A 72,089-nucleotide genomic window follows, 5' to 3' on the forward strand; every position below is an offset into this window, starting at 1 on the left:
GAAATATAAAAACGTAAAATATCTTCTTTTTTTGGATTTTTGATTTATAACACACTTTTTCAAATACAAAATATGAAATAATAACAAAAGACTCGACAAACTTAACTAGACTATGATAGACTCTAGCATCAACTAAATAACTGAATACTACTATATAGGACTAGAAAGTAAAATATAAACAATAGACTCAAAAACATAAAAAGGCTCCTCAGGCAGCTCCTGAATGTAGTGGTCCTATGACGACCCGGCTGGTCGTCTTAAGAATTAACGCCCTGATCCCCAATTAACTGTTTTCCCCAAGTTCAATTATGCTATTTTGATTTGTCGGGATGTTCGATTTTGAGTTTCGAAGAGTTTTGGGACACTTAGTCCCTAAATGAGAGCTTAAGTGTTGCAAAAGTTGACCGTAGTCGGAAAAGTGTGAAGACGGCCTCGGAATGGAAATTCGATGGTTCCGCTAGCTTCGTTGGGTGATTTCGGGGTTAGGAGCATAGTCGGAATGTGTTTTGGAGGTCCGTAGTTAATTTAGGCTTGAAATGCCGAAAGTCGAATTTTCGAAATTTCCGGTCTGATAGTGAGATTTGGATCCGAGGGTCGGAATGAAATTCCGGAAGTTGGAGTGTCTCCATAGTATTGAAGGTTACATGTGTGCAAAATTTTAGGTCATTCGGACGAGGTTTGATAGACTTTTTGATCGAAAGCGTATTTTGAGGAAAATTAGAGTTCTTAGGCTTAAATCTTTGATTAATTCGAGGTTTCGATGTTGTTTTAGGTGTTTTAAGGATTGGTGCAAGTTTGAATAAGGTATTAGGTGATGTTGGTGCTTTTGGTTGAGGTTTGGGGGCCTCGGGGTGATTTCGGATAGTTGAAGGAAAGTTTGAGAAATTGTTACAGCTGCTGTATTTTTTTGCTGCTTCTGCTATTTTTGCATCTACGATTTGGAGACCGCAGAAGCGGCTAAGAGGCCGAAGAAGCAAAATTGAGGGAGGTTAGCAGGTTCCGCAGATGCGAGGAATATTTCCGTATAAGCGGAATCGCACCTGCGAGTTGGAGACCGCAGGTGCGGAAATTGGCCATTTAATTAAAAGTCGCAGATGCGACTATGTCTCCGCAGAAGCGGGACCGTATCAGGGTCGCAAAAGCGGAAATCGCTGGGCAGAACATATAAATAGTTGCCTTCGCGAATTTGAGGGATTTTTTCACCATTTTCATCCGGGTTTGAAGCTTTTGAGAGAGATTTTTTAGGAAAACAAAGGGGAATTGCTTGGAGATTTTTCCCATTTGGAGTCGAGTACTCGTGGCAAGAGCGTAATTTCGGGTTGACTTTGAGCCGGTTCGAGGTAAGTGGCTTGTCTAACCTTGTGTGGGGGACCTTCCCCTTAGGATTGGTATATTTGGTAATTGAAATGCCTTGTACGTGAGGTGACGAGTGCGTACTTCTACTAATTGTTGGAAATCCAATTTTCTTTAAGTAATTACTAGTAGGTTTCCTTTCATGTTTCTATTTCTTGCACTATTAAGCCTGTTGTTAGCTTATAAAAGCATGTCTAAGTGACTTAATCTTATTTGATTCAACCTGCCTTACTTGAATTTTGTGCAGCATGCTAGACTAGAATCACTTATTGCCTTAATATGAAATTCTGTCATTACTGTATATCTTCATGCTGCTGCTGTGTATTTATTTTGGAACTACGGATGTGGGATTCCGGTAGCTCCCCCTTGTCTGTTTACTTTGGGACTACGGGTTAGATTCCTGGTAGATCCCCCCTACACATTTACTTTGGGACTACGGGTTAGATTCCCGGTAGATCCCCTTGTACAGTTATATGGAACTATGGGAATACACCTGGTAAATTCCCCCAGTACTGGATATTTACATTTCGAACTACGGAACGGGATTCCGGTAGATCCCCGTGCACTATGAGTTAGACTACGGGACGGGATCCTGAGAGATCCATTGGATATGTACATATGGGACTACAAGACGGTATCCTAGGAGATCCCCGATGGTTATTATTGGTGCTGAGCTGTACTTCCTTTCCATGTTTACCTTGTTTCTATATAGTTATTGTTGTCCGGTACATCCTGTGTTATTTTACTGCCATACTTATTTATATTGTTCTGTTCTATACTGTTGATCTTGATATTTATTTAGAATCAGTAGGGCCCTGATCTTCCTCGTCACTAGCCAACCGAGGTTAGGCTTGGCACTTACTAAGTACCATTGTGGTGTACTCATGCCCCTTCTGCGCATGTTTTTTTATGTGCAGATCCAGGTACCGCTGATCAGGCGTACTATCCTTGAGGGAGGCGACTGCTCTAGAGACTTCGAGGTACATCTTCCGCATCCGCAGACCGAGAATTCCCTTTCTATTCATGTTTTTAGTATTTAGCCCTTCTGTACTTTCCTGTTCTTATTAGACATTCCGGAGTTAGAGCTATTTAGTATTGATTTTAGCTTGTGATTCATGGGTTTCCGGGTTTTGGATTTAGATATTGGTTTTGAGATCTATATAAATATGGTGAATGCCTAGCGGCGCATTTAACATTGTTATTGCCTTATTTCTATTTTAAATTGTTTTACTTCTGCAAGTTTAGGCTTACCTAGTTGTATAGACTAGGTGCCATCACGATGGTTCACGGAGGGCGAACCGGGGTCGTGACAGGTCCTGGGATATTTGTCATGCTCAAACTCCGGTAAGTAGATTCACACTTGTATGAGAAAACTGAAACCAACATTATGTAAGACAACCACATTCCCTACTAGACATATGAAAGACATGGTTGTGACTATTTTTCTAAATTTAACCTATGTGGCTAAAAATGCAAGATTTGGCTAAGACCCCGCGAAGCCAAGAACCTAAACTCACTAGGAAGACCGGACCCTATGTGGGTTGCCTACGTATCACGCCCCGAAATACGAGAATCAGGTATGCGTAGTTCGGGCAGATTGGATACGGGCAAGAATTAGAAAAATAACTAATTTAGAGAAAATATATTGTTTGTCTTTTTTGAAAAATGATGAAACATGTAAACTCTTTTTGCATTTTGTTTTCCTTTTTTTTTTTTGGGCCCTACTTGTTTTATTTTCACACTTCACCCTCTTTTGTTTTTCCTTTTTTTCATTTTTCCTCAACTATTATTGGTCCGCCAAATAACCCTTTTACCCTTGAAAATTGCAACATGTAGCACATTAGGATGCATCAGGATGGTCTTTTATATTTGGGGTACACCTGTCCTAGACAGACCCAACCCCTGTGTTGAGTCCCCAAAATCAGATGCACGTGATGCAAATAAGCGTTCCTTCTAGGGATCCGGTATGAGGCTATGTTATCTAGGTTTAAAAAACCTGGGTTTATTTGTTCTAGACCTGGCTTACCCGAGCGGACAGCTCGAGCCGAGGGGAGGCAGCGTACCAGAAATACAGAAGCTTCATCAGCTTTGCAGCTTGCCCGAACCTCGTTCCAAAATTGGGATATGACTCCAACAGAAGAGAAGTCACACGACGTGCACACTTCCCAGATGATTTAGAAGACTCGGACAGAGGAGGATTTCGTATCAATTTATATACAGTTCAACAATATCAAAGCGGTAAAAAGCAACATTTAGCATATTAGGCCCAAGCATGTAAATAAAACCATATAATAAATAAAGCCAAATATAACAATTATTCTAAGCTCGAATTCTTGAACCCTGAACCAGAGATTCTGGGTTCTTATCCCCAGCAGAGTCGCCAGAGCAGTAACACCTCCTTTTTACCACCCCTGAAAGGGGTATAGGGGAGTTTTTTCCAATTTAAGAGACAATCGAAACGGGATTTATTTATTTATTCAGAGTCGCCACTTGGGATAATTTATGGTGTCCCAAGTCACCAGTTTAAAATCCCGAATCGAGGAAAATTTGATTCTAATTATGGTCTGCGAACACAGAAATCCGGGTAAGGAATTTTGTTAATCCGGGAGAAGGTGTTAGGCATTCCCGGGTTCCGTGGTTCTAGCATGATCGCTCAACTATTATTATTGGTCTATTTATCTGATTTTCAAACACTTTAAACCTATGTGCATTTTTTAATTTTTAGTCGTTTTTAATATTTTTAGGAAATTTCAAGGTTATTTAAAACACATCGTAATCCACGCTACATGAAATGCACCCGTGGTTCACGACACATTCTATTTAACCTTGTTGGAAATTAGAATTGGGTCACATGAAATGTACACCCGGATTTTAAAAATTAAGCATCACAACTACGTCACGGGAACCATACCCGTAGTCACGATGATTACTTACGAGCCGAAAAGTTTGCCTACCCACATGTGGTCAACCACATGTCCCTAGCAACCCGAGTAACTAAAAGAGAAATAACATAAGAGAAACATAATGTTCCTTACATCTCAGTATCAACCAAGCCTCAAACCCAACTTCATCTTACCCCAAAATTAACCTAGGCTTAAATCAATTTTCAAGACCAATGGCTAACCCAATTAATTAATAGGAAATACTTTTAACAACATTACTTCCTTCTTCAGCCAATTGATGCATCATCAAAGAGTTGTACCAAACCAAAAAGTAATAATGTTGAATAACTGAAACCAACAGATACCTTTCGACATAGATTAAACACAAATTCATTCAAATCGAGGCAAGAAAATGTCATGAAAACATGAGAAAGACGTAGTCATATAAGCAGTAAAATTGAAAGATTAGAGAGGACCTCAATAAATCAATACACTCTTGAATTTCAAGTTGAAAACAAGGATTGAACCTTGAGCCGCGAACCTCGTCGGCAACCTTGAACTCAAATCGGCACTGTCACGAACCAACAAACTCAAGCATATTCCGATTCAGAATCCTAACACGAATTTAACGGCAGAGCTCGAACAGAGGGGAGGGTAGCTGTAGTAAGAAACGTTCCAAACACATGGAAAAGAGTGAAGCGGCAGAGAGAATAGCTACACTCTCATTTTAGCTGGCTGCTGTTCTTTTTCGTTCTCTTTCAAAAGAGTAACAATGGAGATTCTTGTTTTATCTTTTTTGAGTTGTTGCTATATCTTCAGAGAATCATTTAAGAATCATTGAATATTGGAGGATTTTTGGTCCATATTTTCCTTTCAACAATGGCTGCCTTCCTTTATTTTCCATGTCTGTTCGTTTTTTGGTCGATGAAGAAGATGAAGAGGTGTTTAGCCAGGGTTTTTCATTGTCCAAAACGGCTGATCTCTGCTCTTCTGATTCTTAGCGTTAGATTTTTCTATTTTCCAGGAATAAGAAGAAGCTAAAGAGTTGGAGATCTGTGTGTTGTAAAGGTGCTGAAGGTTAGGGTGGGATAGGGTTTTTCGCTAGTTTTTTCAAATAGAGAAGAAGAAGGTCCCTAGGTTTTTTTGGTTTTTGTTCAAAACGGCTCAAGGGTTAAGCTGTTATCTCCATGGCTGCTCCCTTGTTCGTAGGTGAAAATGGTTGCTTGTCGTCGAGCATAAGAAGATCGACGGGGGGAGGGGGTCCTGAAAACGGCGGGTCTGATGTTGTATCAGTCTCTTAGGCATCTAGGTCTCATTTTGTTTTGTATTTTCGTTGATTCCCCCATAGGCATTTTAGGTTAGCTCTTTTTATAGGTTTAGGGTTTTAGGGTTATATTTAGGTTGGGGGTATGGGCCTAGGAATTATGAACTTAGGAATTATGGGCTAGGTCCAAAATTAGGCCTAAAAATGGGTTGCTCGAGCCTAAGTTTTATTCTTTCCCCACGATCGAGACTAAAATACGATCTCATTTATTAATTAATCCTACTTAAGTAAAATAACTATTAAAATAAGACCGACCTTTAAAACAAAACTATTTTTGGTATTTTTCAAGATTAAAAATGACTACAAAACATTAATGAAACTATTTTTTGTAATTTTCATTTTCTTGTAATAAAATAAAGTAAAAGAGTTAAAAAGTTGAAATAGCGATATTAAGCCTAAATTAAATATTTACATGCTAAAATATAAAGGGAGGATCAAAAATTACATGTCTACACAAAAAATAAAAAAGAACAGAAAATACTACAGTGAACAGAGTCGTGAGAAAAAAGAGGGGAAAGTACCTATTCACGCCGGAATGTCTTGACAAATTGAAACGAATCGACGAACGATGACGGGAGTCAACATTTGGCCGGAATCTGATGAGTCAGTCAAAATCTGACATTTCCGTAATGACTCAAAACTTTCGTCAATTGATTGCCCTCGTTGAAAGCAATCTATTAACGTAAGATTCGAGTTAAAACAAGTCGAAATTGGAGCAAAAATCAGAGAAAGTGAGGGAAATTAGTGCTTGTATTTTCCGTTTTAAGATCCGAACTGGGGTAAACTTGGTTGGATTCTAAGGAAAGATATTGATAGATTTGGGAAGAAGGAGGGGTAAGGATTGCATGGTTGGATTTTGGGGGTGGTTGGGTGGTCCACCGCCGGTGGAGGGTTTGGGAATTTGGGGGCGTCTAGGTTCGATTAGGGTTTGGTTAGAGATGACTGGGTGGGTTTGAATGGTTTAGGGGGAGGGTTTCGGACACTTATATAGCTGGGGAGTGAGGAGTTCCGGTCCATTGGATCTAATTGATCCAACGGTTAAGATAGAGGGGTTCCGAAACGGGGTCGTTTGGTTTGAAGGCAAGGCTGGACCGATCAATGGGATTGGGTTGGGGCATATTGGGGCGGATTGGGCCTGAGGGGGGATCCGTTTTGGGCCTTAACAATTTTGGCCCTAATAGCCTTTTCTGATTTTTTTTCTCTTTATGTCTTTTTTTTAATTGTTTTCTTTTCCTTTTCAATTAATTAAAAATAAAAATTAAATTCTTAAATTAAAATAATTTACAAAATTAAGCTAATTATCCACCATAATATTTACAAAATTTAATTACTCCTAAATTACAAGAGAAAATTACTAATTTAAAACTAAACGGCTAAAATGCAAAAATAAGCAAAATTTTTTGATTTTTATTTTTAATAAAATAAATAATTTACTAATTAATCCTGAAAATATGAAAATGAAACCCAAATGCAATGCATGGTATTTTTTGGCTTTTTCATGATTTTAACAAAATAAACATGCACAGAAATGCAAACAGCTAGCACAAATTCCTACAAAATCCTATAAAATTGTAAAAATGGCAAAAAATATTTTTTTCTTGAATTTTATAGGAGTAATTCTCATAGAGCAAAAATCACGTGCTCACAGATGTAAGTGAAAGTGAAGATGTTAAGACAACCTTCTCACAAGCGGATTCAAATGTGATTGATGAAGATGATGTGTTGAATATCTCATAAGCGTCATGGACGTTCTCTTGAATAGTTTGTTTTGAGTTTTGACTTTTAGTGAAGGAAATATAGTTTTGTCTTTTACTTTTTTTAATATTTATTGTAATATATTCGAACAGTATAAGTATTAAGTTTTCTGAATTTTTTCCAATACGAAGCTTTTAAATATTTATCTTTTTTTAAGTTAGAACTTAAAGAAAAACAAAAAATTATATTTTAAAAATGATGGGCCGGCCCGTGGGGGCCTGCAACCCACATAGAGCTGGGTGGACTGATCATTATAAGGCCCATCAAAATAGTGGGCTAGCCCAGCCCAGCCCGTCAGCTAAAGCCCACGTGAGCTAGGCTAAGCTAGCCCGGCCCCGCCCATATTGACAGCTCTAGCTTTTATAGTGTGGCTATTATATAAAAATATTGTTATAGAGAGGTCTGACTGTATAAGGTAAATTATGATAACATGGTCTCAAGGATGAAAGTAAATACAGTACAATAATGAGTTTAGGATAATCTAATGTGACTGCTTTAAATGATTTCCGGTTTACTTCAAGGACTTAAAGAGAAAAGAAAAAACTCCAGAACATGTTTTCTATTGCTCGTGATGTAAATATTACTTGCACTTTGCTGCTCTTTTTTGTAAATACTGTCTTTTAAATTAAAAGACAAAGTATTCAAAAAATCTAATATCAACAGGAAATTCAAGGAAAAAATTATAATGCCTTTCATAAAGGGAGAAGGTCTAGATTTATCCCTCTACTATTATATATTATTTATATTTGTCCCATGTCTTACTTTTCGTCCACTTTAACCCCTACCGTTAACAAACTTTTCAGTTTTGCCCCTAACCCTAACGGCCATCCACTATGGCAGCTGATCCCTGCAATTTTTGGTCATGTCAACTGCCAAGTCAGATGGTCCTACCAAATTAAAACTCCCTAGAACCATAAACTTGACTACCCACTCATTTTTCTTAAATCTTTTAAGTTGTCTTCCGTCGTTCTATGCCCACCGGAAGCGGCAAATACAAAACATATGTTTTGGTCAAAATGGAAGATCCATATGCAAACATCCAAGTAATTGAAAAGAAAAATGTGAATTTTTTTTTAACAACTCGAGATTTTGGATATTTGGATTGACAAAAATTCAGATGAAGATTAAGAAAATTGAAACACGCTTGATGAGGACGCTGTGAAAGACTTATTGTACGAGTCTCTTGAAGAACTTGCTGCCTATATTTGGAAGATAAAGATTCAGAGCTTTACAATATAATCCTGATAAAACCACCATCTTTTGATTTCTATTGGAATCAAAAACTTGGTGGAGCCACCTAAGGAACAAAAGTGATGCTGGAATAATATAATTCTTTCACCAAGTCTAAATCCCAAAAATCTCAATAATATACCGCCATCAATACATTGAAATATGACAAGTCCTCCATATTCGACAAGGGAGCATATAAAAATGTGAAGTTTAGATGAAGAAGATTTAAGAGAAGTGCGTAGGTAGAATGGGTCAAGTTTCTGGGTTTAGGGGGTTTTAATTTGGTGGGGTCATCTGATTTGGCAGGACATGGACAAAAATTAGAGGGGTCAACTGCTACAGTGTAGGGCCGTAAGGATTTGGGGCAAATCTGTAATGTTTTTTTAACGGTAGGGGATAAAGTGGATGAAAAGTATAACGGGGGACAAATGTAAACAATATGCAGTAGTAGGGGGACAAATCTAGACCTTCTCCCTTCCATAAAATAGATCACCAGCCGAGTCATTAATAGCCTATTTGGCCAAGCTTCTTTTTGGCCAAAAGTGCTTTTCTTGGCCAAAAGAACTTTCAGCCAAAAATTGAGGAGCTTGTCCAAGCTTTTGGAAGGAAAAAAGTGCTTTTGAGGAGAAGCAGAAAAAAATAGTTTCTCTCCAAAAGCAACTTTTTGAGAAGCACTTTTGAGAAAAATACACTTAGAAACAGTTTTTTAAAGCTTGGTCAAACACTAATTGTTGCTTAGAAGTGCTTTTCAAACTAATTAGTCAAACACAAACTTCTTCTCACCAAAAGTACTTTTGAGAAAAGCACTTTTGAAAAAAAGTACTTCTCAAAATAAGCTGATTTTTGCAGCTTGGCCAAACGGGCTATACAACAGGTTGGCCCAATTTAATTAGCTTTTGTGGGTGTAATATTTAAGGCACAATTTAGTCCATTCCTTCATTTAGTTGTGAAATTTTCACCGGTTGTTCCTTTTTGTATTAGTTGTTTAATAAGGAGAAATTTTCATAAAGCACTATCTTTTAGTGGTAATTAGTTATCTATAGATACCATTTGCTATATTACGGATTGTAAATACCTTTCTGTTGTTATAAGATGTATTTGATGTATTTAAGCTACTGTATTCATGAATACAGTAGCATTTCTAGGCGTGAAACAGGGGATTACAACTAAACAAATTTTTGTATTCGAGTGTATTTAACTGTATTCATGGCGTAAAACATGGGATTACAGTTGGACATATTATTGTATTCAACTATATTCACGGTGTGAAATAGGGGATTACACTATTTTTAAACGGAAAGTGAATCAATTAACATAATCGACTCCTGATATAACTCAACAAACTCAATTACAACATACAAATTTTGTATTTTCAGTTATAAAAAAGATTCTCAACCGAAAAATACCCCCAAAACATAGCAATCTTCAGAAAAATTATATAATACATCTGAATACATAAATTATAGTGAGCACCCAATTTTTGATAATATTTAATTTTTTTATCACTTCTTCTATGTAAATATTTTAGGGGTTTTAAGCTACAATTTTTAGCTTTGTTACACATTTTATTATAGGGTAAAAATACAAAATTTAAAAGGTGAATTATTACTATTAATATTATTTTATTTTTATTTTTATTTTTAAAATAATAAAAAAAATCCGAAAAAAAATTAATTTTTTAAATTTTCGGGAGTGATATAAAAAATAAGAAAAAGGGAAGTATTGAATAAAAAAATAAAAGTAAAAGTAGGTGGAATTCTCTTTTAAAAAGTAAAAGAAAGTAGAAAATTAAAAAAATAAAAGTAAAGTTTTGTGGAAATTTTAAAAAAATAAAAAGTAAAAGAAAGTTGGAATTAAAAAACAAATATAAAGGTATCTGAAAATTAAAAAAAATTAAAGTAAAAGAAAGTAGCATTTTTAAAAGAAAAGCAAAAGAAAGTGGATTGTTTTTTAAGAAAAGTTAAATAAAGTGGAATTCTCTTTTAAAAAGTAAAAAAAGTGAGATTTTAAATAAGATAAAAGTAATTAAAGTTGGAATTTAAAAAAATAAAAGTAAAGAAAGGTGGGATTTCTTTTTATAAAAAAAATAAAAACAATTTGTAAGTGGGATTTCTTTTAATTAAAAAATAATAAAATAATAAAATATTTTTAAAAAAAAAATCTGAAAAATCTCGAAAATTTTGCTATAAATAGGAGGAAAAAAAAGAAGGGAGCGGAAAGAGCGATATACACTCGATATACACTTTGATACACTCGATATACAGGGGCAGAATTCATTTTGGAGAGAGTAAAAAAGATAGAACCAAATTTTCTGAAATATTGAGAGCGGAAGAACACCAGAGAGAGTTCAAATCTAGAAAGAGAAAACAAAGAGAGATTTCCGGACTATTTTTTTTTTCTCCATTTTTACTGGTTTTCTCCGTGTTGCTGGAATTTCTGAATTGAGGTGTTGAAGCTACTGTGTTGGGCTTTCTGCTGTTGTATTTTGTTGTTTGCTGTTGCTGATTGCTTACCCCATTTTTCTATTCTACATACCAAGTACATGTCCTGAAACTCGATGTATGAAAATATCCAATTGAAAATGAATGAAGTGGAGGCCTATTGTTGATTTACTGCTTTCATTATACTGTAATAATTGTACTGATGGACTGTTAATTATAAGTTTGTGCATTTGAACCGTTAAGTGTGTGTTAGATATTTAGAAATGCATATGAGTTTAGTTGAGTATTCGTTGTAATAATTCCATGCTGGATTAAAAGAATAGTTCCTATTAGTTTAGTTAATTTCCGGTTTTCCTAGATCTGTATAAATGGTATTTTCAAGCTGTGATTAATTAGGTTGTAGACTTTCAAAGTAGTGTGATACTTCTTCTGATAATGGGAGCTTTATATTTAGTAGTGATGATGTGAGTTAATCTATAATTCTGAGTTTGAGTAGTTGTGTGTGGGTTCGAAATCAGAAAGATAAAAGTAGATATGAGATATGTAATTCGTAAGGTTAATTTAGGCAATCCATTTTCGTCCAGCATCCTTAATTCTCGAGTTTCAATTCTCATATGTGGTCACGTTAGTGTTTAATCAAAGTTCATGAGTCAGCATTTTAATAAAAATGAGTCATAGTAGGGAATTTGAAATTTGAACTAGTATGCACCATGTTTGAAATTGTGATCATAGGCAGTTTACGTGGGTCATGAAATCTGAAATCAGTTGCTTTCCAACTCATGTTTAATGTTGCATTGAATTTATTTTACTGGCTAGTTAATTTTAGTAGTAGATTCATCAGATTTGTGTTCTTAATTAAATTGAAATTCCATTTAGTGTAAAAGACAGGGCTTAACAGGCTAGTCCCTAAACGTTTGGGCCTCAGGATAATTGATGCATGGCCCAGGCCAGGTTTGGCCTCTTTCTCATTTAGGCCTGGGCCAAGGTCTGTTTTGGCCGATTTTATGGTGTATATCTGGTTTTAAATTCCCTCTGCAAGGCTCACATCGGATCTCAATGGTCGGATGTTGGTGCAAAAATATTACTTAGTTTGCATCAGTCCAGTAACAAATTAATTAAGGTCTTTCTTTTATTTTAGAGACAAATTAAGTAGAAAACTATAGATTGCTCTAGGTTTGCACTTTAAAATAATAAAACGGGATGAGCCTCGCTAAACAAAACACATAAATTGCGGGGCCCTCAATAATTGTATATATTAAAATACTTAGATTTCGGGATGGACTGTTTAGCGAATTTCACGGCCTTCCCCAAAATAATAACGCGTTAGTCTCTTTAGGCGAGTATTTTAATAACATTACCTCCCTAAACTCGGGTGCGCATTTATGTGACCCAAATCTAAATCCCAACGATGTTAAAGTATGTCCAAAAACCACAGGGGTATTTATGTGACGTGGTTCAAGACTTGTTTTAATGACGTTGCAATTTTCTTTAAAAATGAATAAAAACGGTTAAGGTTAAAATTTGCACATAGGTTCATAATTGTTAAAATCAGATAATTTAAGCCAAATATAACAGTTGAGCGACTGTGCTAGAACCACGGAACTCGGGAATGCCTAACACCTTCTCCCGGGTTAACATAATTCCTTACTCTGATTTCTGATCGCGGACTGTAATACAGAGTCAATCTTTTCCTCGATTCGGGACCAATGACTTGGGACACCATAAATTTCCCAAGTGGCGACTCTAAATCTTTAATAATAAATCTCGTTTCGATTGTCCTTTAATTGAAAAAACTCCCTTATGCCCTTGCGGCTGTAGGTAAAAAGGAGGTGTGACAGCTCTAGCGACTCTGCTGGGGATCGAACCCAGAATTTCTGGTTCAGGGTTTAAGAATTCGAGCTTAGAATAATTGTTATATTTGGCTTTATTTATTGTCTGGTTTTATTTACATGGTTGGGCCTAATGTGCTAAATGCTGCTTTTACCGCTTTGATATTTGGTTGGACTGTATATAAATTGTTACGAAACCCTCCTCTCTCTGAGTCTTCTAAATCATCTGGGAAGTGTGCACTTCGTGTGACTTCTTTTCTGTTAGAGTCATATCCCAATTTTAGAACGAGGTTCGGACAAGTTGCAAAGCTGGTGAAGCTTTTGTATTCCCAGTACGCTACCCCCCCCCCCGGCTCGAGTTGTCCGCTCGGGTAAGCCAAGTCTAGAACAAACAAACCCAGGTTTTTAAACCTAGTATAACAATACCTCATGCCGGATCCCTAGTAGGAACGCTTGTTTGCATCATGTGCATTTTGACTTTGGGGACTCAACACAGGGGTTGGGTCCATCTAGGACAGGTGTACCCAAACTAACAGACCATCTTGATGCATCCTATGTGCTACATGTTGCATTTTTTCGAGGGTAAAAGGGTCATTTGGCGGACTAATGATAGTTGAGGGCAAATGAAAAAAAAAAAGGTGAAGTGTGAAGATAAAGCGAGTGGGGCCTAATTATGTTTTCTGTTACATTTTGTTAAGAGAAAAGAAAAAAAAGAGCTTGGAAAATTCAAAAGATTTTTATACTTTTTCATCATTTTTCAAAAATTAAAAATCAAAAAAAGGGAAAAAGAAAATAAAAAAAAGAGTTTACATGTTTCATCATTTTCTCAAAAAAAAAAAAGAAAAAAAAAATATTTTCTCTAAATTAGTTGTTATTTTTACTTCTCGCCCGTATCCTATCAGCCCGAACTACGCGAACCTGATTCTCGTCTCTCGGGGCGGGATACGTAGGCAACCCACATAGGGTCCGGTCTTCCTAGTAAATCTTAGGTTCTTGGCTTTGCGGGGTCTTAGCCAAAATTTGCACTTCTAGCCACTTTTTGGCCAAAATAAGCCAATTTGCAAAAATAGCCTCAATCATGTCTTGCATGTGTCCAGTAGGGAGTGTTATTGTCTCACATAGTGTTGGTTTAAAGTTTTCTCATACAAGTGTGGATTTATTTACCGGATTTTGAGCATGACAGACACCCCGTGACCATCCAGTCAGGATCGCTCAATCAGGAGTTGCTTAAGGAGATTTGTTTTATTTTTATGTTTTGAGTCCGTTCTTCATTTTATATTTGTCTTTTACTTTCTAGTTTTGTACAATAATGTCAAGTCTTTTGTTATTGTATTTTCTTCTTTATATTTGAAAAATATGTGTTGTAACTCAAAAATCCAGAAAAAAAGAGATATTGCATTTTATATTTCCGTTATAAGTTTTCTTTAGATTACTAATTCTAGAAATGGGAAAAAGAAAAAAAATTGAGGTTGTTTTTCCTTTAGGCAATCAATATCTAGGACTTAAAATGAATTGCTTTTATGTTTCCTTTAAGTATATTAGGACCAAAATTCCAAAACAAAAAGAGAATTTTCTTTTAGTACTTCTTTAAAAGCTTTATTTAAGGTGTTAATTTAAAATCTAAAAAGATTTTCTTTTGAGAAGTTTCTTTGGGAAATTAGTGAAAAATAAAAAAAAATTATTAGGATATTGTACATAGAAGAGAAAGACAACATACTTTACCTTTGATTTATTTTCGGAGTTTCTCTTTTAGGCAATCAAAATTAAAATCAAAAATATTTTTTTTTTGCTTGTTTCGAAATCTTGCGTCAAGATATCAAATGAAAATTCAAAATATTTTTCTGTGGCTTATTCTTTAGATTTTCTTCCTAAAAAAGAATCAAAAAAAAATATTTTTCTCTTCTACGATTTTCCCTTAATAATTCCCATAGAGTATTTGTTTCCAAAAGAGAGAAAAAATATGTGTTCGTTAAGCTTGAGTTTGGAATAGGTTATAGAACATTCAGTTTAGAAAATTCAAATTCTTTTAGTTCTTTTCTCATCAGAGTAGTCATTAAGGTAAAAAAAAATGTCAGTTTGTTTACTTTATTCTCGATCTTCCAGAACTACGCAAAGATTTGATTCATGCGGCGTCATGATACGTAGGCAACCTACATAGGGTTCGATCGAATCATTTTATTTTTTTTAAAAAAGAAAAAAAAGAAGGAAAAAAGGGGGGGAAAGAAAAGAAAAAGGGTGAAATTATGGGACGTGAGAAATGAGAGGAAAGAAAAGAGTGATAATTAGAAAAAAAAAGAGGAAGAAAAATGATCAAGCAAGTGCTAGAAAAGCAAAGAAAATGGAGGTTGAAATGAACAAATTGGGATGATGCCAAGTGACCTTATAACCCTCGAAGTCATTCTAGAACCGTTAATTGTGGCTAGGTGCATTGCACGCAATGTGATATTTTTGTTGTTAAATGCCCTAACGCTAAAGTGATGGCCTCATTTTGTTATATTCATAGCAGAAGGGTGGTTGGTTTGTGGTTTTTAAAGTGGTAACTCTTCTCTACAACACAAAGTCAAAAGACAATGGCAGACAACAACAGAACTGAGTTGGTTGATACCGGTGCCCGAAAGTAGTTGGTTGAACAGGACAATGGGTTGGTTGAAGAGGTAGAGATGTTAAGACAACACATGACGGACATGTATCAGGCTTGGATGACTGGGAAGGCACCACCCCCGCCACCACCTAGCTTCCTAGATGATGCCCTTACCCAAACTCCGGACACAATGCCAGATGATCCTCCATACTCTCCAAATCTACCCGCTTATCACAACTTTCCCAACCACCCTAGTAGCTCCATCACTCGTCCTCCAACTATCTTTTCCCAAAAGTGCCCTCCTGTCATATCCACTATTCCCAACAATAAATATCCACTCAAAGCTCATGACCAAAACTACCCCGTAGAGGTTGCCTACAAGGTTCCTGACTCATACAAGAAGAGCCCTCGGGATAAGCTTCATGTTGAAAATGAAAGGTTCACAGGAAGAGAAGGGAAAGAAGGGATACTCAGGAGGCTGAAAGGCATAGAAAAATCCTTGAAGAACAAACAAGGAAGGGAAGACCAGGGTAGCATGGCTTACAAAGAACTGTCTGTGTCCCCTGACGTTCGCCTGCCCGCGGGGTTCAAAGTGCCAAAATTTAACTTGTATGATGGGTGTGGAGAACCGGTAGCCCACCTAAGGGTCTATTGCAATGAAATGAGAAGCGCTGGAGAGAAAGATGTCCTGTTTAGGGCATATTTCAGTAAGAGCCTAACTGGGGCAGCTTTGGACTAGCATATTCGTCAAGATGTTGGTAAGTGGCCTACATTGGGAGACATGGCTCAAGATTTTGTTTGATACTTTCAGTACAGATCAGGCATTACCCCATACCGCTCCTCCCTATCCAGAATGGAAAAGAAGCCGGAGGAAAGCTTTAGAGAATTTGGACTCAGATGGAGGGAACAGGCTTCTCGAGTTAATACCCTGATTGGTGAAGAAGAAATGGTTGAGCTTTTCCTACGATCCCAAGGGCCCACCTACTTCAGTCATTTGATCCCGGCCTTGGGAAAGCCTTTCAAAGATGTGTTAAAAATGGGGGAGCTAGTAGAAGAGGGAATCAAGTCAGGCAAAATCATGAGTTGTTCAAAAGACATTCAGAACATCCCAGTAAGCTTGGGTGGAAGAAAGAGAAACAGAAAAGATGATCCGATGGGCTTTCCCGATCAACACATCCAGCCTCGACATCGTCCCCATGGATATCCTGATGCACCTGATGATCCTCCCCAATGCCACTTCTCTCCACAAAACTCCCAAAATCGTACATCACTCTCTCAGTACCCAGCTCCACAAAATACCTATCCACCCCCACGAGCCTATCAAAAACCCCCTGGATCAGGTTTCCGACCCAATCAAGCATTTAAGAGTGAGAGGTTGCTGAAAAATGAAAAGGCTTTCACCCCATTGGGAGTGTCATATGCCAGTTTGTTCCAAAAGTTGAAGCAATTGGACATGTTGAAGTCGATCCAGATAAAAATGCCAAATCCTCTTCCAAAGAAGTTTGATTTTTCTCAAAGGTGCGCATATTGCTCAGATGCCCCGAGGCATGACATAGAGAAGTGTTGGAATCTAAAGAAAGCAATTCAGAAGCTTATTGATGCAGGCGACATTGTTGTGCAAAATCCAGATGCAACAGACACTAGCCAAAGTCCATCGCCTATGCATAATGAGACGCATATGATGGGTATAATTTATTTTGAAAAGGAATATGAGAATTCTTCTAAGAACCTCGGAGGTCCACATGCTACAAAGCTTTCAGCGCTATTAGAGGTTGATCCTAAGAAAGAGCAGGCAAAGGGAACCCAAAAGCAATTTGCTAAGAACAATGTGATGGAGACTTGTGAAGGTCCTAGTATTGTTGATGCAGAAGTCAGTGGCTAAGATGTTGAGTTTGGTGATTGGAAAGACGCTCTTTTCTTGGTTAGCCAGGGAGGAGTTTGGTGGTTTATTTTGTTGTCATTTCTGTTGTCCGAATTATTCCAAGGGTTGTAATCCGGATATGGTCTTGTGACTAAAACCCTTCTATCCTTTTATTTTTGCCTGGTTTATTTAGTCGTAGTAACTCCTTTAGTGCTGTCTAGGTTGTTCCAGGTTTGTAACCCCAGTTTAGTGCTTGTTTTGTGGTTCAAGGGCCTTCACCATCTATCTAATGCAAGTTTCCATTTTCTGTTATTTATGGTCATTTTGTTTAGTTCTTTTTTCTTTTTACAGTTCTTTCCCTGTTGACTCTAGTGACATGACATGCATGCGTAATTCTCAGCCTGGTCTTAAAAAAAGAGTCTGTTTAGTCATGAAACAATGAAACAATTTTATAGATGATATGGACATTTGAGGGAAATAAGTAAAGGCATTTTGAGATCATTTCAAGCCCGAATTGCGTGAAACTGGGGCAGATAGAACATAGAGAAACCCTATTGAAATGCATCCTGCCGCATCAGGTTAAAGCCAACGGCAAGTTTGCCCCAAATTGACGGGGTCGTTCATGGTAATGAGAGTGAGGGTGTTGTCCAATGGTGCTTTGTAGTTAACAGATGTAGAAAGTGAATACGTGGATATGGTTATCAAGTCTGGTACAATCAAAAGATGATACAAATGTTTTCCTTGGTTTGCTTAATTGTGTAGTTTGCACTTGACATGTTTTGGATATTAGAATGATGAAGGTATTTTGTTCTGCTATCTAAACACTTTATCCTTCGTTACCCCTTTGAGCCTTATTTATTTTCTTTCATACCCCTCTTTCGGAATCAGTAGCAAAGATCAGAAACGCAACGTGAAAGATAAGTGAAGGAAAAAGAGAAAAGAAAAAGAATGAAAAAAGGAGAAGAAAAAGAAGAAGAAAAGGAAAAAAAAGAGAAGAAAAAGAAAAAAGAAAAAAAACAATAAAACAACAAAAAGAGAAAAGGAAGAAAGAAAAGAAAAGAAGAGGAAGAAGAAGAAAAAGAAAAGAAAAATTACAACAACAAAGTAATTTTTATGACATGAACTACGTTCGACCTGATTCCTTTTAATGATACGTTGGCAGCCTCACGGTTTGGTCTCATAAAAATAAAAATCCAAAAGTCTCCAAGCAAAGAAACTGGGGCAGAAGTGGTGGTTGTGGTAGGAAATCTGATTCCGAAAGTTATAATTTTGAACTCATTCAAATTGTTTTGAGCCTTTGATATCCTTTCTTCCTAACCCCATCCAAAGCTCACATTACGATCCAAAGAAAGACCTTCCGACCAGTTTTCGAGAGATTCCAAGTCAAACGAGTAGAGGTGAATCATATCAGGGGCAGCACTCTGGTCCAAGCAGAGAAATAAAATGAGAGTCTTAGAGGTGAAAACCTTCACGGGCAACATAAGGCGACGAGAGCTGAGAGAAATAAAAATGAGAGAGTCTTATTGGTGAAAACCCTCGCGGGCACCGTAAGGCGACAGTAAGTTGAGAGAAAGAACAAAATGAGAGAGGCTTGATGGTGAAAACCCTTCGGGCATTACAAGTCAAATAAGAACTGTGAATCGGATTGGATAATCAGAGCACTGAAGCCCAGTTTCACGGTTTAGGGGTATAACAGGAGTTGAACATTAGACTTGCTCAACAGAATAGGCCACAGGTGCATGTCATGGTCATTAGAGTTGGTATCCACATCTAATAGGTTTCTACTTTGTAATTTTCTTGTTATGAATCATCTCTTTCCTTTGTCCTTTACTCTGTTCCTCTTGTCTTATTTACTTCCTCTTCCTGAGTCTGTTGGGTCAAAATAAGTGATAAATGACTTCAAAATTTGCCACCGGCTGTCCAATTGCACAAAACGGGGTCTGGCTAACACATCGAAATGTCATAAGTCAGAAAAAAACAACAAGCGCATTGAGCTGGTAATAATCAACATGCTTTGGGATCCTTATGAAATACAAAGGTTTGGTACATATTAATTCATGGACAATGCAACGGATGGAGGGTGTTAGGTGAATAGATTAAGGGTATTTTCTGTGATAAGATTCACAAAAAGTGGTTAACCAGTAGCAAGCGAGGCCTTCCATGCAGAAATCAAAGTTATCATGGCAAGCGATGGAGCAATAGACTTCAAAGCCAAGGCCAGTGGTTTAAGTCAAGGAAGAACAACATACACACTGAGTTGGTAACAATCAACATGCGTTGGGATCCATGTGAAATACAAGGGACAAAAAAGGTTGTAAACCAGTGACAAGCAAGATCTTCCATGCAGAAATCAAAGCTATCATGTTGTAGGGTAATATAGTTTAGCCGTAAAATTGTCACTCTTAAGATAAGACTTGATTTTTGATTGTCAGGACCCTCCTGGATAATGGGACGTAGTTTAAAACTGGCTTGGATAACAAGATTTAGCATAAGACATACCTTCAGTAGATATAATTCAGCTTTAAAATTGTCGTTTAATTAAGAGTTGTCAGGACCCTCCTGGATAATAGGGAATAGTTTAAGACCAACCCTTTTAGATAACAAGATTTAGCGGAAGTAACACCTTTAGAAGATACAACTTAGATTTAAAATTGTCGTTTAGTTAAGAGTTGTTAGGACCCTCCTGGATAATGGGGAGTAGTTTAAGACCCTCTTAGATAACAAGATTTAGCGGAAGTCATACCTTTAAAAGATATAGCTTAGATTTAAAATTGTCGTTTAGTTAAGAGTTGTCCGGACCCCCTGGATAATGGGACATAGCTTTCAAATTCTTAGTAATATTTGGTAATATGATTCAGTTTAACACTCACATATGCGCCCAGCTACCAAACTGGGGCAGAAAATTTTCTTTGTTTTGTCTATTTTTGTTGAAATCAGGGACCCGCTTGGAGAACAGGGAGAAGCAAGTCAATTTTCAGCAATCAGGCGCCCACCTGGAGAGCAAGGGAATACAATTCAAGTTTCAGCAATCAGGCGCCCACCTGGAGAGCAAGGGAATACAATTCAAGTTTTGGCAATCAGGCGCCCACCTGGAGAGCAAGAGAATACAATTCAAGTTTTGTCAATCAGGCGTCCACCTGGAGAACAAGGAGTAATAGTTCAAGTTAGCAGTCAGGAGCCCGCCTGGAGAGCAGGGAATACATTCAAGTTCAGCAGTCAGGAGCCCACCTGGAGAACAAGGGAGTACAATTCAAGTTTTAGTTTTCAAGTTCTTATTGATATTTGGTAATGTGATTCGTTTTACACTTACATATGTTCCCAGATAGCCAAACTGGGGCAGAAAAATTTCCTTTGTTTTTGTCTATTTTGGTTGAATTCAGGAGCCCGCCTGAAGAGCAGGGAATACATTTCAAGTTAGCAGTCAGGAGCCCGCCTGGAGTGCAAGGAATACATTTCAAGTCTAGCAATCAGGTACCCGCTTGGAGAACAGGGAGAAGCAGTTCAAGTTTAGCAGTCAGGAGCCCGCCTGGAGAGCAAGGAATATATTTCAGTCTTTACATTTTTCAAGTTTTGAAGTTGGGAGCCCGCCCATATAACAGAGGAATACATTGAAGTTTGAAGTCAGTAAAGCGGAGGGTTACAACAAAAATCCCCAGCAGAAATCAGAAGGAAGACCACAAGTCGAGCTAGAAGTAAAGAAACAACGGAGGAAGCACAAATCAACAAGGCAACATCAGTCACAAGATCAAGTTTGGAAATAAATCTTTGTAAAGCATAGATTATAGCTTAGTCTAGCTTCTTCATTTTTGTCATGGTGTAATAAGGAGGTCAGTAGGCGGTATCAGCAGCAGCAACAGCAGAAACAGTAAAACCGCAACTTCATGGTAGTCTCAGCTACCAAACTTCTTGATCTACACGCAACCTGATTCCCTTATAACCCGGGATATGTAGGATGTCCAAAACCAAGACTCGGTTGCACCCTTTCTCTTTTCTCTTATCCTTATTTCTTCCCTTTTGAATAAAAATATGTTCAAAAATTAGTCATCTGGCTCACCTTATCTTTGCTTGAAAACTCTTCATGTTTCCAAACAAATAGCGGCAGCTGTGAGCACCTAATTTTTGATAATATTTAATTTTTTTTATCACTTCTTCTATGTAAATATTTTAGGGGTTTTAACCTACAATTTTTAGCTTTGTTACATTTTTTTATTATAGGGTAAAAATGCAAAATTTAAAAGGTGAATTATTACTATTAATATTATTTTATTTTTATTTTTATTTTTAAAATAATAAAAAAAAAAACCGATAAAAGTATTAATTTTTTAATTTTCGGGAGTGATTTAAAAAATAAGAAAAAGGGAAGTATTGAATAAAAAAAATAAAAGTAAAAGTAGGTGGAATTCTCTTTTAAAAAGTAAAAGAAAGTAGAAAATTAAAAAAATAAAAGTAAAGTTTTGTGGAAATTTTAAAAAAATAAAAAGTAAAAGAAAGTTGGAATTAAAAAAAAATATAAAGGTATCTGAAAATTAAAAAAAAAATTAAAGTAAAAGAAAGTAGCATTTTTAAAAGAAAAGCAAAAGAAAGTGGATTGTTTTTTAAGAAAAGTTAAATAAAGTAGAATTCTCTTTTAAAAAGTAAAAAAAGTGAGATTTTAAATAAGATAAAAGTAATTAAAGTTGGAATTTAAAAAATAAAAGTAAAGAAAGGTGGGATTTTTTTTATAAAAAAATAAAAGCAATTTGTAAGTGAGATTTCTTTTAATTAAAAAATAATAAAATAATAAAATATTTTTTAAAAACAAATCTGAAAAATTTCGAAAATTTTGTTATAAATAGGAGGAAAAAAAAGAAGAGAGAAGAAAAAAGAAGGGGGCGGAGAGAGCGGTATACACTCGATATACATTCTGGATACACTGGATATACAGGGGCAGAATTCATTTTAGAGAGAGTAAAAAAGATAGAACCAAATTTTCTGAAATATTGAGAGTGGAAGAACACCAGAGAGAGTTCAAAGCTAGAAAGAGAAAACAAATAGAGATTTCCGGACTATTTTTTTTTCTCCATTTTTACTGGTTTTCTCTGTGTTGCTGGAATTTCTGGATTGAGGTGTTGAAGCTACTGTGTTGGGCTTTCTGCTGTTGTATTTTGCTGTTTGCTGTTGCTGATTGCTTACCCCATTTTTCTGTTCTACATACCAGGTACATGTCCTGAAACTCGATGTATGAAAATATCCAGTTGAAAATGAATGAAGTGGAGGCCTATTGTTGATTTACTGCTTTCATTATACTGTAATGACCGTACTGATGGACTGTTAATTATAAGTTTGTGCATTTGAACCGTTAAGTGTGTGTTAGATATTTAGAAATGCATATGAGTTTAGTTGAGTATTCGTTGTAATAATTCCATGCTGGACTAACAGAATAGTTTCTATTAGTTTAGTTAATTTCCGGTTTTCCTAGATCTGTATAAATGGTATTTTCAAGCTGTGATTAATTAGGTTGTAGACTTTCAAAGTAGTGTGATACTTCTTCTGATAATGGGAGCTTTATATTTAGTAGTGATGATGTGAGTTTATCTATAATTCTGAGTTTGAGTAGTTGTGTGTGGGTTCGAAATCAGAAAGATAAAAGTAGATATGAGATATGTAATTCGTAAGGTTAATTTAGGCAATCCATTTTCGTCCAGCATCCTTAATTCTCGAGTTTCAATTCTCATATGTGGTCACGTTAGTGTTTAATCAAAGTTCATGAGTCAGCATTTTAATAAAAATGAGTCATAGTAGGGAATTTGAAATTTGAACTAGTATGCACCATGTTTGAAATTGTGATCATAGGCAGTTTACGTGGGTCATGAAATCTGAAATCAGTTGCTTTCCAACTCATGTTTAATGTTGCATTGAATTTATTTTACTGGCTAGTTAATTTTAGTAGTAGATTCATCAGATTTGTGTTCTTAATTAAATTGAAATTCCATTTAGTGTAAAAGACAGGGCTTAACAGGCTAGTCCCTAAACGTTTGGGCCTCAGGATAATTTATGCATGGCCCAGGCCAGTTTTGGCCTCTTTCTCATTTAGGTCTGGGCCAAGGTCTGTTTTGGCCGATTTTATGGTGTATATCTGGTTTTAAATTCCCTCTGCTGTGCTCACATTGGATCCCAATGGTCGGATGTTGGTGCAAAAATATTACTTAGTTTGCATCAGTCCAGTAACAAATTAATTAGGGCCTTTCTTTTATTTTAGAGACAAATTAAGTAGAAAACTATAGATTGCTCTAGGTTTGCACTTTAAAATAATAAAACGGGATGAGCCTCGCTAAACAAAACACATAAATTGCGGGGCCCTCGATAATTGTATATATTAAAATACTTAGATTTCGGGACGGGCCGTTTAGCGAATTTCACGGCCTTCCCCAAAATAATAACGCGTTAGTCTCTTTAGGCGCGTATTTTAATAACATTACCTCCCTAAACTCGGGTGCGCATTTATGTGACCCAAATCCAAATCCTAACGATGTTAAAGTATGTCCAAAAATCACGGGGGCATTTATGTGATGTGGTTCAAGACTTGTTTTAATGACGTTGCAATTTTCTTTAAAAATGAATAAAAGTGGTTAAGGTTAAAATTTGCACATAGGTTCATAATTGTTAAAATCAGATAATTTAAGCCAAATATAACAGTTGAGCGATTGTGCTAGAACCACGGAACTCGGGAATGCCTAACACCTTCTCCCGGGTTAACAGAATTCCTTACTCAGATTTCTGGTTCGCGGACTGTAATACAGAGTCAATCTTTTCCTCGATTCGGGATTCAACCGGTGACTTGGGACACCATAAATCTCCCAAGTGGCGACTCTAAATCTTTAATAATAAATCCCATTTCGATTGTCCTTTAATTGAAAAAACTCCCTTATGCCCTTGCGGGTGTAGGTAAAAAGGAGGTATGACAATTATATTAATTAAAAAAAATATATGAATACATTCATGCCATATATCGAGACAGTGAATACAATGAAATACATAGAATATAGCGGGATACATTGAAATACAGTAAAAAAATAGTGAATACAATAAAATACATGGAATACAACGAGATACATTGAATTACAATGAAAAAATAGACAATGAATACAATGAAATACATAAAATACAGCGTGATACATTGAGAATACATTGAAATATATTAACAGAAAACCAAGTTGCTTAGCCCCAAATTGAATTTCTGGACATGCTCGATAACCTTCCTAGTTTTATCATCAACAAATTGAATCCTCGTATATTGCGGTAGTTTTCCTTGAAGATCAAGTTCCACCTAGCACATACCCTAGCTGTGCTAGGACTAGACCTTTCTTGCCTGGCCTTATCAATAGCAATGGGCTTACCTGCTGCTGAGGCAATAGACAGTAGTGATTTATTCACAAACAACATAGGCGGCGGATTCGGAAACGAGATCCAAACAAAAGCTCTTGAAGTCTCTTTCTTTAGGGTTAAATCCAATGGTCCATGGAAATAACCTAGATTGATTTCCTTTCCCATTCAAGGATATGTAGTTAACAGATTTAACCGCTGCAAGAACATGGTCATCATATCTGTCGAATCTAATCAAAATATGTCTTCTTGCAAGCCATCCAATAAGGCATCGTCCTTGAATTCCAAACTGCAAAGGCAGTTGTTTGCGCAGTTGTAGCATATCAGATTATCGCCCTATAGAGAGAGGAGAGAGGAGAGAGCGTGAGGTTTTTGACTAATGGTAGGTGATGTGGGTGAGAGAAATTTTGAGATTGAACATCTTGTTTTCAGGGAATGGGGAAAGAGAATGACATGTATCAAAGTAAAGAGTGAAAGAAAATAGTGTAACTGAATAACGTATTTAGTTACTTGGGGATATGAGCTAACCAAAATTAGATATTTTGCTATAAACATTAAAAGGTATCTATAGAATATAATTTTTTAAAATGGTATTTATTTAAAATAAATAAGAAGTTGACCTTTGATATAGGAGGTAAAAATTCCTTTAATAAAAAACCTTTTTACTTTTCTTGCAAGCCAAAAATCTTATGACAGAACGTTAGACCATATTCTAAAATTTTAGAAGTTATTGTAAATGTTAGACTACAGTCTAATAATTTATGAGCAAAATGAAAATTAGATTAGCAAATATTTTCAAATCTAACTTTGTCCGAAAACAGTAACTTCCGAAGGGCGATATTTGCACAACTATTTTAACTCAAGAACTTTTTAAATCTTTAAATTGTCAACTTTCGCCAAATAAAACTAAAACCTTTTAGAAATATGCAGATATGAATCTGGGCATATGCCTAAGTCTAAAATTACCATATAAACCTATTGTAACCATCATAACTCCGATCCGAGATCAAATACACAAAAGTCAAACTTGATCAACTCTTCTAACTTGAACCTTCTAAATTGAGAATTACTCTTCCAAATTAATCCCGAACCACTCGAAAATAAAAATCGACTATGCACACAAGTCATAATACATTATATGAAGTTACTCAAGGCCTCAAACTACTAAACGAAAATGCAATGCTCAAAAGGACTGATCGAGTCGTTACGGAATTTGTACTCTCTAGTAAAGTTAAATATTCCACGAGTCATTATGTATCTAATTGCGTTCTGTCATAATCAAATCAGTCATTTGCAAATTATTATTTACTATATCTATTCCTAACAGTGTGCAATCAAATCAGTCATTTGCAAATCAATTATCTATTATATTTATTCCTAACTGTGCAGGAAGCCTTAACCGATCCAAGGTGAAAATCTGCTATAAATAAGGAATTGAATTCCTTGCAAAAGAATGAAACTTGGAACTCAATTAATCGTCCAATTGGAAAGAATCCAGTGGAATGTTGCCGGATTTATACTACTACTGCTCCTCCTCCTCCAACTGCTACTACTAAAGAAATAGAGGAATTTTCATAAACCATTATAGTTTAGACCTTAGTAACTATAGTTTGCCTAATTACTAATTGTAACTACGATTCAATTGTTACTAGCTTGTATCACATGTATTCAAACGCGCAACGAAAATAACCAGTGGCAACGATATTCGTTCGCGCAACAAATACAACATATATCAACTGTATTCGTTCGCGTAATTGTATTCATAATGAATGTAATATGTATCAACGGTAACCAAGGCGAAACACAAGGGTGTATACAAAAAATACAATATGTATCAACTATATACAGAGGTGTATACAAAAGGAAATAACATGTATCGACTGTATTTGTTCGCGCAACGAATACAACTAAGGCAAAATACAGAAATACAGAAAAATAAAATATTTTTATAGAGAGCCAAACTCAAGACCTACGCTAACTAAGTTGGCGCTCTAACCAACTGAGCTACGAGAGCTTGTTGCTATCTTGTTTCATTTCAAAACAATTAATCTCTTATTTCACGGAGTTGCTATTAATTCAAATATAGATATGAATGATAAATTTACTGAAAGTATAGTTACGAATAGTAAATACAGTGTAAATGTTTAGTGTCGCGTAATCTTCCCAAAGAAATACAAGAAGAAATGATTTTTGAACTCAAAATCAGGTCCAAACTTGCCCAATTTTGGCGATAAAATAGCACGGTCTAGCCAGTTTTCGGACTAGTAATTCAAAAATAGCCAGCGTTTACCAAGTCAACGAAAAAAAGTCACTATTTTGTTGCAACAGAGACCGGTCCAGCATAATATACTGGAGTTCGGTGCACTTGTGTATGAACTTCCAGCATATTATGCTGGACCAATATACTTTGCTGGCTTCAGTATAATATACTGGGGACTGGAGCACCGATGCTCCAAACTCCAGTATATTATGCTGGGGTATTTTTTCGGATTTTGAACAGTGTTTTCGTTCAGATTTATCTTTACATGAAAAGTGGCTAAATTTCGATTACTTTTAAAACTGTGGCTATGTTTGAATGATCACTTGTAAATCTGGCTATTTTTGAATTTCTCCTAATTTTGGCTGAAACAAAGGCCCAACTAAAGTCCATTCAAGCCTAATAAAGTGGCCCGTTAGAGCAGCCACAAGAAGAGACCCAATCCGGCCACCCACCAGCCCAACTGTAGAACCCACTAAAGACTACCTAAACGACGTTGTCAATAGCAGACTCAATCTCAACCACTCATCTCTTTAGATCTAATGGACAAGAATTAATCCCGCTTAGCACTAGAAACCCAAGTTAGGGTTTGATTTTAATTCTCTCTCTGAAACGACCACCTCTCCCTCATCCTTTCCTCTTCTAAGCAAAAAAACTCCAACTTGAACCCTAGCTTCTTCCTCCATCTATATATAATTTCTTAAGCTCTCTGCCAAAGGAGGAGAGAAAATCTGGAAAAATCATATTTATACTTTCAATTTTTGTATTCTCTCTCTCTCTCTCTCTCTCAAGTTTCAATTCGAAATTCAAAGGGGTAGATCTGAAACGACCTCTGCGCCTCAGTTTCACTGCCCCATAAAAGGTAAATATAACTCCACCCTCTTTATTTTGTTGTTGGATTCATGTGCTTTAGAAATCATGCTTTACGATCTCATATTATAGAGATGTGGTTTATGTTTGTTGGTTCGTTTATGTTGTGAATAACATATAATCTAAAAAAATCTGCTTTAATCCCTCTGCCGTGTTGAAGTATTACTGGGGAATCGACTTTCAGGGATGATGCCTTTTTTAGGATTTTCTTTAAGTTAACATGTAGGAAAATATAGACAGAATCGATATTCTAATTACAGAAATAGAATAAAATACATTCCAAATATCAATTAAAACTGTACAGTGTAAAAAAGGTAGCTGGCGGGGCTCAAACTTGTGACGTGCTCATAACATTCACATAACGCGATCTGCTCTTACCACTCGACCATGGCAAGGTATTAGGACCATGGTTCCCATATAACTGGGCCAAGTAGCATAGCACCCTGTTCTATTAAACACAATGACCTTGAACTTGAAATTCGGACTCTTAATCTATTTTGTTGAACCATAGGTACCCTTAAACAGATCAAGTTTTTACTTGAAAATCTCAAGCTTTGGAATTCCTGCCTTATAATTCTGTGAATATGCTACAGATTGAAAAGAAATTGAAAGCAAATTCTTAACAATGTTGTTAAGAGCAATGTTGTCTTGTTCATGTCAGTAATTGATGCTATTTACTTCATACTTCATCAAAAACAAAAAAAAAAAACAATTGATGCTATGTAATATGTGATGCTGGTTCTAGAAGCTTGTCATGCCTCATTAAGCATTTCAATGCTGTGGGCTCTGCAGCAACACGTCTTTAATATAGTAATTACTTTGTTGTTATGCAAGATTGAGATCTAGATTTCTCTAGAATGGTCAAGTACAAGTAGCTTGGAGGGTAGGTAGGAGGTACTAGGATTCAACATATGACAACAGTAAATTGCGAAGTGGAAAGCGACCCTAGGGCTTTGGTCTAGTGGTAAGAGTGCAACATGAGATGTGTGGTTAGTCGCATGTCATGGATTTGAACCCTGCCTCAATCAAAAGTATGATATTTAAGTGGAGAAGGTAAACAGGCTGGTCCATTATCCACTGATTTTCTAACCGTGGGCCACCAGCCCTGGGGATATCTCTATTACTAAAAAAAGAAATTGTGAAGCAAAAAAGCTTGGTTGTGTTGTTGCACACATGCATTTTTTTTATTTTATATTTGTAGTGACCGACAATACTTTGTCCCTTGATTGTATCCTTCCTCCAATTTACAGCTTGAATAAACTCATATGGTCGTCTTTTCTTAGTTGCAAGTGTAATTTCTGTGTCACTAGTTTGTCTTCAATTAAACAACTAGCTAAATAATTTGTGATAATGGGCTTGTGTGCTACTATTGCAGTAGCAAGTAGAAATCCTCTGTGCCTTGTACATGCAAAGACATTTTACCATGTCTGCTGATCCTGCTTTGGTGGACGAGGATGCTTCATCAGGCTCAGGAGGGGACTTAAACATGTTAGATGGAAATAATAAGCATCAACCTGTAACACCAAATTCGGGTCGTCGCAAGAGAGGTCGCAAGGCAACTGGTGATGCTATAGTTGATGCTATGCTGGAAATTGCAGCTGCTTCAAAGATGAGGGCAGCTGCCATTATGAGGAATGAGGAGCGCTTTGCTATAAGCAAATGCATAAAAGTATTGGATGAATTGCAAGGTGTTGATCAAAGTATCTACTTTTTTGCATTAGATCTGTTTGAGAATCCAAATGCCAGAGAAACCTTTATCTCTCTTAAGAATGAGAGACGGTTAACATGGTTGCAGTGCAAGTTTAACACCTCGGCAAATGCAGCTAACAGATGAAATTAAAAACTCTGTTACAATTCTATTAGTTCTTGACCTTGATTTAGGGGATTTTTGCTAGGACTTTGACTGTATATGGTTATTAGTTCTTGACATTTAAATAGAGGATTTTACCTGGGTGGACTGTATATTTAGTTTCTCTTCTCTTTGAGCATAACCAGAGAGCATTTTGTAAGATTTCTGTAGGTTTCCTCTTTAAGATTTATCTTATTTTCAAGTACAACATCGTTACATAGTTGGAGTTGGTTGTTCAAGTCATCTTTTTAAACTTGTTACAAGATCTTGCATGGATATAGCACAATAATGGACTACTGACTATTTGGAATATATGATTAATCATCATCACACAAATTCAAATTTACAAGAACCAAAGAGATTGTTTATGGACTTCTCTAATAGCTATATTTATTGTACTTCATAGTCTTCTTCAGTGGCCCATGGATACTTCCTGTATGCATTCTTAATTTGAGATGGATTTTCTGGCGTAGACCATGGGTACTTCATTGATGGATCTCTTGGAAACTTTCTGAAGTTCAGAAATGGTGCCCATAGAAGAACCCTAGTTTTTGAAACAATTCCCTTGGTCAATATATGAACCAACTAATTATCAATTCCAAACACGAGAAAGCATTAGGAAAGCTGATTAATATTTTTCTTTTAATTAACTACCGACTATGGTCTATTTTAGTAGTGGTGATTGTGAAAGTGCTTCTTTTGTGCAGCGAATTTAGCAAAAAGATAGTAGTAGTAATTAAACAATTAATGTAATTAAGGGCAAAAATTTTAGTACAATATTTTGCTTAGTCAAACTCCATGAATCAAACAAAAGAAAAAAATAAATTTCAGTAGTCATAGTTTTCGTAATCCTTTAATTTGTTTCAATTCCTTCAGAAACGCTATAATTCTATCTTTATCATATCCCATTAATTGATTCCAAATATCTTTAAGTTGCCGAAACCAGGATTTGAACTTTATAGATTCAGGATTCTAATCCTTTTAAATTATTGGATTCTAAAAGTAATAAATACTCACAACACAAATATAATATTTAGACCAAAGTTACTAAGTTCGCCGCACCCTAGCGGGCACACTAACTCCGCCCTGGCTTCCTGCTAGCTTGTCTTATCCGTGCAAAACCCTTCAATAGCAATGATTTTTGTCATTTTTGTCTCGACTGTTTTGCTTATACGGAATTTGCTTTTGTTTTTCCAATTCGCTAACAGCATAACGATTTCTTACAAGATAAATATAATTTAATATATCATAACATATTAATTATCATTTTTATGAAGCTAAGTTGCTTACACTAGGATGATTAAGGACATATATGATGGAGCTAAAACCCGAGCGAGGACAGTGGGATGAGACTCAGACCACTTTCTAGTTGTAATCGGGTTGCACCAGGGATCAACTCTTAACCCGTTTTATTTGCCTTGGCGATAGACATACTGATGCGCTACATGCAAAGGGAGGTGTCATAGTGTATGTTATTGGAAGATAATAATGTACTGATTGACGATACGTTCATGAGGCGGTGTTAACCTGAGTGGAGGTTTGGAGACAGATCTTAGAATCTAAAAGTTTCAAGTTGAGTAGGACCAAGACATAATACTTTGAGTGCAAGTTCAGTAACTGAACCAATGCAGCAGACATGGACGTGAGGCTTGATGCACAAATTATCCCCAAGAGATATAGTTTCAAGTACCATGTATCTATAATCCAAGGAAATGGGGAGATTGACGAGGACATTACACATCGTAATGGAGCGGGGTGGGTAAAATAGAGGTGCGCATCCGGGGTTTTATGTGATAAGAATGTGTCACCTAAATATAAAGGTAAGTTCTACAGAGTAGTTGTTAAACCGACTATGTTGTGTGGGGCAGAGTGTTGGGCAACCAAGAACTCCCATGTCCAGAAGATGACAATAGCATAAATGAGTATGTTGAGATAGATTGCAGGCGTACCGGGATTGATAAGATTAGGAATGAAGATATTCATATCAGGGTGGGAGTGGCCCCGATTGTAACAACCCGGATGGTCATTTTATGTTTGAATCTCGTTCTCTTATTTGATGCTTTCGTTATATGTGTTTGTGATTTTTTGACTTGCGGAGGTTGTTAGTTTGGTTTCAGGATGGTTTGAGAGTGAATTGAGATACTTAGTCTCATTTTGGAAGCTTAAGTTGTAAGAGTTGACCAAGGTTTGACTTTTGTATAAAAGATATCGGATTAATATTTTGACGGCTTCACTAGGTTCATATGGTAATTTTGGACTTGGACGTATGTCCGAATTTGGATTTGGAGGTCCCTAGGATGTTTTGGCTCTATTTTTTGAAAGTTAACAACTTGAAGATATGGAGAGTTTATAGGTTTGATCGGGAATTAACTTTGATGATATCGGACTTGGATTATTATTTCGGGACTTAGAATATGTCTATATAGTGGTTTGGAACTTGTGTAAAGTTTGGTTAGAAATCAGATTGGTTAGGCATGAATCAGACGCTTGGTTAGAAGTTGGAAATTCTTGAACTTAAGAGAAGGATTTTGATCGTCGATTCTTGGGGTTGATGTTATTCATAGTGTTTCGAGCCCTTTGATAAGTTTTAAATAGGTATATAGACTTGTTGGTGTGGCTGGACGGGATCCCGAAGGGTTCTGGTGTATTTTGGCTCGGTTGCGACCATTTTGAATGGGTTGGGGGCAGGTGCGAGGTCCCAGGTTCGGCTGGGCTATCACATATACGGAGTTAAGGTGTTATGGGGAAGTTCCGATTCTATGAAGAAGAGGGCCACAGGTGCGAAGGCGCACCTTCAGAGTACTGGTGCACATCTGCGAGGATTGAAGGCCTGAGGGAATGTTCGCACATGCAAAGGCGTTGGTTGTGGCCGCGAAGTCGCACATGCAATGCATGAGTTGTAGAAGGAGTGGCCGGCAACTTAAGTGGGACTGGAAGATGTGAGGGTTTTATGGCAAAAGCGGTGTCGCAGAAGCGACCTTTTGGTCTGCAAATGCAAAATCGCGGGGCAGGTGTTATATTTCGAAAGTTTGGGCTATTTTCATTATTTTAAGTTTTGGAGCTTGGTTAGAGGCAATTTTTGGGGAGAATTTCATCACCACTTTGAGGGTAAGTGATTTTTACTCGATTTTGTTGACATATCATATTTTTTCATGAATTCTTACATATAGATTATGGTATTTGAAAGAGAATTTTGGGATTTTGACTACCATATTTGGAGAGTGTAAATTGGAGATTTGGGAGTTGATTTGAATTCGATTTTGGAATCGAATCACATATTTGAACCGTGAGGTTATGGGTAGTTATGATCTACCCCTTGACTCGGATTTTGACCATATGGTCCCTAATAGACTTTTGTTGACTTTTGGGTATTTGACTAAAAATTAAATTTTATTGTATGAAATTGATTCCTATGACTTTGTTTGACGTTATTGAGTTGTATTTGACTAGATTCGACTCGTTCGAAGGTTGATTTGATAGGGAATGCTATTTTGGAAGGTTGAAGGCTGCCAGATGAAGGTAAGTCTCTTGGCTAACCTTGTTAAGAGGGAAACCTCTATGATTTGACTTGATTACTATGTGTTTAAGGTATTGCGGATGGTGTATATATGGGGTGGCGAGCATATATGCACTTACCAAGTTACATCATGATTGGGGTACAATTGGAATACTTTATGCCTTGTTTTGATTATGTGCTAATTTGATTCATGATTTATTTGACTTATATAACTAAGTTCACTCTCTTATTCATGTTAGAGATCATGCATAGGTTTATAATTATTTGTGAAAGTATGGTAACTTATTCTTTATATGTTGAATTGCTTGAATTGTTCGTAGCCATATAGAAACTCTATGAGCACACATCTACATAATTTTTATTTAGTTCTTGTGCATCTTTTATCTATAATTCTTGAGCATATGCATATATTTTGTATATGGATATCTGATTTGGACTGAGAATTTTGGTACGAAACGTAAGGCATGTGGATGAAATACAGTTATGGCACATAGGACATGATGATCAAATATTTGATTATATGTGAGCTATCAAGCTCTTTTTTGCGCATGAATAAGGATTTGTCCCTCTAGAGTCAGGTGATTAACCATGTTACTTTGTGCCCTGTGAACGTGGTCGATACATGAATTATGTATCGGGTCGATATATAGATTTTGTTCGTGTTATGGTGATACATGGATTTTGTAGCGGTTATTGTAAGAAATTGAGTTTGAGCATGCTTAGATATCCTTGACTCATTTAGAAACATTTATTTAGATATTAATCCTTACTTTCCATCTTTATATACTAGTTGGGAGCCTCAACTATGTAGAATTGAAGCATGCCACCTTTAAATACCATATATGAGCAGCATTATATATATTTCTTGAGCTGAAAAACATGCTTTATACTTTTTGACTGTTGATATCTTTGATTCATGTTATTCATGAGATTATTTACTGTTTTAGCTTAAAGCTCTATTATTTATATCTATGTTGTGAGTATCTTGATGCTTACAACCTCGCCACTATTTTTTCGAAGTTAGACTTGATACTTACTGGGTATCGATTGTGTATACTCATATTATGTTTCTGCACGTCTTTTTGTACAGGTCCTCAGGTAGGTGTTAGCGGAGCCACTTGATTGAGCTTAAGTGTTCGCACGGATTCTTAGGGTGACCTGCACTCCATGAATTAATTTTGCAGTGCTCGAGTCCCTGTTCTTCACCATTTTTTGTCTAATTTATTATTTTAGACAACTTTGTTCATGTATTCAGGCTTGTACTTATTCAATAGTTGCTCGTGTACTTATGCCACCTAGCTTGGGTATTATACTGTTTTGGCCACGTTTAAGCCGTGTTATAACAGTATTAGATATTTTACTATTTTGAGGCTATTTCTATCTTTATTTTTTATATGAGTGTGTTAATTAAAGGAATCTGGCTATGTTTTTTTGTTGATTGTGAGTTAGCTTGCTTAGCAAGTGCAGCTATGCACCATCAATTAATTAAAAATCTGGTTATGTTTTTTTTTGTTGATTGTGAGTTTGCTTGCTTAGCAAGTGCAGCTAGGCACCATCACGGCCTAAGGTGGGATTACGGGTCGTAAAAATATTGGAGAACAAGATGCGGGAAGCGAAACTTAGATGGTTTTGGGAATATGAAAAGGAGAAGCACAAATTCCCTAGTAAGGAAGTGTGAGAGGCTGACCTTGGTGGGTCTGAGAAGAGGTAAAGATAAGCCAAAGAAATATTTGGGAGAGTTGATTAGGAAGTATCTGGAGTTGCTTCAGCTTATTGAGGACATGATCCTTGATAGGAATGTGTGGAGATGAAGAATTAAGGTAGAAGGCTAGTAGGTAGTCGAACGTGTTTATTCGTACTACTAGTAGCATTAGTGTTAGTCTTGTTTTCTATTATTGTTAGATTTTTATTATTATATGTTGTTCCTTTCGCTTTGTTTTCTTATTATTTTGTTGTTGTTATTACTTGTTGCTATTGCTGTTTTTTTTTCCATCTTTTCTTGAGCTGTGGGTTTATCGAAAACAGTTTCTCTACCTTCAAGGTAGGGATAAGGTCTGCGTGCACACTATCCTCCCCATACCTACTTAGTTTGTCTGGTTTTTTTTTTTTTTTTTTTTTGAGGCTAAATATAATGTTTGTTATATAAACTAACATGTTCTGTCTGTATAGCATATGTTTGGACAAAAAAGGATCATATGCCTACTTGATCGAATTTACTTAACGATCCATGCATATAGTTTCCTCCCTTTCTTTTAAATGGTGAAATACGACAATTTACCCCATGTTTGCCAGATTTTCAGGTAAATAAATATTGAGATATGGTATAGTAACCACTTACCCTGGAAAGAAGATGAAGACAAACATAAACTGCAAATACATCTCCAATAGGTCCCTCTTATACCACCTTTTCCTAAGCCAGGTCATTATGATAGGCTGCAATCGAAGTCACGTATAACTTTAAGTAATTGATAAAGAAAAAAATAAATAAAAGACAACTAGCATATAAAGTTTTAGAAACCTTATGTCCTAATTTTTTTTAACTTTAAGTTGCATTATAGAGGTGTATCCAGAATTTTAAAAACATGAGTGCCCCATAAGCGCCATAGAAATGAATTTTTTAAAGGGTGTCTGAAAGACGTATTTTTGATTTAGGAATTTTACAGTTCCAAACGAAGATTAAAAAAAGAGAAGGGAAAAAAACTTGTAACCAATATAAAAGGGGGAAAAAACGTATATTTGATTAGAAAAAGCGGTAGAGCATTTAACCCTATTTATTAATTAAAATATGATTTAAAAGAAGCCAAAGTACAGGACCGAACCCCTGATTAAAAGGTAAGAGGTGCACCTCCTTACAAAGCACTAAAGTGTTCACTTAAGCTTGGGTTCACCCATGTTAATTTAAGTATTTGACCTGTAATTTACTAGTGTTATACATGATTTCGGGGAGGAGGATGGGTTCACATGAACCCTCCCCTTCCCATATGCATCCGCCCTTGGTTGCATATATCGACGATATAAAGAATATTTACATAATCAAATTATTTATAAGATAATTATGAATAAATTCATATCATTAGTGTTAATTAAGAACATGATTAAAAAGTAACTTACTTGCAATTAAATTACAATGACAACATGAAATTTTATATTATTCGTGAATAGAACTTAAATCAATTTTTTTTATGTCCACTTACTGGGGCAACAAGGAAGTAGAAGAATGCAGAAATGGCCAATTGGATCAACACCCAAACCAAGTCTTCTTCATTATTCACGCCTGTCACTGCCAAAGCTGGCTCTGCACCTACCTATATATTATGAATTCTTGAAAAACTAATCCTTCAGAAAGAGCAAACATATAAAAAAGAACAAAAAAAAAAAGGAAATATTGAGTTAATTAATCTCAACTAAAGGGTCTTACGGTGGCCAAAAGTGTGCCAACTTGAATGGCCAATAAGGATTTTGAAGAAGCCAAACTTTCAATAGCCTTCAAATTGATGCATTTTGATGCCTATTATTGAATTCAAAAAAAGAAGAGTGGTAAATTCCTTGACGGTAATAATTGTTGTATCGTGAAAGTTTGCGAACCGTTAAAGGTGTTAACATGTGATCGGGAGGTCACGGGTTCGAGCCATGGAAACAACCTCTTGCAGAAATGCATGGCAAGGCTGCATACAAGATACCCTTGTGGTCTGGCCGTTCTCTGGACCCGCGCATAATGGAAACTTAGTGCACCATATTGCCTTTATAGTGAAAGTTTGCAAAAATTAAAGAAATCAAACCTTTAATTGTGGGATTGATGATTTATGAGATTTTTCCTGGCTTGAAGCTTTAGTGGAGATAAAAGGAGCTCTGCGATGGAGAAGAGGAAGAGAAGGCAAAGCCTTTGGGACAAAGGAGGTGTTCATCTTTTGAGCCAGTTGTTCGTGGTTTTTCTTATCTGATTTGGTTTTTAGTTGTACATGGTTGAGAATGCAAGCAAAGGGACAAAAACAGAAATGGGCAATTATTTTTGAGTCCTCACATTCTTTAGTTTTTTGACAACTTAATGGGAAGTTTCAATAAGTTTTTATTTTTGAAAAGAATTAAATGAAAAAAACGTTTCAGTTAAAGATAAGGTTGCTTATTTCGTTTTACTACTATGGAAGAGGAAATAAGATCTCTTCGTCCCACCAAAACCCGTCATTACCATCTATTGTTTCTAAGTAGTAATATTATTTTTTGGCAAAATACATAAAGAGATACTTAAAGTTGGCTCAAATATTTATCTCACACTCCAACTTACTAGGTGACCATATAGACATTTTATGTTGGTTTTAGTGTGTCAAGTAAACACGCGTGTATGGAAGGTATAATGCGTGAGACACAATCGCTCCTACGTGTGATAACCCGATAGATCATTTATAGTTTAACCCCTCAATTCTGTGTTTTGAAATCCCGAATAGCTCCATTTAATCTTTTTCGATTTGCGTGTGCAATCCGTGTCTTTTTTCGGAAGGTTTTTATGTAAAAATTTTATAAGAATATGAATCGTGCTTTAAAATTCATTTGAGTTGACTTCGGTCAACGTTTTGCGCAAACGAACCAGGGTCAGTATTTTGACGGTCCTGATGAGTCTGTATCGTGATTTGGGACTTGGGCGTATGTCCGGAATCGAATATGGAGGTTCCTAGCTTGAATTATTGTAATTTGTTGAAAACTAGAAGTTTAAAGATTTAAAGAAATTTCTAAGTTTGACCGTAGTTTGACTTTGTTGCTACTAGGTCGGGATTTTGGTTCTGGAACTTGGTAAAAAGCTCATTACATTATTTAAGACCTTTTTAATCCGTCCACTCAGGTTTTCATCTCCTAAGGTAGTATTTAAGACTTGTCTGTAAAATTTGGTACAAAATAGAGTTGATTTGGCGTGATTCAGACGTTCGGTTGAAAAATTGCATGTTTTTAAGTTTTACTGAAAATTTTATTCGTTTTGGTGTCTGATTCGTAGTTCTAGGTGTTATTTTGGTGTTGTGATCGCGCGAACGAGATCGTATGATGTTATTACACTTGTGTGCATGTTTGGTTTGGAGCCCGGGGGGCTCGAGTAACTTTCGGATAGGCCACAGAGTGATTTTTGAACTTAGAGGAGTGCTGGTGCATCTTGCGAGGACCTGGTCGCAAATGCGAGGTCAGGCTCGCATTTGCGAAGATAGTGGGAGCTGGGTTAGCTTCGCTTTTGCGAAGTGAAGTCCGCATATGCGAAGAGGGGCATGTTCGCATTTGCGAACTTTGTGTCGCATTTGCGACTAATGGCAGACTAAGGCAGACTCACATTTGCGGACAGCCTTGGCTCGCATTTGCGACAAAATTGTCGCATTTAAGATGGCATCAGGCTCTGTGACTTCTTCCCATTTGCGAAGGGTTGGTCGCAATTGCGATAGCTGCAGCTGGGTAAAAGAAGGAAAAACGGAAATTAGCTCATTTCTTTCAAACTTTTAACCCTAAACACCTTAGAGCCAATTTTTCCAAGAGCTTTTCTTCCTAAATTCATTGGTAAGTGACTTTAATCTACTTTCTTTCAATTACCTATTACATTTCATAAAATTCAACATCAAATTTAGGATTTTCATAGCCGAAATTAGGGATTTGGATAGAATAAAATTTTTGTAAATTTGGGATTTAGAACTCGAATTAAGGTCAGATTTCGAAACAAATTAAATAATAGGGCTCGAGGGTGAATGGGTAACCGAATTTTGGTCCGAATTTTAGGTTTTGACCAAGCAAACCCGTGGTTGACTTTTTCAATAATGATTTAAATTGATCTTCTTTCATTCGTGAGTAGTTTCTAAGGCTTATTTTGAATCGTTTGGTTAATAATTTGCTAGATTTTGTTGGTTGGAGGCTTGTTTGAAAGGCAATGCCGTAGTTGAATCTTGAGTTGATTGCGGAGTGAGGTAAGTATTGGGTCTAACCTTAATTTGAGCAAATAGGGACCCTTATGCTATGTGCTATGTGAATTTTACGTGTAGCGGCGTATATGCGAGGTAGCAAGTGCATATGCGCCGCCAATTGATTGTTTTCATATCTACCCGTATTTCATTAATTATATCATTCCATCTCTTGATTGTTACATGCCTTAATTGCTTCCTATGCCTTAACTTGCTACTTGTCATTTATTATTCTCGCATTATAAATGATATTTGCCTTAATTATCCTACTTGTACCCTTTAACTGTCATGTGTTTGACTTGTCTTGTTGCTCAGTATTAATTGTAGCCTTTCATGATTTGGTACGAGATTTCTTCTTGATTTGTAACTTTCATATTCGTTAATCATAGAGATTTTTGTGATTCGAGTTGTTAATTGATTGCACTTATTGATTTATTTATGGATCGGGTTGCACGCATCAACAAGTGAAATACGAGAGGATTTATATTGATACGGTAGGATCGGGTTGCGCGCCGCAACATGTGAAATATCGGTGGATTGATATGGTGAAGTAAGGGAGGATTATGATACTGACTCTCATTATATGGTGGGATCGGGTTGCACGCCGCTATATATATATATATATATATATTATTGATATTTACCTGGTTGAATAAGGGGAGAAAATGTTGAACTATGGGATCGGGTTAAGCGTCGCAACAGTTTATGTATTTTACATTCCTTGTTGTATTGTGTTGGCTTCAGTGCTTTCATACGAGACTTTGAGTGTTGGTATCTCTATATTTACTAGTTTTCGAGGATTAAGTTATTTTCATGACTTAGCTGCCTTATTTTTCCGTATTTTCCTTTCCTGACATTATTTATATATTGCGTACAGGTTATTGTAAGTGACCCGCCTTAGCCTCGTCACTAATTCGTCGAGGTTAGGCTCGACACTTACATAGTACATGAGATCGGTTCTACTCATACTACACTATGTACTCCTTGTGCAGATTTTGAAGTCGGTCCCAAAGGCGGTCAGTAGATTTCTCGGGTTGACTATCAGTACAGAGACTTTAGGTACAACTGCTTGACGTTCGCAGCCTTGAAGTCCCCTTCTACTTTATCTTAGCTGTGTATTTTCTTTTAGATAGCTTTACGTTCATTCAGACCTTTATCTATTTTTTTCCAGTAGCTCATACACTTGTGACACCATATTCGGGTTGTGTTTATATATTTTAGTTGTTATGGCTTTCCGCTCATTATTTCAGTTTTATCTCAGTTATTTCAGTAATTGATATCAATTAAATTTGATTTGTTTAAAAATGGCTTAAAACTAATCTAATGTTGGCTTGCTTGGCAAGTGAAATGTTAGGCGTCATCGTGGTCCCGAAGGTGGGAAATCCGGATTGTGACAAGTTGGTATCAGAGCACTAGGTTACCTAGGTCTCACGAGTCACGAGCAAGATTAGTAGAGTCTGGAGGATCGGTACAAATATGTCTGTACTTATTTTCCAGAGGCTATGGAGTTTAGGAACATCTTCGCTTCTATTCTTCTCTGTCATGTGATTTTATTCTATCATCGATGATTGTACTCTTCTATTCTTATTCTCTCACAGATGACAAAAATACGTACTGTATCTACAGCTGGATAGTAGCCGGATCCCCCTGTGGAATCATTAGCTCGGGGCCGAGGTCGAGGCCGAGGTCAAGGCAGAGGCTGAGCTCAGCCTAGAGCTCGAGCAACAACACCCGCAGTAGAACCTCAGGTAGATTTTGATGAGGAGGTTCTAGCTCAGACTGTACCTGTTGGACCAGCTCAGGTCCCGAAGGGGTTCATAGCCACTCTAGTGCTTTAGGACGCTCTAGTCCAATTGGTGGGCCTTATGGAGAGCGTAGCCTAGGTCGGTACATTTTCGGTGGCAACGGCCGTGTCTCAATCTGGGGGAGAAGCACAGATTCCCGCTACTCACACAATGGAGTAGATGGCTCCCTAGTATTAGACTCTAGCAGCCTTGCCAGTTGGGGTGGTCAACCGATTGTTGTGGCACAGGCCGGTGACGGGTGGATTTTGCTGTGTTTTAAATGACGGGTTTCGCCAAGAGGTGGTGGAGAGATATATGTTGACCAGACCAGCTAGATCGCCTGCACTTACTTAGGATCAATTCTCACAACTATTTCTAGGGAAGTTCATCCTATCACCTTAAAAGAGGAGTACTGCAGGCAGTTTGAGTGTCTTCAACAGGGTAGTATAATTGTCACCTAGTACGAGACTCGTTTTGTGGGCCTAGCTCGCCATGCCATTATCTTGCTCCCTATTAAGAGAGAGAGAGAGAGAGAGAGAGAGAGAGAGAGAGAGTGATGAAATTTATCGATGGACTCACTTACACTATCAGGCTACAGATGGCCAAGGAGATCGGGAGTGGTATTTTCTTCTAAACGGCTGTAGATATTACTAGACAGGTCGAGATGGTTCATGCTCAGGAGAGGGGAAATGTGTCTAATAAGAGGCCTCATCATTTCGGTAGTTTCAGTGGTGTCTCATCTGAAGGCATGGGTCCTTCCAGGCCATTTCAGTCAACCTTTCAGGCATCTCACAATGCTTCAGGGAGTCATGATCCTTGTGTGCCTTATTCTAGGCACCCAGCCAATAGTGCACCATCAGCCCCTATCAGTGTGCCTCTGTTTAGAGGTCTCACCATGGTTATCCCGTCAGTTCGGATAAGCTTCAGTTTCAGCAACCACAACAATAGGATGTGTGTTTTGAGTGGTGGTATTAGGCACATCACGAGGTCCTGTATGAGGTTATTGGGCCGCATGCTACAACAGAGTTCTCATGCCATGGTTCCAACACTGGTTGTTCCACCGCTCACTCAGCCATCTAAGGGCAGGGGTCAGGCAGCTAGAGGTGGGGGTCAAGACGTTAGAGGTGGAGGTCAGGCCATTAGAGGTGGAGGCCAGCCAGCTAGAGCCCATCCCAGAGACGTAGTTCAGAGTGGTCGGGCCCAGTGTCGATTGTATGCTTTCCCATCTAGGCATGAAGCCGAGTCATCTGACGTCGTTATCATAAGTATTGTTTCAGTTTTCCATAAAGATGCTTCAGTTCTATTTGATCCGGGTTGTACTTATTCCTATGTGTCATCCTATTTTGCTTCATATATGGTTGTGCCTCGTAATTCTTTGAGTGATCCTGTGTATGTGTCCACACATATGGAAGATTCTATTGTTGTAGATCATGTCTATTACCCGTGTGTAGATTTCCTACTTCTTGATATGGTAGATTTTGATGTTATCTTGGGTATGGATTGGTTGTCACCTTATCATGCTATATTGGATTTTCACGCTAAGACGGTGACCTTAGCCATGCGGGGGTTGCCTCAATTAGAGTGGAGGGGGACTCCTAGACATTATACTAGTAGGGTTATCTCTTATGTGAAGGTTCGACGTATGTCCCAGAAGGGGTGTCTAGCTTATTTGGCATACATTCGCAATTCTAGTGCGGAGGCTCCTTCCATGGATTCAGTACCAGTTGTTCGTGAGTTTCCAAAGATGTTTCATGCAGATCTACCGGGGATGACACCCGACAGAGATATTGACTTCTGTATTCATTTGGTTTCGGGCAGTCAGCCCATTTTTATTCTGCCATACTGAATGGCCCTACTAGATTTAAAAGAATTGAAGGAGAAGTTGCAAGATTTGCTTGATAAGGGCTCCATTAGACCTAGTGACTCGCCCTGGGGTGCGCCCGTATTCGTTGCCGAGGATTGATGACTTATTTGATCATCTTGAGGCTTCCAAAGTGTTTTCAAAGATTGATTTGAGGTTTAGCTACCATAAGTTAAAGATTAGGGCATTTGATATCCCTAAGACAGCTTTTCGGACTCGGTATGAGCATAATGAGTTCCTAGTGAGGCCATTTGGGTTGACAAATGCCCCAGCAACATATGGATTTGATAAATCGAGTGTTTAAACCCTATTTGTATTATTTTGTGATTGTATTCATTGATGATATCTTGATCTACTCCCATAGTCGAGAGGAGCATGAGCAGCGTCTTCAGATTGTACTTCAAACTCTAAGAGATAGCCAATTATATGCCAAGTTTTCAAAGTGTTAGTTTTGGTTAGACTTTGCCGCCTTTTGGGACACATCGTATCGTCAAAGGGCATAAATGTGGATCCTAAGAAGATTGAGTCAGTTCAGAACTGGCCTAGACCTACTTCAGCTACAGGGATCCAGAGTTTCCTGGGTTTGGAGGGTTATTATCTTTGGTTCGTGGATGGATTTTCATCCATAGCAGCCCCATTAACCAGATTGACCTAGAAGGATGTCGCATTCAGATGGTCGGATGAGTGTGATTTGAGCTTTCAGAAGATCAATACTGCTTTAACTACGGCGCCAGTGTTGGTATTGCCCACAGGTTAAGAATCTTACACGATGTATTGTGATGCATCTCGTATTGGGCTCAGTGCAGTATTGATGCAGGATGACAAGGTGATTGCATATGGGTCGCAATAGTTGAAGGTTCATAAAAAGAATAACATTGTTCATGACTTAGAGTTGGCAGCCATTGTTTATACGCTGAAGATTTGTAGGCACTATGTTTACAGCGTGTCATGCGAGGTATTCACGGATTATTTGAGTCTATAGTATTTGTTCAAACAAAAGGATATCAATTTGAGGTAGAGAAAGTGATTGGAGCTGTTGAAATACTATGATATCACCATTTTGTATCATTTCGAGAAGACCAATGCGGTGGCCGATACCTTGAGTAGAAAGGCAGTGAGTATGGGCAGCCATGCGTACATTCCAGTTGGTGAGAGACCACTTGCATTAGATCTTTAGGCTTTGGCCAATCAGTTCGTGAGGTTAGATGTTTTAGAGCCTAGTCGTGTTCTAGCTTGCAAAGTCGCTCGGTCTTCCTTAAGGATACAGTGCGGTACGGTGGTGCCAAGCAGGTTACTGTTGGAGATGATGGGGTTTTGAGGATACAAGGTCGTATTTGTATGCCCAATGTAGATGGGCTTTATGAGTTGATTCTTGAGTAGGCCCACAGTCTCGGTATTCTATTCATCTGGGTGCTGCCAAGATGTATAAAGATTTGCGGCAGCATTATTGGTGAAGAAGGATGAAGAAGGATATAGTTGCATATGTAGCTCAGTGTCTAAATTGTCAACAAATAAAGTGCGAGCATCAAAGGCCTGGTGGTTTGCTTCAGAGGTTAGAGATCCCTGAGTGAAAGTGGGAGCGTATCACTATGGATTTTGTTGTTGCACTCCCACGGGCATAGAGAAATTTTGACATGGTATGGTCATTGTGGACATGTTGACCAAGTCAGCACATTTCATTCCAGTGGCAGTTACCTGTTCTTCAAAATGATTAGCTAAGATCTACATCCGTGAGATCATCCGTCTTCACGGTGTGTCTGTGACTATCATTTCTGATCGAGGTACGCAGTTCACCTCGCACTTCTGGAGGGCAGTACAACATGAGTTGGGCACGCAGGTTAAGTTGAGAACATCATTTCATCCCCAGACAGGCAGACAGTCCGAGCGCACTATTCAAATATTGGAGGATATGCTTCGCACTTGTGTTATGGATTTCGGGGGTTCTTGGGATCAGTTCATGCCGCTTGCGGAGTTTGCCTACAACAACAGCTACCAGTCGAGCATCTAGATGGCTTTCTATGAGGTTTATATGGGAGGCAATGTCGTTCACCAGTTGGATGGTTCAAGTCGGGGAAGGCTTGGTTGTTGGATACAGATTTGGTACAAGATGCCTTGGATAAGGTCAAGATTATTCAGGATCGCCTTCGCACAACTCAATCTAGGTAGAAGATTTATATCGACCGTAGAGTTTGTGAAGTTACATTCATGGTTAGAGAGAGGGTATTGCCCCTGGTTTTACCCATGAAGGGTGTGATGAAGTTTGGAAAGAAGGGCAAGTTGAATATATTGGACCCCTTGAGATTCTTGAGATAGTGGGTGAGGTGGCCTACAAGATCGCATTGCCACTTATTTTATCAGCAATCCATCCAGTGTTCCATGTATTCATGCTCCGGAAGTATCATGGTGATATGTCCTATGTGTTAAATTTTAGCTCAGTCCAAATGGACAAGGATTTGACTTATGAGGAGGAGCCGGTGCTATTCTAGCCCGACAGGTCCGATAGTTGAGGTCTAAGAGTGATCATTCAATTCGATTGCAGTGGAGAGGTCAACCGATCAGGGCAGCCACTTGGGAGTCTAAGTCGGTCATGCAGAGTATATATCCACACGTTTTCACCAATCCAAGTACTTTTCTATGTTTGTTCGAGGATGAACGTTTGTTTTAGAGGTGGAGAATGTGATGACCCGATAGGTCATTTATAATTTAACCCTCAATTCTGTGTTTTGAAACCCAGAAGATCTCTGTTTAGCCTTCCTCGATTTGCATGCGCAGTCCGTGTCTTTTTCCGGAAGGTTTTCATGTGAAAAATTTATAAAAATGTGAAATTGTGCTTTAAAACTCATTTGGGTTAATTTCGATCAACGTTTTGATAAAATAGACCTGGATCAGTATTTTAAAGGCCCTGGTGGGTCCGTCTTGTGAATTGGGACTTGGACGTATACCCAGAATCGAATTCGGAGGTCCCTAGCTTGAATTATCGTAATTTGTTGAAAACTAGAAGTTTAAAGGTTTGAAGAAATTTTCAAGTTTGACCGTAATTTGACTTTGTAGCTAACCGGTCCAGATTTTGGTTCCAGAACTTGATATAAGTTTATTACAATATTTAACACTTATCTGCAAAATTTGGTGCAAAATACAGTTGATTTGACGTAATTCGGACGTCCGGTTGAAAGATTGAATGTTCTTAAGTTTCATTGACAATTTTATACGTTTTGGTATCTGATTCTTAGTTCTAGGTGTTATTTTGGTATTATGATTGTGCGAGCGAGTTCATATGATTTTATTACACTTGTGTGTATGTTTAGTTTGGAGCTCAAGGGGCTCGAGTGAGCTTCGGATAGACCACTAAGTGATTTTTGAACTTAAAGGAGTTCTGGTGCATTAGGTCTGCAGATCTCGCATTTGCGAGGACCTAATCGCAAATGCGAGCCTCGCAAATGCAAGGTCAGGCTCGTATTTGCGAAGATGGTGGGGGTTGGTTTAGTTTCACTTTTGCAAAGTGAAGTCCATAGATGCGAAGGGGGCAGGTTCGCATTTGCGACTAATGGAAGACTAAGGCAAACTCACATTTGCTATTCGATTGCTCACATTTGCAGACAACCTTGGATTGTATTTGCAACAAAATTATCGCATTTGCGATGATAGCAGGCTCCGTGACTTCTTCGCATTTGCGAAGGGTTGGTCGTATATGTCGCAATTACGATAAGCGTAGCTAGGTAAAAGATGGGGAAAATGGGAATTAACTCATTTCTTTTAAACTCTCAATCCTAAACACCTTAGAGGTAACTTTTCCAAGAGCTTTTCTTCCTAAATTCATTGGTAAGTGACTTTGATATGCTTTCTTTCAATTACCCATTACTTTTCATAAGATTTCAACATCAAATCAAGGATTTAATGGTAGAAATTAGGGATTTAGGTAGAATTAGGTATTTTATAAATTTGGGATTTAGACCTCGAATTGAGGTTAGATTTTGAAATAAATTATATACCAGGCTCGAGGGAGAATGGGTATTGGGTTTTGGTTTGAATTTTGAATTTTGACCAAGCGGGCTCGGGATCGACTTTTATTGAATTTTTCAATAATGACCTAAATTGAACCTCTTTCCTTTGTGAGTAGTTTCTAAGGCTTGTTTTGAATCGTTTGGTTAATAATTTGCCAGATTTGGTTGGTTTGGAGCCTTGTTCGAAAGGCAAGACCATGGTTGAATCTTGAGTTGATTGCGGAGTGAGGTAAGTGTTGGGTCTAACATTGATTTGAGGGAATAAGGACCCTTGAGCTATGTGCTATGTGGATTTCATGTGTAGCTGCGTATATGCGAGGTGACGAGCGTATATGCGCCATCAATTACTTGTTTCCATGTTAACCCGTATTTCATTAATTATATCATTCCATGTCTTGATTGTTACATGCCTTAATTACTTCATATGCCTTAACTTGCTACTTGCCATTTATTATTCTCCCATTATAAAGGTTAATTTCTTCTATGCTTTTATGCTTAATTGATATTTGCCTTAATTGTCGTATTTATACCCTTTAACTGTCATGTGTTTGACTTGTCTTGTTGCTCAGTATTATTGTTAGCCCTTCATTATTTAGTACGCGATTCCTTCTTGATTTGTAGCTTTCATATTCGTTAAACATAGAGATTTTTGTAATTCGAGTTTTTAATTTATTGCACTTACTAATTTATTTATGGATCAGATTGTATGCCGCAACAAGTGTAATAAGGAAAGATTTATATTGATATGGTAGGATCGGGTTGCACGCCGCAACAGGTGAAATAAGGGTGGATTGATATGGTGAAATAAGAGAGGATTATAATAGTGACTCTGATTATATGGTAGGAACGGGTTGCGCGCCACAACATATATTTAATTATTATTATTGATATTTACATAGTGGAATAAGGGAGGATAGTGTTGTAAGGTGGGATCGGGTTGCGCGCTACAACAGTTTATGTGTTTTGCATTCCTTGTTGTATTGTGGTTGCTTCGGTGCTTTCGTACGAGATTCTGAGGGTTGGTATTTTTGTATTTACTGGTTTTCGAGGATTGAGTTATTTTTATGAGCTAGCTGCCTTATTTTTCCGTATTTTCCGTTCCTGTCATTATTTATATATTGCGTACAGGTTATTGTAAGTGACATGTCTTAGCCTCGTTACTACTTCGTCGATGTTAGGCTCGACACTTACAAAGTACATGGGGTCGGTTGTACTCATACTACAGATTGCACTTCCTGTGTAGATTTTGGAGTCGGTCCCAGCGGCGGTAAATAGATTGTTCGGGTTGACTATCGGTACGGAGACTTGAGGTACAATTACTCGGCGTTCGCAGCCCTAAAGTCCCTGTCTACTTTATCTTTGCTGTGTATTTTAACGTTAGCTTGCTTGGCAAGTAAAATTTTAGGCGCCATTACTGTCCCGAAGTTGGAAAATCCGAGTCGTGACACTACGTGGTTAAATGGACCAATCAGAATTTAGCATGTAGACTACACGTGGTTAAACAAAATAAGTGGTAAATAAAAACGAAAAAGAAAATAAATATCAAAAAGTAGACCCCACCCAACTAATGACATGTGTAAATTTTAAATAAAAATTATCTCCTATAATTATATTTTAAACTTTCTTCCTTCTAGTTTCCTCTTCCCCGTTCCTTTCCAATTCCCAACACCCCCCCCCCCTCCCACACACACACACACCTGCGACTTATTCCTCTACTTCTCCATTGAGTCAATTACTCAAACGGTCACTCAACTTTCCCAAATTATCTCCTAAAGTCACTTTTCTTTCGTTTGTAACAACAAAGTCACTGAACTATGCCTATTGCGCTCAAAAGATCACTCAACTAGATTTTTCAAATTTTGAATTGTCAAATACCTATTTTACCCTCTAAATTATAAATATTTATTTTCTTTTATTTTTTTAACTTTTCAATATTATGATTTCCCTTTTTAAATTATATTATGGACTTATCTATAGAATAAATAAATATTATTTATAAATTAAAAAAATAAAAATTATTTAAGCATCTATAATCTATAATGTTGGAATAACAAAATAATAAGCATAGTAAAATTAATTAGAATAATTTGTTCGTAATAATAATTTTAGTATTAACAACAAAAATTTAAAAATTTATTTACACAATTCAGAATGAAAGAAAATAAAGGTTGTAAAATATATATTCCATGCATGTAATATAAAAATAATTATTTAAATAAAATTATTTTTATAATATACATATATACTTTTGAAAATTATGCTCAATTATATTATATATATTCCATGCACGATTTAACATAGTATATTTTACCTTATACAGATAGTCCCCCTACTTTCCAGTGACATAACTTTGTGTCGTCGGAAAGTTGATAGAAACATAATAATATAATTGAGCATAACTTTTAAGAATATATAATGTATATTATAAAAATATCTTTATTTAAATAATTATTTTTGTATTACGTGCATGGAATATATATTTTACAACCTTTATTTTCTTTTATTCTGAATTGTGTAAATAAATTTTTGAAGTTTTGTTGGTAATACTAAAATCATTATTACTAACAAATTATTCTAATTAACTTTTTTTTACTAAGCTCGTTATTTTATTATTCCAGCATTGTACATGCTTAAATATATTTCATTTTTTAATTTATAAATAATATTTATTTATTCTATAGATAAGTCCATGATATAAATTAAATAGGGAAAACATAATATTAAAAAGTTTAACAAAATAAAAAGAAGGTAAATGTTTATAATTTAGAGGGTAAAATATGTATTTTGCAATCCAAAATTTGAAAAATCTAGTTGAGTGACCTTCTGAGTGCAATAGGCATAGTTGACTTTGTTGTTACAAAAGAAAGTAAAGTGACTTTAGGAGATAATTTGGGATAGTTGAGTGACCATTTAAGTAATGCACTCCTTCCCCATTTAATCTTTTTCTTATTATTCTTAATCATATCAGCACTCCCTTCCCAGGTTCTTCTTCGTCTTCTCCTCTTTCTTTCTTTTTTTCTTATTTTTTCTAGCTTTGTAGATTGCCGGAGAAATTTCCCGATCAGCACAGTCGTTTCAATCAAGCTTTTACTCTTGTTTCTTCCCCATATGAAAATACTTTTTTGGTGTGGAGAAGATGATGTTACCAATGTTGAAGTTTGGCAAATTTGTCCCACATCGGTGGGCTCTTGAATTTTGGGGGGATTTTCCCCCTATAAAAGAAAGCCTAATGTTTAGGATTTAAACACACCTCTCATTTGCCTTCTCATCTGTTTAAGGCATTTGTATCTTCTCTTTTTAGTATTATTTCACTTGTATTTTTGGAGTGAAATAAAATATTAGTTGTGTCCGAGGAGTAGGCAAAATTAGCCGAACCTCGTAAATTCTGGTGTTCCCTTTATTGTTGCTTTATTGTCTTATTTATTATTTGGTGGCTGCCATAATTTTTGGTATAGTAGTTGTGACTTATTCACACTATATACATTTGGCTTCCGCAACAATTGGTATCAGAGCCAAGGTACTGTCTAAGTATGCTTTGTGGTTGCAGCATAGTCTGATCTTCCACATCAGAAAAGATTTATCTTGGTAACTGAGTCAAGGTTCTGTCTGAGTATGCTCTGTGGTTGCAGCTTAGTCTGATCTTCCACACCAGAAAGGAAATAATCTTGATTTGTGTCGTCAGCTATTAAATAATATTTGTGTCAAAGATGGGAGACAATAAACAAGAAGAATCTACATCAAGTGTCAACAATACGTCATCATTGGCATCTTCGCTTATGACAAGAATTGTGTCAAATGCGAAATTTGCGGTCGAAATATTTGACGGGTCCGGACATTTTGGGATGTGGCAAGGCGAGGTTCTAGATGTCCTTTTTCAACAAGGGCTAGATCTGGCCATTGAAGAAAAGAAACCAGATGTTATTGGAGAAGAAGATTGGAGAATTATCAACCGTGTTGCTTGCGGTACCATTCGATCCTACCTTGCTAGAGAGCAGAAATATCCATACACAAAGGAAACTTCTGCAAGTAAATTATGGAAAGCACTGGAGGATAAATTTTTGAAGAAAAACAGTCAAAATAAATTGTACATGAAGAAGAGACTGTTTCACTTCACCTATGTTCCTGGTACCACGATGAATGAACATATCACCAGTTTCAATAAGTTGGTCACAGATTTGCAAAATATGGATACAACTTATGATGATGGTGACTTGGCCTTAATGTTGTTGGCGTCACTTCCTGATGAGTACGAGCACCTTGAAACTACTCTACTCCATGGAAATGACGAAATTTCTCTCAGAGAAGTTTGTTCGGCTTTGTACAGCTATGAACAAAGAAAGCGAGAAAAACAGAAGGGCGGAGAAGGAGAAGCACTGTTTGTGAGGGGTCGTCCTCAAAATCAAACGAGGACAAAGAAGGGAAGATCCAAGTCAAGATCCAGACCCAGCAAAGATGAATGTGCCTTTTGTCGAGAAAAAGGGCACTGGAAGAAAGACTGTCCGAAGTTGAAGAATAAGGCCAAACATAACAATGGAAAGGCCATTATGGATTCAAATGTAGCTGATTGTGATGATTCAGACTTCTCATTAGTTACAACAGAGTCATCAACATCATCAGACATATGGTTGATGGACTCGGCTTGTAGCTATCATATGTGTCCCAACAAGGACTGGTTCGTGGAATTTCAAGAAGGAGAATATGGAGTCGTCCACACAGCGGATAACAGCCCTCTTACCTCATATGGCATTGGTTCAATACGATTAAGGAACCATGATGGAATGATCAGAACATTAACAGATGTTCGATATGTACCGGATTTGAAGAAGAATCTCATCTCTGTGGGAGCCCTAGAATCAAAAGGGTTCAAAATCATTGCAGAAAATGGAGTGATGAGAGTATGCTCCGGTGCACTAGTGGTAATGAAGGCTAATCGGAAGAATAATAATATGTACCGCTATCGTGGCAGTACAGTTATTGGGACAGCGACAGTGACATCCAGTGATGACAAAGAAGCAGAAGCAACCAAGCTATGGCACATGCGCTTGGGACATGCTGGAGGAAAATCCTTGAAAACTCTATCAGATCAAGGATTGTTAAAAGGAGTAAAGGCTTGCAACTTGGAGTTTTGTGAGCATTGTGTTAAAGGGAAACAGACAAGGGTTAAATTTGGTACAGCGATCCATAATACTAAAGGCATTTTGGATTATGTACACTCAGATGTTTGGGGTCCTTCCAAAACACCTTCATTGGGTGGGAAGCACTATTTTGTAACCTTTGTTGATGATTTTTCCCGAAGAGTATGGGTGTATACAATGAAGAGCAAAGATGAAGTGTTGGGAATTTTTCTCAAATGGAAGACGATGGTGGAGAATCAGACAGGCAGGAGGATCAAGTGTATTCGCACAGACAATGGAGGTGAATACAAAAATGATCATTTCAATAAGGTATGTGAAAATGATGGCATCGTCCGACACTTCACTGTTAGACATACACCACAACAGAATGGAGTGGCAGAACGTATGAACCAGACCTTGCTGGAGAAGGTACGGTGTATGTTGTCCAATGCTGGCTTGGGCAAAGAATTTTGGGCTGAGGCAATTACATATGCATGTCACCTCATTAATCGTCTACCATCTGCTGCTATTGATGGCAAGACACCATTTGAAAAATGGTACGGAAAACCTGCTGTAGATTATAACTCTTTGCACGTGTTTGGCTCAACTGCATATTATCATGTGACGGAGTCAAAATTGGATCCAAGGGCAAAGAAGGCTATTTTTATGGGAATTACTTCTGGAGTCAAAGGATATCGCTTATGGTGTCCTATGACAAAGAAAGTAATATTCAGCAGAGATGTTACCTTTGATGAATCTGCTATGGTAAATAAGGTAACAGAAGACACCAAACAAAATAAAGGTGCTTCTAAGCAGGTGGAGTTTGAGGGAAAATTTATTTTTCCTACACAAGAAGCAGAGGAGGAAACAAATGAAGATTACCCTCTGGAAGGAGAGCCAGTAGAGGAGATTCCAACTCAGGAACCTCAACAACAACTTGAATCAATAGCAACCAGCAGGCCAAAAAGAACAATAACGAAACCTGTTCGTCTCATAGAGACGGTTGCTTGTGCAACCTCAATTGTAGCTGATGATGTTCCTACTACTTATAAAGACGCTGTCCAAAGTTCAGAAGAAGATAAGTGGAGGATTGCCATGAATGATGAAATACAGTCCCTTCATCAGAATCATACATGGAGATTGGCCAATCTCCCGAAGGGAAAGAAAGCAATTGGGTGCAAATGGGTATTTGCAAAGAAGGAAGGATTTCCTAACCAAGTAGATGTTCGCTACAAAGCAAGATTGGTGGCCAAAGGATATGCTCAAAAGGAGGGAATTGATTACAATGAAGTGTTTTCTCCAGTTGTAAAACATTCCTCCATTAGAATTATGTTGGCTTTGGTAGCACAATTGGATTTGGAACTAGTTCAGATGGATGTAAAAACTGCGTTTTTACATGGAAACTTGGAGGAGGAAATCTACATGACTCAGCCAGAAGGATTCAAAGTTGCTGGAAAAGAAAATATGGTGTGCAAACTTGAAAAATCATTGTACGGATTGAAACAATCTTCTAGACAATGGTACAAGCGATTTGACGAGTTTATGTTGCGGCAAGGGTACAAGAGAAGCAAATACGATCATTGTGTGTATTTGCACAAGCTTAAAGATGGTTCCTTTGTATATCTTCTCCTATATGTTGATGATATGTTGATAGCTTCCAAGAATTTGGAAGAAATTGATAAGTTGAAGATTCAACTGAAGAAGGAGTTCGAGATGAAGGATTTGGGTGAGGCAAAGAAAATTCTTGGCATGGAGATAATTAGAGATAGACGTTCAAAGAAACTCTGTTTATCTCAAAAGGAATATTTGAAGAGAGTACTTCAACGTTTTGGCATAGATGACAAGACTAAGCCAGTTAGTACTCCACTTGCTTCCCATTTTAAGCTAAGTACTACTATGTCGCCAATGGATGAAGCTGAACGAAAGTATATGTCAAAGGTACCATACGCAAATGCTGTTGGTAGCTTGATGTATGCAATGGTTTGCACAAGGCCTGACATTTCACAAGCTGTTGGAGTTATTAGCAGATATATGCACAATCCAGGGAAGGAGCATTGGCAAGCTGTGAAGTGGATTCTACGGTATATTCATAATACTGTAGATGTCGGGTTAGTTTTTGAGCAGGAAGACAATCAGTCTGTAGTTGGATATTGTGACTCAGATTTTGCGGGTGATCTGGACAAACGAAGATCAACTACTGGTTATGTGTTTACTTTTGCAAAGGCACCAGTTAGTTGGAAGTCTACTTTGCAGTCAACAGTTGCTTTGTCTACAACAGAGGCAGAGTACATGGCTATTACAGAGGCTGTGAAAGAGGCAATTTGGCTTCAAGGATTGCTAAAGGAGCTTGGTGTTGAACAAAAAGGTATCACAATTTTTTGTGATAGTCAAAGTGCTATTCAATTAGCGAAGAACCAAGTGTATCATGCAAGGACGAAGCACATTGATGTTCGGTATCATTTCGTACGAGAAATCATAGAAGAAGGTGGAGTCACGGTGAAGAAAATTCATACTACAGAGAATCCTGCTGATATGCTGACAAAGGTGGTGACTGCGGTCAAGTTTCAACATTGTTTGGATTTGATCAACATTGTTGAAAACTGAAGATTAAAGATGAAGACACAATCAAAATTTGTTATTGAGAGAAAATTGAAGATGTGGAATTTTGCCAAGGTGGAGATTTGTTGAAGTTTGGCAAATTTGTCCCACATCGGTGGGCTCTTGAATTTTGGGGGGATTTTCCCCCTATAAAAGAAAGCCTAATGTTTAGGATTTAAACACACCTCTCATTTGCCTTCTCATCTGTTTAAGGCATTTGTATCTTCTCTCTTTAGTATTATTTCACTTGTATTTTTGGAGTGAAATAAAATATTGGTTGTGTCCGAGGAGTAGGCAAAATTAGCCGAACCTCGTAAATTCTGGTGTTCCCTTTATTGTTGCTTTATTGTCTTATTTATTATTTGGTGGCTGTCATAATTTTTGGTATAGTAGTTGTGACTTATTCACACTATATACATTTGGCTTCCGCAACAATTGGTATCAGAGCCAAGGTACTGTCTTAGTATGCTCTGTGGTTGCAGCATAGTCTGATCTTCCACATCAGAAAAGATTTATCTTGGTAACTGTGTCAAGATTCTGTCTTAGTATGCTCTGTGGTTGCAGCTTAGTCTGATCTTCCACACCAGAAAGGAAATAATCTTGATTTGTGTCGTCAGCTATTAAATAATATTTGTGTCAAAGATGGGAGACAATATATCTTACCAACTTGAGGTGTCCTGTGAAATAGACATTTGGGGTCAACTTTAAATGTCTTTTTATGTATTTTGCCTTTTTTTTTTAACAAACAAACTCCCCTAAGGAACCTTTACGGCTTGTTTGAATGGTTGTTACCGATTGTATTGTATCTTATTGTTACTTTAAATACGATATTTTTTTATTGTTACTTAAATTTTATGTATCGTATCATTAAATTCATTAGCGACAAATTATGTCACTTTATGTAACGACCGATTTGTTGTGGTCACGTCGTTATAACCTTGTCTTTTCTCTCACATCGCCCTTCATTATTATTAAATAATTTTAATTTGTTCTTTACCATACCTTTTTATATAATAATTTTACTATGTATCATAATATTTTCTTATAATATTGCAAGTTTGTTCTTCATATTGTTTGTGCGTTTCTTTATAATATTGCAAGTTTATTCTCCATATTATATGTGCATTATATCATGAAACGACGGCGAACGATACATTCTATCAAATATTGTATTCATCAAACAATACAATAAGGTATGAAAGATAGTAACAACCATCCAAACAAGCTGTTAGTTTCCAGAAGAGGGAATGATATAATGACCAAATCTTGTAGTCAAATACTCAAATATTGACTGCTTGAAAGAAGTTTCTCCCTTATTTCCTTTCTTACTTGAGCCGATTCCTTATCCGACTTATATGCAGGGAAAACAATAGATCAGTTCATCACGGCCGTCCATTTATAATTTTCCGAAATCCCCAACTAGGCGTGAATGCTCTGAAAACGATATCTTCTCGACTTTGACTATAGCAGTTTTAATACTACAGTGAAAATCACTTAATATATTCAAGACTTCCCGCCTACCAAGAACGAAAATCGTTAGGATATTTATAAGCACAGTCAAATTACCTAGATTAACACGTTTCTTTAGATCACCAATAATTTAAAAAATTAAACTAGCTACATTGTTACAAGACCAGTATATATTCATTCCTAGCTGCACTTCAATTCTGCAACCAAAAGCTCTCAATACCAAAGAGTTTTTTCCAGCACAAAGGTGAGAGCTATGACCAGTCTCCTACTGAACACCCCGTTGCGATTTAGCAGAAGGGTCGATGGGTACGAGCCGTTGGATCAATCAAAAAGCCATGACGAAGCTCCAACACGAAGAGAAGTTGGTTTTAGGGGCGATGAAAATAGTTATCATAGTGGTCACAGAACAATTATGAAGTTACAGAAAAGTCGAAGACATCAGAGAAGTCCAATTATGTTGAGTTCATTTAGCTACAGAAGGGAAAGGGCAAGGAAAAGGCATATATTTTTGCAAAGTTATAAATTGGAATCGTCGGAAAATTTGAGGAATAGGAAATTGAAGAAATTTGTTGTTAAAATGAAATCTGCAATGGTTTCTGTTTTGTCTTTTATGAGGGCTCATGCTATGAAATCTTGTACTTCTAACTCTAAAATTTCTGAAGCTTCTCCTGCTCGAGTCATAAGGTGTTGCTGATTAATTATCTTTTAATCTTTTTTGTTTTCTTTCCCTTTGGATTTATTCTTTTTTACTTTCTTAATTTAATTTCTTGCTTTTATTGTTTGGAATAGCAAACTTTCATATGTAATACAATATTGTTTGGATCAAGAGAAGAACCTATATGTGATAATGAAAGAGAATTTTAAGACATCCAATTTTCTCCATCTAATTGTTTGGTTTCATTAAATTCACTACTAGCAGTGAATTACTCCATCTGTTTCAATTTGTTTGAGACAATTTCCCTTGTATATTGCTTACCATCTCTTCTGATTAAGATTCGGAAAAACGAAAGAAAGGCGAGCAATATCCGTACTTATTTTGTCACGAAATTTTAAACTAAAAATCTTAATTCAGAATATTATTGTAATAAAAAATTAAATTGAAAAATAAAAAATTTAGGACGTAACTTATATCATTTCTACAAGTAATAAGCATATAGAGATATTTAATTGGATAGTTGCCAAAAAATAAAAAGGGAAAGTTGCAAATGACGAAAGATGTTGTACCTATCAAAGTGAATAAAGGAGCACAATTTTGACCATGACTTTAGAGAAAGCCAAGTTGAGGTTGGAAAAGATGTTTTTTTTTTTTTTTTTGTTGCAAAGGTTGGAAAAGATGTTAAGCGCAAAGAAAGGAACTTTGGTCGTAACTACTTGTGGCTTTATTGACTCTTTATATCCACTTCCCCATATCTTCTCGGAGTCAAGAATTAATATTCTCTAATACAAAATACTTTATCCGTCTCATATTATCTTTTTTTGTGCAGCTCCTTAACAAAAATTAATTAGGATGAAATTTTAACTATTTTATCCTTATTCATATTTTAATATTTAATTTTTCTTTATTTGTATTTGAACAAAATTAAGTGTTTGTAGACTACAAGGATAATTATTACTAAGAGTAAAAAAGAAAAAAGATAATTAATTTTGTCTTTAACTTTTAAAATGACAAATAATTTGAGACAACTATTTTTAGTAACCATGATTGTTAATATAAGATGGAGGGAGTATATTGTAAGTTGAAAGTGTAAAAGAATTTAACCCTTTGTTGCTAGTTAAAATAAACAGATCATGAACTAAACAACCTAAAGCTTGCTTTGGGTTGAGATAAGTTAAATACGTACAAATGACACTAGGTAGCTACTTTAAAAGGTTACCATCAAAGGATGTGGTGCAGTGGATGGGACTGCTCATCCCTTAACTAGAGGTCTCGAGTTCGAGTCCTGGGTATAGAAAATTCCTTGGTAGGGAGCGCTTCCCCCCGAATGGGGCCCTACGCGGCGCGAATCCAAATATAGTCGGGCTCCAATGCAGGTACTGGACACCGGATGGGAAACCAAAAAAAAAAAAGCTACTTTAAAGGGTTACTATTTAGGAATTAGCCCGCGTATTCTGAATTTTTGTTTTTCAATTCATTTTTTCGGAACAAAAATATCCTAAATTTCTCTGAAGTTAAGATTTTCAATTTAAAATTTCATAACAAAATACGCATTGGTTAATCTCTAAATAGCATCCCTGAGAATGGCTATAGTGTACTTGCCCTATTAAATATTGGGCCATAACTGAACCTGTCAAACATGAGGGCAAAGTGCACCAATAGTCACTTTTAAACCTGCTATTTAACATATATTCACAATTTACAATGTATTTAAAGATTAGCCAACTCATTCAAACTTCAGGACTATGTATCCTGAATTTTTGTATTAAGATTGTTTGAGCTGCTACTTGGGAATTCAGGACTTAATGTCCTAAATTTTTGAGCTGCTACTTTGGAATTCAGGACTTAGTGTCCTAAATATTTGAGCTGCTAATTTGAAATCCAGGACTAAGTGTCCTGAAAATTTGAATTGCGAATTTAAAATTCAGGACATAAGATCAAATTGATGGACACAATTTTCGAATTTTAGGTGTAACGACCTGGTCAGTCGTTCTGAGAGTTATAGCCCTGTTTCCCCTATTTATATTTTTTTATGTGTTGTTCAAATGTGTTGAGTTGTATCGAGTTGGTAGGTTTGGATTCGGAGTAGTTTCGGAGTGAAATGATCACTTAATCTCTTAGTTAGAAAAACCAACTGGAAGTTGACTTATGCGTAAACGAACTCGGATTTGAATTTTATGATTCGATTAGCTTCGTTGGGTGATTTTAGACTTAGGATTGTGTCCGGAATGTAATTTGGAGGTCTGTGGTAGAATTAGGCTTGAATTGACGAAAGTTGGAAGTTTAGAAGTTCTTAGGCTTGAATTCGGGGTTGATTTGATGTTTTGGTGTTGTTTTGGGTGTTCCGGAGGTTCAACTAAGTTCGGGTAGTGATATATGAATTGTTGGAATTATTGGTTGAGGTCCCGAGGGCCTCGAGTGAATTTCGAATAGGTTTGAGTTGTGTTGTGATCATTTTTCTTATGTTTCGACGCCGTTTCTTCAAGCATAAAAGATATCATATTGAACAAATGAGCTCTGATTTCTTTTTTGATTGAAGCATTAGATCCGTATCGTAATTACGGACCCGTAACAAAAAGAATCGTCGAATTTGGACATCGTATGAGGATTTTATGATCATTTTACTAGGAATTAGGTTGCTAGATTTTTCAGATTAATTACGAAATTGCCACTGATGGCGTATTTAAAAATCTGCACTATTTGCAAATATTAAAACCTACATATCTCATTCATTATAAGATCAAATTGAGTGATTCAAAAGCCTAGCTTGACTAAAATTTCACAAAGAATCTATTGGAGGTATAAAATACGAGTTTTGGGATCGTGTGGCACAAGTAACGAGGCAGAATAACTGGCAAAAAAATATATAAAACTAGGGTTTATTCATTCGGTCATATTTTGAGTTGAGGATCCCGGATATGGGCGATTTGTGAGGCGATTTTTACCATATAGATTGGGGTAAGTGTTCTCTACTCGATTTTGGTTATATTTCATGAATCCATCTTTATTTTTGGAATTTGATTGATGATTTCAAAGTGAAATTGAGGGAGTTAGGGCTTGAGTTTTGGAGAATTTTAGATAGAGATTTGAGGGACCAAACGGAATCCGATTTTGATAAAATTTATATGGTTAGACTCGAGAGAGAACGAGGGTTTTGATTTTGCCATTTTTGACTGAATTCAAGACATGGGCCCGGGGGCGGGTTTTGGCCGATTTTGTATTTTTGGTATATTTTATAGTTTTTATTGTGGAATTCGATTCTTTAGCACATGGTGATTGTATTAATCTGATTATGGTTAGATTTGGAGATTTTGGAGACCGAGTCCAGAAACGAGGGCATCCCGGAATAGGATTTTACGCTGTTAAGGTAAGTAATAGTTTTAACTCTGGCCTTGAGGGTATAAACCCGGAGAATTGGATATCATTTAATTATTCGGAGGTGATACCCATGCTAGGTGATGGGAGTGTGAGTGTATACTTCGATGGATTGAGACTTGGTCTGTTCCATGAGGCTGTGAGGCCTAATAACCATCATCTGTGTTTACGTAGTTACTTGTTGTTGAACTTGTCTGCCTTCATGTTAGAGATAATGCTTAGGCTTTATTCATGCTCACATTATTTGTACTTAGTAATAGAAATTATTGTACATATTTACCTCAGTCTCTATTATTTGCTAATATGTCGTGATACGTGATATGGGTCGTGTCCTCTTATTTGTTGATGATGGTGAGGCTAGTGGGGTACATGATTGAGTAAGGCTGGGGGCCTGGTTGTGAGGATATTAATACCATAGCGCGTGAGTTATCCGCATAGCACATGAGTTGACCGTGCGGGTCCAGTGTCACGCCCCAAACCCGGGGCATGACAAAAGTAGTATCAGAGCAGTTCTGTCCTAGGGAATCTACAAGCCGTGTCTAGTAGAGTCTTGTTTATGGGTGTATCGTGCACCACACTTATAAGCAAGAGGTTACAGGGCATTTAGGATTGTCACTCTTTCTTCTTACTCTAGATCGTGTGATAGAGCTCACTTATAAGCATTCAAACTCCGAAATTCTATTTCATTCGTGATAAGACGATACCTACATCCGGAAAGAAGGTTGGAAAGAGAGATAGTTGAGAAAGAGCTGATTCAGAGGAATTGAATTTCTGTATGATGCCTACGATAAGTAAATATGAGGTCTTTAGCAGATTATGAGTGTACTGAAAGGTGTAAGCTTCCTGATAAGAAGCCTTAAGGCAAGAATACTTATCCATATTTATGGTGAAGGACAATGAGAGATTAAGAAAATAAGTACAAGTTTCAGCAAGTTAGAGGAGCAAGGTAAATAAGGGTACGAGGTACCCAGTTAATAAAGGTTAGCAGCGTTTATAATTGAGGTAGATGTACATAAGCTTTTTGAGTTATATTCAATAGTAATCGAGGTATATACAATTGGTCACACCCATTCCAAATATGCCCTATGTGGGTTAATAGAAGTAGTATAAGAATATATGATGGATTAATTGTTTGTGTCAGTTGACATTTCCGAAGGATAGTGCAAATGTGGATCTCCTTGCGAGACAACCAGATGGCGCACTCTAAAATATTACAACTAGACATGAGTACTACAAAGACAGGCACTGGAAGCCCGAAAAGGATAACTATTATCTTAGTATGGCTCGCGTCCATAGTAAAGCAAGAACGTTAAGCAACTTGAAGAGCCACTGGATGGAGCAAAAGAAAACTAAAAGCGAAAGAATGTCGTATTGAAATTTCCACAAGAAAAGGGATATGCAGAAAAATTATCAGAGTATTGAGAAGAAAGATAAGGAAGTATTATGAATAAGGTATGATACATAGATGAAAACAGTAGAGTGTTAAAGAACCTATAGTTAAATGAATGAAGAAACGAGAAGTGACATGCCTTAGGACAACAAAAGAGTATAGGCCATACAATCATGTCCTCATTTCGAGAAATAAGTTCGCAACTCTAGCATGGTTACCAGGAGGAAAAGTTAGACTCCAGAGTAATAGAACCAGTACGGATTGGTGAACAAGATAAACTACACATAAATTAAGGACTGAGTGACTGATGATAGTCGCCATCATAAGAATTTCAGATTTTGTTTCTCCAATAATAGAATGGAAGACAGAAGAAGATCCATGATGAATTCAGAGAATGGTCATTCAGGGAGACACTTCCCTAAAGCAAGCAATGTGAGCAAAGTTAAGCTTAAGAGACTGTATGTGCCAGTTACACTAAGTGTCACCATCACGAGCAAGGGATTTTGTTGTCCTTGGTACAAAAGGATTACCGCAAGGCGAGTAAGGGTAATTGATAATGTGAAAGGACACCAAAGATGAAGAGGAAAAACATCTATAGGCAGGTTGTCATAGCTCCAAGTCTTAGTACTCCCCTAAAGGGGGGAATTTGGAGTAATAAATGAAGAATGCTTATTGATAGAAAAGGAGTCAGTGCGAGACTTAAGTTAAGACAAAGGAAATAACCCAAGAAAGATTTCGCGGAATATTGATATAAGAATGGACCAACGAGTAGTTAGTAGTTGATTCAGGAAGAGCCTAGTCATGACTAGACAAGAAGTTACAGACAAATCAGCAGATCATGCAAGATAAATGTAGTAAACCCCAACATGGAGAATTCAGCCCCGCAGTTATGACATTGTAATACTTGAGATATATTCATATAGGAGTTGGAGAAGTTAAAAAGGTATTGTATGAGTATTACGGAAATAAAAGAGAGTCCCACTAGGAATACGGTCAAGATATCAGTCTAGAAGTAACCCCATAAGCACAAGGGAGTGGAGATAAGTAACTACGAATAAGTATAGGCAATGAAGGATAACAGAAGGTCCGTCGAGTATACGATATAATAAGCTCGCATCTTTACAAACGTCAGAGGATCCTCCCCAAGTATTACAGTGAAGTACTAACTAGGGGTGGGCATCGGTCGGTTCGGTTCGGTTTTGAATATTATCGGTTTTGTCTATCGGTTATCGGTTTACAAATATCATAATCCGATAACCAAACCGATAAGATATTGGTTATCGATTATCGATTAATCGGTTATATATCATTATCAGTTTACCCGATAAGATAAAACAACTAAAAAAATTTGCAATATATAAAACAAAGAAATCAAACTGTCAGAACGTGTAAACTGCCAACTTTTGTTGTTTCTTAACAAAAGCACGCTCCCACTTCTGTGCAGTATCTACTGATGTCTGGCGGAGAACTGGTGGTGAGTCTTGCATCTTGACTCTTGGGGGCTGCGACGGAAACAAGAATGAGAACTGAGAGACAAACGACTGAAGACTGAAGAGTGAAGAGGGAATTAGGAAAATAAATAACCCTAGTATATACTTAAGGGTAAATTAGTAAATTACATCATTCTTATTGGGTTATCGGTTTTTACCCAATAACAAAAATGCAAACTGAGCCCGAACCGATAACCCAATAAAAAACAAAATTTAACCCGTTACCGAACCGTTAACCCAATAACCCAATACCGATAACCTAATAAAGAATTAACGGTTCGGGTTATCGGTTTTACCCGATATATGCCCACCCCTAGTACTAACTGAGGAAATGAGAAAGAAGGCTTCAACCTAAGCACCGTAACCTAATGAAGAAATGGTCATGTAAAAGCAGTCTCACAACAAAAATTGTATGCCTTCCAAAAGAAAGTGGAACCTACCGTGGATAATGAACGGGGAGAAAGATCGAAGGTAACATTCAAGACTATATGAGCTGCACAAAAATTCTGACATGTGTGGGAACTAGGATGAGTTAAGTATGTACGCAACAAGGGGCAGAAAGACTAGGAAAAGTAGTTGCACACGTTTATAGAAAGCTGAGATGGAATGAAAGGAATTATTCGATCAATGATTCAGAGTTAGTATGTTATGGATACACTCAAGATTTTGGAGCATTATATTTGTTGACAATCATACAGCCATAGAAGACTCCGGTATAAGTTAAAAAGAAAAATTGAGCCCAGGGCATAAACAAAGGATTGAATTGTTAGAAGATCATATGATAGATATTCCATAACGCCCATGAAAGGCTAAGGTAATAACTGATACCATGAGCCACAAACCGAAAGATAGCTTAAGCCTACATAAAGGCTGATCGGAAGAAAGAGGAAGCTAAAGAATTACATCACCCAAGTAAATCAGGAGTCTGATTATTGGACCTAGAAAAATTATAGAAGTTGTGCTTGAGAACATGACAGAATCACTCTTAATACCATATGTTCAAGAGAAATAACACAACAACCATAATCTATAATGGCTCTACAAGAAAGCTAGTTAGAAGAAGTATCAGCCTTATAAGAAGTCAATACAAAGCTCCCATTAGATTGTGTATATAGTAGAGGTGCGAGTATTATAATAGAGCTTCAAGTTATGGACGTGAATTACACCTAGGTGGAAGGGAGGTCAGGAAAGAGATAGAAGATACGATGCGAAATTTTAAGGTAAGTAAGGAAAAGGTGAACAACGTACGAGATACTTAAAGGCAGAAGATCCTGAGTAGTCCATACTTTGGATAGAAGGCTATAATTATAAGCATGTGGATCCAATAACCAGGAGTGATAGCGGCATCGTCAGCGACATGTCTTTCAACCTATTGAGAGATCTAGTTAAGAGAGTAGAGAAAAGTTGGAGATGATGTAATGTCTCGCTTGACGTTCCAGAATAACATAAGGAAATCTATGGTGCAAGCAAGTTGAAGGAAAGTTTATAAATGGATATGTTTAGGTCGCAAGCTAAGGTATGGTAGAGCGACAAAGTCTTAAGGAAACATGAGTAAAGATGAGGAAAGACAAGTGAAAAGGTGACGAGCATGGATAAGTTATCGGGATTTAGTCCATGGAAATAAGAGAGGTAATGGTTTCTCTAAGTTATTGAGAGTTCAGTATAGCCTAAATGAACTCAAAGGAGTTTAAGAGTAATAGCATTTAGAAGGAATGAAATACTTACCTGATAATAAAATGAGGGTATAATTGTGACAGATAAAGGTTGACGTTTGGGCCTTCGATTGAGTAATGATCTGACGAAGAAAAGAAAGGGATCTCATGAATTAGACATGATTAAAATACCCACGTAAGGTGAATCACATTGGGATGCTATGAGATACACTTATGAAAGCACGGTATCGCCCTCGGTGGATCAGTCTAATCATTTCAGATATTCCCCGATGAAACATGGACCCTAGCGACAGTGTTACATAAAAGGTTATGTTATCAAGGGTAGATTATAGATCAATATTGAGGTGAATCAACAATGAATGGATAAAAGTTATAAAGTATGAGATGAGATTAGGCCATCATTCATAAGATGAATAGTAATGTGGAAGCATTAAAGGACATAGATTTATACATATTGGATAAGCAATGAAAGTAACCTGGAATTTGGTAGCAGACCTCAGTAACGAGAAACCGAGGTAAGAGTTATGGTATAGTATGACCTACTTAGATGCAGTAAAGTCATACAGATGGATAATCGGGTCTATGAAATAAGATATAGCAATATTCGTAAGTTCAATAAAATATCGGGTGAAGAACTTCAGTAATAGCTAAAAATCGGAGGAAAACGGATAGAAGAGATGCATAAGCACACTTACAAGGTCAGAGTCGTACATGCTGCATGATAGAAGGTGGCAACAGTTACGAGACTGGAAGGATTCCGATCACAAGTCGTGGTATGAGAAAGAGGCTTAAAGGGGGGAATGCCCTAGCCTTTGGGATTCATTCACAGAACAGTCACCTAGATGGCAAGACGAGTACTAAAGTATTCGCAAGACCTATGGGTTATGAGAATGCTGAGAGTATCAATCAACATTCGAGGACGAATGTTCCAAAGGGGGGAATGATGTTACACCCCATATTTTCGTACATGAAAGTATGCCATAAATAAATTAATGAGAGCCCGGAAGTGAGGTGTCATGTCCCGCAGTACTACATTACAACGATGTTGCACCCTGTAGTGTTGTACGTTGAATTTGTCATAAGGTAACTGACATCAGTCCAAGGAAAAGATTATTTGGAGATTATAAGGATTATGCTATTTCAATCTAGTAATAAGTAATTTCGTAAAGGTGAAAGGGTAAGCAAGCCAAAGAAAATGAGTTTGTTGAAAATGGACAATTTGGAATAAAATACGGGTCAGGTGATAATACCCGATAATTATAAACTAATACCATGCAAGGTACCATATGACCACGGTAGTATAATATATAAAGTATATATGAAGTATTTTGAAAATAAATAGAATTTTAAGTAATTTGTGATAATTCTTAAATTATACGGGTAATAGATTAATTACCGGGTAACAAAATATTACCCGGTTAACTAATAAGTAGATAAATTAATAAATTAACTAACTCCCCATACCACGTGTCAATAATCCACAAAATTTGAAAATGACTAAGGTGATCACTACTGCCAAATGACTAATGGTGAAAATGACTAAGGTGTGACTTACATTAAGTCTTTGACAAATTAGTAAGCAAACCATTTAGAAACTCATTTTGTCTTTGGTTTCAAACCAAAGACATTAGGAGCAGTATCATTTCATCCAAATCCATAACAAAATTTCGTTCCAATTTCAGAAGCAATTTCGTCCGAAACTTCAAAGCAAATTTCGTTCCTCAAATTACAAAGCGCAGAAGCTTAATCCGATTTTTAGATTCTAAGTTCAATCCATGAAGGTTTTCAACAGGATAATTATATAGAGTTATTCATACTCCAGGTATGTTAAGGCTAAGCTCTTCTTTCATTTGGTATGATCTCGTCATTACATTCATATCCCGAAATTTACGTATATTTTGCTAATTGCGTATATTTTTCTAGTGTTGTAAGTTATAATATTCTCCTTATCGGGACTTCATATTCAGTTGAGTATTTCCTTCTTCCGGTCAAGAGAGAAGAGAAGTTACATATATACAGTATTAAAAGTATTTTCATTACCATCGAGCTATAATTGATGGGCAGGCCCCTATTGAGCAACCTCTGATCAGATGGTAAGTTATATGACGATCCTACTGTGGCCGAGCGCATATGAGAAAGCCCAGTTGGTCGAGATACAGAGCCTAGTATGGCCGAGTGCTTATGAGCGAGCCTACTACGACAGAGCAGATATATATGTATACCGAGCCTTATAGGGCCGAACAACTATTTTACTTACTATATTGAGAGAGTTGAGTCAGTCTCAGCAGGTAAGCATATCTTCAGATTATTTTTGACTTCCAGCTACTTGCAGTTATTATATTATGAGTTCAGTTTCAGCTTTCAGTATATTGCATTACATACTTAGTACATTATTTCGTACTAACGTCCCTTTTCTGGGGCGCTGCATTTCATGCGTGCAGGTCAGACAGATAGACAGGTAGGACTCCTCAATAAGCATTGCCCGAGTTCAGCTTGATCGGTAAGCTCCAAGCCTTTCGGAGTTCCCGGATCTAGAGCCTTATGTACATCTTATATATATATATATATATATATATATATGTTATGAGTAGGTTGGGTAGCTGTTCCGATCACAGTATATCCATCAGTAGAGGCTTGTAGACATATCTTATCAATTAGTGCAATATGTTAGGCTTGCAGGTCTTGTATATATATTTGGTTGGTTTGTCACCTGTAATAGTTATGATGGCCTTGTCGTCCCAGTTATATATTGATATTGAGTAAACATTCGCAGTTATCTTGCAATGTGGCCCATAGCCAAAATATGACATCATATGTTCAGAGTCCCTAAGTTGCAAGTTAGTACACAAGGATAGGTGAGGCACGGGGTGCTAGTCTCGCCCCTAGGTTCGGGGCATGATATCCAGGTATTGATAACATAGCGCATAAGTTGTCCGCGTAACACGTGAGTTAACCGTATAGATCCAGGTATTGATATTATGGCACGTGAGCTATCCGTGCTTAGCGCTTGGGCTTTGGAGCCTCTCCGGTGTCTGTACACACCCCTAGTGAGCGCAAATTGTTGAGTATATTGAGTGTTGAGTGTTGAGTGCGAGTGATGAGTAATGGAGTGACATTGCTGTGAGGTTGCATTTACTTTTGTTGTTGCTGCTTTTATCTGTTAAATTTCTTGGTGATACCCCGATGTTTGGGACTCATTTTCGTATTTTATATTATTTATATTTAGAGTTGATTTAGTTTATCAGGAATTAAATTATTGGAATTTTTTTACTAAATTCTTAAAATTAATCAATAGTAATATTTTGTGAAATAGGCTTGCCTTGCAACACGATAGGTGCCATCAAGACCATGGTTAGATATTGGGTCGTAACAAGGTGGTATCAGAGCCTAGGTAACATAGGTCTCACGAGTCATGAGCGGGTTTAGTAGAGTCTTGCAGATCGGTACGGAGACGTCTATACTTATCTTCGAGAGGCTGCAGAACCTTTAGGAAAACTTCACCTTCTTGAATTCTTATCGTGCGGTATTGATTTAGCTTGAATTGTAACTCTTTGAATTCCTTCCACGCATTCGTATGCGCACATGAGCGCTCGGTATCAGTTGTGCATTGACGGCTTATGATTCCCTAGATGAGGTGTAAGAGGTGATTTTCTGTGTGTTGACGTTGGGCTAGTCTGGAGGACTTGAGGTCGGGTTTTGACTGTAGATTGAGCACTGAGGTGTTAATTGTATGAGCGCGTGCTTGTGGACCTATATGTCTGGTAGTGTCCCTATTAGTGGAAATTGTGGCTGGATGGATACGTGATGAGTATGATGTGACCGCGAGACGAGTTCATATGATTTGAATGTGACGATAAGGAATTACTGAAGGTTTCACCTATTTGAGACTCCAGGTATGTTTTTAGACTCGTTCGAGGAAGAAAGTTTTTTTAAGAGGGGGAGGATGTAACGACCTGGTTAGTCGTACTGAGAGTTATAGCCATGTTGCCCCTATTTATATTTCTTTATGTGTTGTTCAGATGTATTGAGTTGTATCGAGTTGGTAGGTTTGGGTTTGGAGTAGTTTCGGAGTGAAATGATCACTTAGTCTCTTAGTTAGAAAAGTCAACCGGAAGTTGATTTATGCGTAAACGAACTCGGATTTGGATTTTTATGATTCGATTAGCTTCGTTGGGTGATTTTAGACTTAGGATTGTGTCCGGAATGTAATTTGGAGGTCCGTGGTAGAATTAGGCTTGAATTGACGAAAGTTGGAAGTTTAGAAGTTCTTAGCTTGAATTCGAGGTTGTTTTGATGTTTTGATGTTGTTTTGGGTGTTTTGGAGGTTAGACTAAGTTTGGGTAGTGATATATGAATTGTTGGAATTATTGGTTGAGGTCCCGAGGGCCTCGGGTGAGTTTCGAATAGGTTTGGGTTGTGTAGCGCTCGTTTTTCTTATGTTTCAATGACGTTTCTTCAAGTATAAATGATATCATATTGAATAAATGAGCTCTGATTTCTTTTTTGATTGAAGTATTAAATCCGTATCGTAATTACGGACCCGTAGCAAAAGGAATCGTCGAATTTGGACATCGTATGAGAATTTTATGATCATTTTACTAAGAATTAAGTTGCCAAATTTATCAGATTAATTACGAAATTGCCACTGACGGCGTATTTAAATATCTTTACTATTTGCAAATATTAAAACCTACATATCTTAGTCATTATAAAGTCAAATTGAGTGATTTAAAAGCCTAGCTTGACTAGAATTTCACAAGGAATCCTTTGGAGGCATAAAATAAGAGTTTTGGGATTGTTTGTCATGAGTAACGAGGCAGAATAGCTGGCAGAAAATATATAAAATAAGGGTTTGTTCATTCGGTCATATTTTGAGTTGGGAGCTCGGATTTGGGTGATTTTGGAGGTGATTTTTACCATATGGATTGGGGTAAGTGTTCTCTACTCGATTTTGATTATATTTCAGGAATCCATCTTCATTTTTGGGATTTGATTGATGATTTCAAAGTGAAATTGAGGGAGTTGGGGCTTGAGTTTTGGAGAGTTTTAGATATTGAGGGACCAAACGGAGTCTGATTTTGATAACATTTATGTGGTTAGATCAAGAGAGGTCGAGGGTTTTGATTTTGCCATTTTTGACTGAATTTGAGACATGGGCCCGGGGGTCGGATTTTGGCATATTTTGTTTTTTTTGGCATATTTTATAGTTTTTATTGTGGAACTCGATTCTTTAGCATATGATGATGATATTAATCTGATTATGGTTAGATTTGGAGCTTTTGGAGACCGAGTCCAGAGACGAGGACATCCCGGAATAGGATTTTACGCTGTTAAGGTAAGTTATAGTTTTAACTCTGGCTTTGAGGGTATAAACCCGGAGAATTGGATATCATTTAATTGTTCGGAGGTGATACCCATGCTAGGTGATGGGAGTGTGAGTGTATACCTCGATGGATTGAGACTTGGTCTGTTCCGTGAGGCTGTGAGGCCTAATAACCATCATGTGTATTTACGTAGTTACTTATTGTTGAACTTGTCTGCCTTCATGTTAGAGATCATGCTTAGGCTTTATTCATGCTTACATTATTTGTACTCAGTCATAGAAATTATTGTACATGTTTACCCCAGTCTCTATTATTTGCTAATATGTTGTGATACGTGATGTGGGCCGTGTCCCCTTATTTGTTGATGATGGTGAGGCTAGTGGGGTACATGATTGAGTAAGGCAGAGGGCCTGATTGTGAGGATATTAATACCATAGCGCGTGAGTTTCCCGCATAGCACATGAGTTAACCGTGCGGATCCAGGTATTGATATTATGGCACGTGAGGTGTCTGTGCTTAGCGCTTTGGCTTTGGGAGCACCTCTAGAGTGTGTACACACCCCCGGTAAGCGTAGAGTGTATTGAGTGTTGAGTGTTGAGTGTGAGTGATGAGTGATGAAGTGACATTGTTGTGAGGTTTCATTTACTTTTGTTGTTGCTGCATTTATCTGTTAAATTTTTTGGTGATACCCCGATGTTTGGGACTCGTTTCCATAGTTTATATTATTTATATTTAGAGTTGGTTTAGTTTATCAAGAATTAAATTATTGGAAATATTTTATTAAATTCTTAAAATCAATCAATAGTAATATTTTGGGAAATAGGCTTGCCTTGTAACACGATAGACGCCATCATGACCATGGTTAGATTTTGGGTCGAGACAAGGTGGTATCAGAACCTAGGTAGCATAGGTCTCACGAGTCATGAGCGAGTTTAGTAGAGTCTTGCGGATCGGTACGAAGACGTCTGTACTTATTTTCGAGAGGCTACAAAACCTTTAGGAAACCTTTACCTTCTTGAATTCTTATCGTGCGGTATTTATTCAGCTTGAAGTGTAACTCTTTGAATTCCTTCCACGCATTCGTATGCGCACATGAGCGCTCGCTATTAGTTTTGCATCGACGACTTGTGATTTCCTAGATGAGGTGTAAGAGGTAATTTCTGTGTGTTGATGTTGGTCCAGTCTGGAGGACTTGAGGTCGGGTTTTGACTGTAGATTGAGCACTGAGGTGTTGATTGTATGAGCGCGTGCTTGTGGACCTATATGTCCGGTAGTGTCCCTATTAGTGGAAATGGTGGCTTGATGGATACGTGATGAATATGATGTGACCGCGAGATGAGTTCATATGCTTTGAATGTGACGAGAAGGTATTGCTGAAGGTTTAACCTATTTGAGACTCCAAGTATGTTTTTAGAATCATTCGAGGACGAACGTTTTTTTAAGAGGGAGAGGATGTAACGACCTGGTCAGTCGTTCTGAGAGTTATAGCCCTGTTTCCCCTATTTATATTTTTTTATGTGTTGTTCAAATGTGTTGAGTTGTATCGAGTTGGTAGGTTTGGATTCGGAGTAGTTTCGGAGTGAAATGATCACTTAATCTCTTAGTTAGAAAAACCAACTGGAAGTTGACTTATGCGTAAACGAACTCGGATTTGAATTTTTATGATTCGATTAGCTTCGTTGGGTGATTTTAGACTTAGGATTGTGTCCGGAATGTAATTTGGAGGTCTGTGGTAGAATTAGGCTTGAATTGACGAAAGTTGGAAGTTTAGAAGTTCTTAGGCTTGAATTCGGGGTTGATTTGATGTTTTGGTGTTGTTTTGGGTGTTCCGGAGGTTCAACTAAGTTCGGGTAGTGATATATGAATTGTTGGAATTATTGGTTGAGGTCCCGAGGGCCTCGAGTGAATTTCGAATAGGTTTGAGTTGTGTTGTGATCATTTTTCTTATGTTTCGACGACGTTTCTTTAAGCATAAGTGATATCATATTGAACAAATGAGCTCTGATTTCTTTTTTAATTGAATCAATAGATCCGTATCGTAATTACGGACCTGTAGCAAAAAAAATCGTTGAATTTGGACATCGTATAAGGATTTTATGATCATTTTACTAAGAATTAGGTTGCCAGATTTTTCAGATTAATTATGAAATTGCCACTGACGGCGTATTTGAAAATCTACACTATTTGCAAATATTAAAACCTACGTATCTCATCCATTATAAGGTCAAATTGAGTGATTCAAAATCCTAGCTTGACTAGAATTTCACAAGGAATCCATTGGAGGCATAAAATACGAGTTTTGGGATTGTTTAGCATGGG

The 72,089-nt window shown here is 37.1% G+C and overlaps 2 protein-coding genes across 2 annotated transcripts; one reads left to right on the top strand and one right to left on the bottom strand.

Moving 5' to 3' along the window:
• The first annotated feature begins 27,459 nt into the window (after positions 1-27,459).
• Positions 27,460-29,833, top strand: LOC104235507 (uncharacterized). Its single transcript, XM_009789295.2, has 2 exons — positions 27,460-27,737; positions 29,121-29,833. Exon 2 carries the CDS (start codon positions 29,151-29,153, stop codon positions 29,577-29,579), a length of 429 nt encoding a protein of 142 aa, XP_009787597.1. The 5' UTR covers positions 27,460-27,737; positions 29,121-29,150; the 3' UTR covers positions 29,580-29,833.
• Positions 29,834-29,872: 39 nt separating this feature from the next.
• LOC104235500 (NAD(P)H-quinone oxidoreductase subunit L, chloroplastic) lies at positions 29,873-37,140 on the bottom strand. The gene is made up of 5 exons (XM_009789288.2): positions 36,891-37,140; positions 36,530-36,619; positions 36,306-36,416; positions 35,450-35,544; positions 29,873-30,138 (listed from the first exon to the last, which is right to left on the bottom strand). Exons 1-5 carry the CDS (start codon positions 37,014-37,016, stop codon positions 29,985-29,987), a joined length of 576 nt encoding a protein of 191 aa, XP_009787590.1. The 5' UTR covers positions 37,017-37,140; the 3' UTR covers positions 29,873-29,984.
• Between the last annotated feature and the right edge of the window lie 34,949 nt (positions 37,141-72,089).

The sequence above is a fragment of the Nicotiana sylvestris genome, chromosome 6, assembly GCF_000393655.2.
Source record: "Nicotiana sylvestris chromosome 6, ASM39365v2, whole genome shotgun sequence".
In the NCBI taxonomy this organism is placed as follows: domain Eukaryota; kingdom Viridiplantae; phylum Streptophyta; class Magnoliopsida; order Solanales; family Solanaceae; genus Nicotiana; species Nicotiana sylvestris.

Bases quoted from the DNA above. Each gene is read 5' to 3' on its own strand.
- LOC104235507 (XM_009789295.2), top strand. From the start codon at position 29,151: ATGCAAAGACATTTTACCATGTCTGCTGATCCTGCTTTGGTGGACGAG.
- LOC104235500 (XM_009789288.2), bottom strand. From the start codon at position 37,016: ATGAACACCTCCTTTGTCCCAAAGGCTTTGCCTTCTCTTCCTCTTCTC. The intron at 36,620-36,890 runs GTTTGATTTCTT...ATTCAATAATAG, and splicing joins CATCAATCCCACAATTAAAG to GCATCAAAATGCATCAATTT. The intron at 35,545-36,305 runs GTAAGTGGACAT...CTTCGATTGCAG, and splicing joins TCTACTTCCTTGTTGCCCCA to CCTATCATAATGACCTGGCT.